The 72,089-nt window shown below is 43.1% G+C and overlaps 2 protein-coding genes and 1 pseudogene across 2 annotated transcripts; 2 read left to right on the top strand and 1 right to left on the bottom strand.

Moving 5' to 3' along the window:
• Positions 1 to 10,695: 10,695 nt before the first annotated feature.
• On the top strand, positions 10,696 to 13,359 carry LOC133928905 (cytochrome c-like). The gene is made up of 3 exons (XM_062375425.1): positions 10,696 to 10,907; positions 11,651 to 11,784; positions 12,949 to 13,359. The coding sequence occupies exons 1-3, from the start codon at positions 10,796 to 10,798 to the stop codon at positions 13,042 to 13,044; spliced, it is 342 nt and encodes a 113-aa protein (XP_062231409.1). The 5' UTR covers positions 10,696 to 10,795; the 3' UTR covers positions 13,045 to 13,359.
• Positions 13,360 to 17,922: 4,563 nt separating this feature from the next.
• LOC133928098 (photosystem I P700 chlorophyll a apoprotein A1-like) lies at positions 17,923 to 22,303 on the bottom strand (annotated as a pseudogene).
• Positions 22,304 to 63,595: 41,292 nt separating this feature from the next.
• LOC133928906 (NAC domain-containing protein 48-like) lies at positions 63,596 to 65,639 on the top strand. The gene is made up of 3 exons (XM_062375426.1): positions 63,596 to 63,943; positions 64,117 to 64,391; positions 64,867 to 65,639. The coding sequence occupies exons 1-3, from the start codon at positions 63,754 to 63,756 to the stop codon at positions 65,347 to 65,349; spliced, it is 948 nt and encodes a 315-aa protein (XP_062231410.1). The 5' UTR covers positions 63,596 to 63,753; the 3' UTR covers positions 65,350 to 65,639.
• The last annotated feature ends 6,450 nt before the right edge of the window (positions 65,640 to 72,089 follow it).

Consider the following 72,089-nt stretch of genomic DNA (forward strand, 5'->3'; position numbering starts at 1 on the left):
TGGCGACTGACAAAATGCAGATCAAACTCCGCCAGCTCCACCGCCCACTTGACGACGCGCCCAGTGCCCTCTCGGTTCTGGAGGATGGTCCCCAGCGGATACGTGGTAACCACCGAGACCTTGTGCGCCTGGAAGTAGTGGCGCAGCTTCCGGGAAGCAACGAGCACGGCATAGAGCAGCTTCTGGGCCTAGGGGTACCTTGTCTTGGCGTCTTAGAGGACTTCACTGATGAAGTACACTGGTCGCTGTACACGATGGGCCCGGACTGTGGCTTCACCCGAGGGCTTGTCACAGCCCCCGAGCTCAGCGTCGTGGTCAGGGCTGGCCGCGTGCTTGGGCTCGACTCCCTGGTCGGGGTGAGCCAAGTGCTCGGGCTCGACTCCTTGGTCGGGAGGAGCCGCGAGAACTGTAGACTGCCCGGGGGCGACCGGGAGCTGGGACCCAGCACTTTGCCCCAAGCACTCATCACGCTCCACGACCAGTACTATGCTCACGACCTGAGGAGTGGCCGAGACTAGAGCAGTAGAGGCTCGCCCTCGGATGGGGCCACCAGTACGGGCGGCGAGATGAGATATTTCTTCAAGTCGCGGAAGGCTTGCTCGGCCTCTGGCGTCCAGTCGAAGTGACCGGTCTTCTTCAGGAGTTTGAAGAGGGGGAGTCCTCGCTCCCCGAGCTTGGAGACGAACTGCCCGAGGGTCGCCATGCAGCCGGCGAGGCACTGAATTTCCTTGAGTCTAGCCGGGGGTCACATCGACTCGATGGCCCGGATCTTCTCTAGGTTGGCCTCGATTCCTCGGCTAGAGACCAAGAAACCGAGGAGCTTGCCTCCAGGCACCCCGAAAACACACTTCTTTGGGTTGAGCTTCAAGCGGGTAGTGTGGAGACTGTTGAAAGTCTCGGCTAGATCTTCAAGCAGGGTGGCGCGGTCTCGGGATTTGACCACGAGATCGTCGATGTAAGCCTCGATGTTGCGGCCAACCTGCGAGACAAGTGTAATGCGCACAGAATGCTGGAAGGATGACCCAGTGTTACGCAAACCAAATGGCATCGATACATAACAATAAGTCCCCACCAGAGTGGTAAAAGAAGTTTCTTCTTCATCCTCTATGGTCATATGAATTTGGTGATAACCAGAGTTTGCATCTAGAAAAATAAAAGATCGCACCCCGCGGTTGCATCTACAATATGATCTATGCGGGGTAAAGGAAAATGATCTTTTGGGCAAGCCTTGTTTAAGTCGGTGTAGTCGACGCACATGCGGAGTTTGCCGTTGGCCTTCGGGACGATGACTGGGTTTGCCAGTCACTCGGGGTGGAGGACTTCTCGGATGAAGCCGGCATCAAGGAGCTTACTTACTTGCTCCCGGATGAACTCCTGGCGCTCGGGCGCCTGCCGCCGGACTTTTTGCCTCACCGGCCGTGCGTCCGGGCGCACAGCCAGGTGGTGCTCGATCACCTCCCTAGAGATCCCAGGCATATCAGACGGCTGCCATGCAAACATGTCGATGTTAGCCTGGAGGAAGGCGACGAGCGTGCTTTCCTATTTGCCGCCCAGGTCACCGCCGATTCGGACGACCTGGGAAGCGTCTTCGCCCACCATGACCTCCTTCGTTGGAACGGAGGTGTCGGCAGTGAGTCGGGGTTTGGATGAAGAGGGTCCCGGGCCCCCTGGATGACCTTCGACCTCGGCCCGAGCTGAGACCAAGGCCGAGTATAACTGCTCGGCGCAGGAGACGGCGCTGCCGGTCTCAACGGACATGGAGATGGGGCCCGCAGGGCCCGGCATCTTGACCATGAGGTAAGCGTAGGGGGTGACCACCATGAACCGAGCGAGCGTCGGGCGCTCGAGGATGGCGTTGTAGGGGAGGGGGAGTTCCACGACATCGAAGATGACGTTCTCCTTCCGGAAGTTATCCCGGCTCCCGAATGTCACGGGCAGCTCCACCTGCCCGAGGGGCAGGAAGTGCCCGGGCGTCACCCCGTAAAAGGGGAGCGACGGCTTTAGATGCCTAGAAGGCACCTGCAGCTTCTCGAAGGCCTCCCGGGAAAGGAGGTTCAGGCTTGCACCACCGTCGATCAGCACCCTGCTCACCTTTACGTTGCAGATGGTGGGGGACACTACCAGGGGTAGTCGCCCCACGCCTGCAGTGCTTGCAGGGTGGTCGGCCAGGATGAACATGATCGGGGAGTGCGACCACTTCAGGGGCCTTGCGGCTTCTACGCTCGGGGTCGCCGAGCACACCTCGCGCCGCATGGTCTTGACGCTGCGGCGGGAGGAGGGCTTGTACGCGCCTCCGTCGATGAAAGCGACAGTGTGCTCAGGCTCCTGAAAGCCGAGCTCCTGGTTGTCAGGGGCGGCTTTGTCGTCGCCTCCCCTGCGGGGCTCCTCACGGTCCCTCTAGCACTGCTCGATGAGACCTTTGACCATGCGGCACTCCATGAGGTCATGCCACTTGGTCTGGTGGATCTGGCACCACTTCCCCGGCTCGGGCCTCGCAGGAGTGGGGGCCCTTGCGGGAGCGGGAGCCCTCACGGGAGCCGGAGCCCTAGGAGGGGCTCGGGCCGGAGCCCTTGTGGGCGCGGGTGTTCTGTCGGCGGCCGCCCGGCGAGCTGGCCGGCGGTCAGGCTCTTGGGTCCGTGCAAGGGCAAGGCCCTGGGCTGGCACAACAGGGACTGCCTCGCGCCTTCTTCTCTTCTTCTTTTCTCGCCTGTCAGAGCGGGAAGGACCTGGTTGATCGGCGGTGGGATGCTCAGGGCACGGAACATGCCACGCCCAAGCCTCCGCCACCTTGGCGCACTTGTCGGCCAACGCGAAGATTTTCGCGGTGGTTTTGACTTCGTGCGTGCCTAGCTTCTCGAGCATCCGCTCGTCGCGGACACCCTGCCGGAACGTGACAATGATAGCATGGGGGTTATCCGCGGGATGGTGTTGCGGACCTGGCTGAAGCGCTGTATGTAGCACCGCAGCGTCTCCCCTTCCTGGTGTTTGACAGCGTGGAGGTCGCACTCCAGGCCGGGGCGTGTGAATGTGCCCTGAAAGTTTACCACAAACTGGTGGCAGAGGTCATCCCAGGAGCCGATGGATCCTAGGGGTAAGTTCATAAGCCAAGAGCGGGCAGAGCTCCTCAAGGTGGTGTAGATTTGGAGGAACTCAACGGGGTCGATGGACCCGTCGTACTTCTCTAGCAGTTCTGGCCGGAACTTGGTGGGCCATTTGACCCAGCAGAGCTCGTTGGTGAAGACGCGGTAGCCTGTGCTGTACCCTGCTGCGTGGGTAGCGCCCTTGGGCGGTGAACGCCGGCAAGCCGGGGAGTCCCGGTGGTCATGGGTCGGCATGGTGGAGGCCTGGTCCTCAGCTTCGGCCTCATGCCGGGACTCCCGTTGGCGCTCGAGGGTAACACACGCATTCTCGACGGCCCTCCGCTTGTTGACGTGCAAGCGGAGGTCCTGAGCTCCGGTAGTGGCTAGGGGGGCGGCACTCCGCTTGGAGGCCCCCCGGCCAGTTCGACCGCCACCTGATGATGGGCCGGTCTTGGCTGCGCCGCGGTGCGAGGTAGCGCGAGAGCTCTCGGTCAGCACCTGTCGGTGAGCCGTGCCGACCAAGGCGGCCACCTTCTGGAGCCAGTGGCCTTCTGGGGTTTACCCCGCCGCTTGGACTGGCGGGTGCTTGAGGAGAGCTTGCGCTGCAAGCAGAGCACTCCCAGGAATGGCCTCGCTAAAGGCGAGCCTACATCGCAACGGTGCCCGGCGCTGTCCAGACGTGGATCTAGCGGCAAGAGTTTCCGCCGTCTGCTGAGGGTTAGGCGATGCGCTAGCGCCATGATCCCCATGAGAGGGGAGCACCGTGCGTACGGACCGTGGCTGCTGCTGAGGAGCAGCAGCGACTGGGGCCTCCTGTGCGAGGGGCTCCATTTCCTCACTGGACCTGGAGCCGGTGCGTCGGAGGCGATGGCCACCTGCCATTTTTTCTGCAGGAAAGAACAAACAAATTCAGGGATGCAACCCCCCTACCTGGCGCGCTAGCTGTTGGAGGGTGAACTCCTAAAGCAGGGATCCGGAGGGACCCTGTCGGAGGGTTAACTCCTATCGCAGGGATCCTGAGGGACCCCTTTTTGAGATTCGGCCGGAGGGGGTGATTCTGAATATGTTTGCTGGAGAAATAAATGGATATGAATGCAATGGCAGATGGGTTGAAATGATCTAATGCAGAACGCAGTAAATGCACTGAAGGGATTTTTAGACAGGTTTGGGCCGCACTGAGCGTAATACCCTACTCCTGTGTGGATGCTATAAATACCCTGAGAATGTCTCTCAGGAATGTGCTGGTTACAAGAATGTCTGTCTATCCTAGAGCTTCGGGCTCCTTGTTCTTGGTGGTCTCAACTTCTATGCTTGTACGAAAGTGTTTTTCGATCTCTGAGCAAGTGTCTGAGAGTTCGAGAGTTGTCATTCAATTCACCTTGTTTTGTATGTGCCCGCCGGCTCCTTAAATACTCGCCGGTGGTAGCGTGCCCCGAAAGGGAGGGCACGAGTTTCAAGGCATCATAAATGGAAAGGGAGTCATCATGGCCTCTACGCGAAGTGACGGGGGGGGGGGGGGTTGAAAAACGCGCCCCCCACCCGGTCTTCGGTCGTCATAATGGCGCTGGCAACGGGAGCCGTGGATAGGGCCCACCGGGCAGCCGCAGAGCTGCCCGGCGTGCCCGTTCGGGGCACCTCGGGCCTTGCGACGCTATCCCGAGGCGCGCCGGATGACGCGGGATGGGACCCGTGCTTTAAACATTTCCACGCCCTTCTGCCAGAATAGGGAAGGGACTGACACCGAGCGTGGCAGGAGCAGTTGGAGGTGACAGGCCACGCGTGCTCTTAAATGCGGCATCGGGCCATTCACCGGCTGACACCTCATCGTTGAACCCCTGTGGGGGCCACCGACGGGAGACTCCTTGGGCCATCAGGGAACCGAGTGCTCGGGGGTCACCGTTCACCTTCCCAAGCACTCTCTCCCGGAAACACCCTCTCTTGGTCCTTGGGGAACCGAATGCTCGGGGGCCACTGTTCACGGCCCCGAGCATTCTCTCTCGGTCTTGACTGTTCGGATCCTCGGGGAACCGAGTGCTCGGGGGCCGCTGTTCGCAGCCCCGAGCACTCTCCCGGAACTACCTTCCTTGGGTCCTCAGGATACTCGGGTGCCCAGGGGCCACTGGTCGCAGCCCCAGGCACACCCTTCCCGGTACTCGGCTCTTCTGGTCGTCGGGGGACTCAGGTGCTCGGGGGTCACTGTTCACCTCCCGAGCATTCTCTTCCCGGTCACTTGGTCTTCACAGATCATCGGGGAACCCGGGTACTCGGGGACCACTGCTTGTGGCCCCGAGCGCCCTCTCCCGGGACTTAGTCTTTTCGTACCTCGCGGAGATGAACCCCGCGGGAAGGTGCCGCGTGGCGGATTGCTGGCTTGGCCTCGGGATTCGGGGACCCCTGGTTCCTGATTCACCGACAGACCCCCTTTGAGATTCGGTCAGGGGGATGATTCTGAATCTGTTTGCGGGTGAAGTAAATGGGCGTAAATGCGATGGCAGGTGGAATGGGATGATCGAATGCAGAATGCAGTAAATGCACTGGAGGGATTTTTAGACAGGTTCGGGCCGCACTGAGCATAACATCCTACTCCTGTGTGTATGTTATAAATGCACTGAGAATGTCTCTCAGGGATGTTTCTGGTTACAAGAATGTTTGTCTATCATAGTGCTTCAGGCTCCTTGTTCTTCGGTGGTCTCAGCTTCTGTACTTGTACTGGGGTGTTCTTCTGTCTTCGGTCTTCATTCATGTCTGAGAGAGAGAGTTAGAGAGCTGGATCCCTCCTCCTCGTTTCCATCGGCTCCTCTTAAATACTCGCCGGCGGTAGCGTTCCCCGAAAGGGAGGGCATGAGTTCCAAGGCGCCATAAATGGAAAAGCAGCCATTATGGGCTGCTGCGCAAAGTGACGGCGGGGTTGAAAACACGCCCCCCGCCCGACCTCGGTCGTCATGATGGCGTTGGCAACGGGCACCACGGAGAGGGCCCACCGGGCAGCCATAGAGCAGCCCGGCGTGCCCGCCCGATTTTGTTTGCCTGACACAGCAGGGCAGCAGGCGGGGCGCCTTGGGCCTCGTGATGCTATCTCGAGGCATTAAATGTCCCCACGCCTCTCTGCCAAGCCGTGGCAGGGGCTGACACCGAGCGTGGCAGGAGCAGTTGGAAGTGACAGATCACGCGCCCTCTTAAATGCGGCATTGGGCCTTTCACTGGTTGACACCTCACCGCTGGGCCTCTGTGGGGGCCACCGGCGAAGGACTTCTTAGGCTGTCAGGGGACCGAGTGCTCGGGGATCGCTGTTCACAGCCCCGAGCACTCTCTCCTAGATATGCCCTTTCTTGGTCCTCGGGGAACCGAGTGCTCGGGGGCCACTGATCACGGCCCCGAGCACTCTCTCCCGGAATTGACTGTTCAGATCCTCAGGGAACCGAGTGTTCGGAGGCCGCTGTTCGCAGCCCCGAGCACTCTCTCCCGGAACTACCTTCCTTGGGTCCTCGTGGTACTCGGGTGCTCGGGGGCCACTGTTCACAGCCCCAAGCACACCCTTCCCGGTACTCAGCTTTTCTGGTTGTCGGGGGACTTGGATGCTCGGGGGCCACAGTTCATGACCTCGAGCACTCTCTTCCCGGCACTTGGTCTTCATAGATCATCGGGGAACTCGGGTACTCAGGGACCACTATTCATGGCCCCGAGCGCCCTCTCCCAGGACTTAGTCTTTTGGCGCTTCGGGGAGATCATCCCCGCGGGAGGTCACCACGTGGCAACCTGCTGGTCTGGCCTCGGGACTCGGGGACCCCTGGTTCCTGTGTCACCGACAGATGCCATATCCATTGAATCGGATCAATCATGGAGGCTGTAGTCGGGTAGGGTTAATACTTAGTTGTTTGTGATTTATCGAGTCAAGGTAGCCGGACCCTATATGTTCACGGTTAACCTCTACTTGTTAGGAAAAAGTTTGAATTGTCTATGGTTTTTCAATAATGTTGGATATGACATTTGGTGGAAGCCTTTCTTATGCACAGGAAGGAAACCATGTTGAAGTTAATCAATACTTGTTGTATTTCAGTGCTTATTTGCTAGTGTGCAGGGACTTTATGGAGTATGTTGACTTCCTTCGTGGTGACGACAATGCAATCCCTTGGGACGAAGTTGTGCCAAACACCCAAGAAGGCATCATCGGCACACAACCTCCTTTGGTAGACCTGCAGTCCCAAGAGGCACCAGTAGAGATAGCGACTGGCGATGGCCGTGGATAAAGTTATACCATGAAGGAAGACCTACTACTTGTGTTGTCATGGCTGAACGTGAGCATGGATCCCATGGTGGGGAGCAACCAGAGTTTAGGAGCTTTCTGGTAGAGGATTGAGACATACTTCCATGACAACAAAGACTTCCCATCAACCCGCAATAAGAAGTCGCTGTAGGGGAGGTGGACGTTCATCAACGGTATGGTGCAGAAGTTATGCGGCCACTATGCTAGGGCCCTGCGTTCTAGGAGGAGTGGGACGACCGAGGGCGAGACGGTATGTTGCAGAACTAATTTATACGTGTTGCTGTTTTTTTGGTTCTGATTTACAAGTGATGTTGCTTTATGGTATTGTCAGGATAAACATGGTTACCGGTGGTAGATCGTGGAGGCTTGCAAGATGTTCCAGGCCGTGGAGCATAAAGAGTTCACATTGCTGCCTTGTTGGCGGGAGTTGAGGCATCATCTGAAGTGGCAATCGGAGTCCTCGCGCAAGAAGCAGAAGACCTCCGCCGCCGGGAGCCCCGCGTCCACGCAGCACGTTGAGTCATCTCCCGAAGCAGAAGCTAGGGATGCCCCTGCTTTCATTGGCAGTCCACGTCCTAAACGGCCACCTAGCTAGACTCGCTCCAAGGAGGTTACCCGCGGTTCAACCTCATCGAACTCAGCTTCTGCCCCCATGAAGGAGATATTTGACCGACAGTTCTCGTTGAAAGAAAGGATTGAGAAGGATAGGGCTGAGAGGTTTGCTGAGATGATGAATGCGGAGCGTCAGAGGCTCAGGCTCGAGGAGGAGCGAATGCAATAGAAAAGGTAAAGGAGGAGATGCTCATAATGTACATGGATCTTTCCCAAATGGATGAGGACCAAAAGGAATACTACAAAAGCCTCAGGCAGAGCATTATTGCAGCTAGGCGCACCACTTTTGGGCCATCTGTCTAATCTGTGATGCTGATTGTGAATTTGGTTGAGCGAAATCTATATTATGTTATGTTGAACATTGCTTTGACAATTTGGGCTGTTGAGCCCTCATTTTAGTCACGGGGATAAATTTTTAGCAGAACGAGCTCGGCCTGTGCGTTTTTTTTTTGCATTTGTCGACAAGTTTACATGATATGAACCGAGCTTACTACAATGTTCTACTCCGAAACAAACTACCTTAGGACATGCTACACATAATACGCACTTACTTATGACAGAGCTAAACATAGTAACATAGAACTAGAGGAGACTGATACTACTCCCCACCGTGGACCTGCCAAAGGTGTTCAACAAGGTCGTCACGGAGGTGCTGATGACCCTACCTGCTTCTTATAGCACCGTACCATTGGCTCAATGCTGCCAATGGAGGGGTTAGGTCGTGCGACGGCTACACATCCTCACCAGCACCCTCGTACACGTGTTCGACTTCCTCATCAAGTCTCTTATCTTCGATTATCATGTTGTGCATGATAATGCAGGCGGTCATGATGTTGTTAAGGGTTTCCTGATCCCATAATCTCGTTGCCCCCGGACTATGGGAAACCGGGACTGCAGTACTCCGAAGGCACGCTCCACATCCTTCCGTGCTGCTGCCTGCTGAAGCATGAAGTGTTGCCGCTTCCTTCCAACTGGAGATTGTATGAGCTTCACGAACGTGGCCCATTCCGGATATATGCCGTCTGCCAGGTAGTACCCCATGATGTAATGGTGCCCATTAATGGAGTATTGTACCTTTGGGGCCTCGCCTGCGGCAAGGTCGTCAAAGAAATGTGATTGGTGCATAACGTTAATGTTGTTCAGAGAACTTGGCATACTGAAAAAGGCATGCCAAATCCATAGGTCCTGCGATGTCACCACCTCGAGAATGATTGTCGGTGCATTCACATGGCCGGTAAAAGAACCCGACCACGCCGTCGGACAGTTCTTCCACCGCCAATGCATACAATCAATGCTTCCCAGCATCCCTGGGAACCCTCTGCGCTCGTTGATAGCAAGCAAACGAGCAGTGTCCTCATCATTCGGAGAACAGAGGTACTCACGCCGAACACTTGGACGACGACACGGACAAACCACCTCATGCTCTCAATGATGGTGCTCTCCCCTAGACGGAGGCACTCATCTAGAGAATCGGCCGGAGCATCGTATGCTAGCATACGGAATGCCGCAGCGTTCCTCCTTTGTTGGAACCACGGGTCCTGCTCCTCAACCGCCCGCAATTTCTTGAGGAAAAGGTTACGTTTCATCCTGAACCTGCACCAACATACATCATTACGCACATCACACATACATCAATACATAACACTTACGAATGTGGAGAGTTTCTGTATGTAATAATACCGGCGAGGAAAAATATAGTCGGGGTACACGGGGGGATCGACAAAGTAGTTGTTGTACAACCTAATATGACCCTCCAGCCGATAACGGTGGATACGCTGGCGACCATGTACTGAACCGCCCCAAGGTTGTCACTGGGATGCCTCCGACTCCGCTTGCCAGGCACTCAGAGTCTCTAAGAACATATTATCTTCCTCATCGGAAGAGTCGTTGGAGAAGAAACACAGCTCTCTCAAGTACTGCTTCTAGGCTAAACGATGATCCATTTGGCTGGCTTGCATATGTGAGAGTATCCTAGCCTCATATACATAGTGAGATGCTAAGCCTTGTGACGGAAGCCACCGCACTTCCTTCCCTTGGAAGTCACTAGTCGTGAGGCTTCCGCTGCAAGACGAGTTACCTTCCTCTATAAGCTCTCAAAAAATTCATACCAACAAATTTTGTCCCGCTGAATTAAATGACTGGCCAAATTTATAGTGCAACAGTTCATTCGGAAAAAATATATTTATTTTCAAATAAATAAAATTAATAAACATCCCACCAAATTTTACCGTGCCATTCAATAACCGTTGCAACGAGAAGATGTAAAAAACAATACTGCTTTGACGGTTATGCCAGTTGGAGAAAAAATAATTTAATATAGGAGATAGAAGATAATGGACGGATATAAAGTTCATGAAAGGAATGAAAAATTCTATAATAATAATAAAAAATATTATAATATTAATATTTTAAAATATAAAATTTTAAAGTAGCCGCTAGAAATACTCTAATGGTCTATTTGGACCTCTCTGTCCGTATGTTTCACACGACCCAAAAAGAGTCCACCACTCGTCTGATCGCCCAAGTGCAATTGAAAGACACGGTCCACCGAACACCGAACCGGGCGGGGCGTCGGGCGTCCACGCGCCGCCCACGCTTTCCTTTTTCTCCAAACCACGGAAACCTTCTGGAACCCTCTCCGATCCCCAAACTACCCCTGGTCCACCCCGCTCACGCTCACACATTTTCAGGGGTAATATCGTACTTTTGGAGCCCCGCCGCACCTCAATACGGCCCCCTCGAACCCGGCGCAACGCGCAAGCCAGAAGAGCAAACCAAAAGTTGCAGTTCGCCTCTTCCTCCTCCTCTCCGTCGGCTCAGATCTCTGCGTGCAGCGGCGATGGCGTCGTTCTCGGAGGCGCCCCCCGGGAACCCGAAGGCGGGCGAGAAGATCTTCAAGACCAAGTGCGCGCAGTGCCACACCGTCGACAAGGGCGCCGGCCACAAGCAAGGTGAGTGCCCGCGCCCATAGGACTTGTGGTGCCGCTGGGGATGGGGGACGGATCTGGGTGGTCCGGTCGATCTCCCTCTACTTCTGTTGGTTGGCTGTGGATTGGTGATTGATTCGGAGCTTTTGCCGGTAGATGTAGATCTCTTCACCCGTGCTCTGCTCTGTGTGGGTGCTCGTGTCGCTCAGATCTGTTCTATTGGTCTGATATTGTTGGTTGAGAGTTGGGTTTGTTCGTTTGTTCGTGTTGTTTTAGCATCAAACGCCTTCGGACTCTATGGTATGGTGCTCGCTACCAATGGTCCTGTTTGATTTAAGGTTGGAGTTGAGGTTGGGCGTTAGTAAAGTAGGCCATGCTTTTTCCGCTTGCTCGTTGGTTTGTAATGGGTAGGATTTGGTGGTAATTGCTCGTTAGTTGTACGCGCTAGTTAGATTGATCCCCTGTCTAGATTCGTTGATGTCACGCCATTTCCACTATTTATAGGATTGTCAGGCTCATCCGCTTTTGGGGAAATTGATATATATAAGATATTTATCCTCATCCCGCAACTTGCTGACAATATGCAACTATCACTGGCATATAGAAATTGGACAACTTAGTGATACTTCATTAGTTCATTAGCTTTTCCTGCCCTGAAGATTGTTATGGAAAATAGTGTCCGTTCTGTCTCACTATGGCTACTTGTGGAGTATATATATAGGATGTTCGGTGTAGTTGGTAATAAGAATCATGTTTGTAATTTGCAGGTCCAAACTTGAATGGCCTGTTCGGGAGGCAGTCGGGTACCACCCCTGGCTACTCGTATTCTGCGGCAAACAAGAACATGGCTGTGACCTGGGAGGAGAACACTTTGTATAACTACCTGCTTAATCCTAAGAAGGTATTGTTTCTGCTCCCTTATTACCTAAGATGCTTGAATCAGTCTCCTAATTGTTTCTTCAGCAGCATGTGAGGGATAGAAACGAATGCTCTACTGTAGCTATTCGTTTTGAGATTTCATTCCCTTAGATGTCTTGTGCCTGTTGCCATGCCAATGAGAATATTATGGCATCCTGTAATCCCAATACTTTGGCATGTGCCGTACAACACTGTTGAGTAAACCTATAGATGTTTTTAGCTGGAAGAAGCAACCTGACTTTTGCAATTTTTTCCATGATGTATGATGCTGCTTTCTCTTGAAAATATTGTCTTGTGAACAAGGGTGGTGCCAGATAAATGGAGGCGGCAAAGTAATACTAGCTAACCATAGAACTGAAGATTCATTAGTTACAGGATGGATTATAAACAGATGTCGTGAACTCATGATAGTTTGTTATAACTAGGGTAACATGTTGATTGCAGTTGATTCGTTGCTATTATATTTTCTGTAATTGTTTCTAAGGTGTTGCGAGCTGCGACATATTATTTGTATGCGTAGAAAAACCTTATTTAAGTGATATTACGCTCAGAAATAATTGGAGTCCCAGAAACTCGTTTAGGGTGGCATTCGTATTCTTGCGAGTAGTAAATTGAATTAAATCTTTTTGATCTGATGCTTCTAGACTAAATTTGTTTGATCTGGTATTTTTAGAATTTAAGCATTCACAACTTCCAACCAGAGGCATCTTAAAATCAGGATTTCTTGTTTAATTGGCTTCACATTTCGTTATATTCAAGCATGCAGTTGCTTCAGGTTACATCAAAGTTACTACCATGAAATTCTCAATACTGCTGTTTTACTTGTTTCCGTTCTCAATACTGCTGTTTTACATGTTTCCGTTAGGACAGTAAGATCTGTTTAATGCGTTGCGGTAGCTTGTGTTAGTATAGCCAGCTGTTTGATCTTTTGGCTCTTCTGTACAACTGTTCTTCATATTCAGTGCTTCTTGTGCAACATTATTGGGTGCCCTGATCTAAGCATGCAGCAGTAGCCTAAGCAAGTAGCGGATATACCTATCATCTAGTCACGTTATTTGGCACACTTTTTTTTTACCTGTGGTTTCTATTTACCAACTCTTGTCGATGCGGATAATGTGAATTGTGCCTGTCTGTCTTTTATTTGCAGTACATTCCTGGAACCAAGATGGTCTTCCCTGGGCTGAAGAAGCCACAGGATCGTGCTGATCTCATTGCGTACCTGAAGGAAGCTACCTCATCTTAAAATGACATGCTGCATTTTCTTTATGATGAGGAGACGATTCATTTTACAGTTTAATAAAGATATTTAGACAATTTGGGTCACTCTGGTTGAACAGGGTGCAATCCTCGAGACAGTTATCTGGAGTACTTTGTTCTTGTGGTGTCGGTTTCAAATGTCTAGGTGTTTAGCAGAACAAAGTAGTCAAACTTTGCCGGCTCTTGTTTCAAGTTTCAACTGCTGGGGAATCCCAGCGTCCATATTTTTGACCACGGGTGGTGGAACTGGAATGCACCCACTTTGAAAGACTTCAGATCATGAAAGTTGATCCTTCTGCCATTTGCTTTTAAAATTCTGTTTATACAACCCTGCTCATGTTATTATATAGTGCTGTTTGTTGCCCTTAATGCTGGTTTTACACGATTGTTTGGCCATGCGTCCTCCCCGTTCCCACCTGTCTAATAAAAATCTAGAAAACCGTAACTCTCCTCATGGGTAAAAAAACAAGAGAACCTGCCTTCGTGTGGGATCTGCGTCGCCCCTCTCTCTCCCCTTGTGTTTGTGGTGATGTGCAGGAAAGGAGAGGAGGAGGGCGCGAGGATGTCGCACCGTAAGTTCGGTACTTTCCTAGACTTGTATATGCACGATCAAAGTTAGTGTTGCATCAGTCTGGATTCATGCACCAGTTGTAGGGAGTTAAGTGTGATGTTTCCATACATAGCCACCAGTACAACGAAAACGAATGGATGTATCAATGGTACCTGATAATAGTATTTCAGAGTAGAAGTGAGCATAAATAAATCTTTCAAATAACAGATGGAATGGACGTATCAATGGTACCTGACTATGTCATTGTCGCATTGGTAAAATTTTCAACTAATAGACTTCTGCAATGGCAGCGCGCACAAACAATTGATATATTTGCTTTGAGCATTGCTGTATACTCAATGTTTAGCACCCAGTTGGTTATTTTTATTGAAATATGCCTCGTGTTTCTCCTTTTAGCTGTATGTCCATCAATCTGTTTTAATAAATAGCTTGATTTTTGTTCTGCTCCTTCTCTAAGAAGAAATACTTGTCGGAAGTCGCCGGTTGGGCTGATCTGATCAAGTAAGGCATTGGAGTGGAGAGGATAAACTTGGTTTTGATATATTTGCTTTGAGTAATCATTAAGATAAGCTTCAGCCTAGAGCATATGTGTTGATGGCTAAAATTGGCACATTGTGATGAATTTTGGTTCTGAAAAATTTAGCAGGTCGGAATATCCGGATTTGAGTCGGAACTTCCGGGTTTTTTATACACCAGATAGTCCGGCGTTTAGGAATTTGTTCTCACCGGAGTATTATTAGAACATCTAGATTTAAGTTGGAAGCTCCAAATAAATGTTTTTGTCCAATCCAAGAGCCCAGTTTGGAATAAATGTAGATATTCCAGTCATATCGAAACTTACGATATTAAAACAGGATCATCCGATTAATTATTTTCGGTGGAACTCGAGAACCCATTCCAGAATGAATCCGGATATTCCAGGCATATCGGAACTTCCGGGTTTCACGATCGGAACTTCCGGTCAAGAGCAAATCTAAGTTTTAGGAAAGAGATTGAGTCGGATTTGAATAGGAGTTTTGATAGATTCTGACTTAAAATAGGGCAAGACTATCCCTCCCTATAAATATAGAGGGTTATTGGCGATTTTCACACTCAAATGTTCATAGCGATGTGTAATCGGTCCGATCTTGATCAAACATATGAGATCGCGTACTCCTTTATTTTGTGTAATCGGTCCACCGTGGACCATGGACCGGCCTCCAGATAGTGGTCCATGGGTCTATGGACCTATTCCATGCGTTTTGCAATTAAAAAATAATTCTGTTTTGATTTATGATGTCATAAATAATATTTTCAGTATAAAAATAAATCGGTATATTCTCATAAATCAAGTAAAATTTGCAGAATAACCCCTGAAACTTTAAAACCTTATAACTAGGGATTCAAGTTTTATATTTTTTGGGTCATTAGCTGATGGCTGCCTCGACCGCCTTCCACGATCGACGCGAAAAGGGCTCATCGCATATCCCATTACCTCCACAACCACCTATGCATTCCCCACCTCGAGCACCAACACCAGAACAACCTATGACCATGTGTGCACGACCTAGCATTTCAAACCAAATCCCAAAAATGCAAACTTAGCCTTTGCGCCACAAATCTCACCTCCCCATCGTCTGTTCGTGCCGCTCTTTATGATACTCATTGGAAGGCAGCCATGCAGGAGGAGTACAAGAGTGCGATCTCGCCAACAACACCTGGACGCTTGTACCATGACCTTTCCATGCTCACATCGTCTCCGAAAAATGGGTTCTCTATCACAAGATGTGTTCTGATGGTTCGCTTGAACCTTACAATGTGATTTTATAACCTGTCATCAAGGCCAGCATAATTTGGACCATGCTCACCCTGGCTGCATCGTGAAATTGTCCAATACATCAACTTAGACATCAAGAACACATTCCAGAACGACGTCCTCGACAAGCAAGACATACAAAATGACATACAAAATGTTGAATATGTTATTGAAAACTGTTGTAATAGGATCACAATTTCTTGAACATGGCTTTTAAAAATGTTGAATTGGGACTTTTATAATTATTGAATTAGTCTTAAAACATGTGAACATATTTTGCAAAAAAAACTATGGAATAAGTGTTGCATATTATTGAATCAAATTTTAAATTGTTGGCTTGTTCTTCATTTTTCAACTCTTCTTAAAACAATAGATAAAAATCGCATATTGTTGAGTGATTTTCAAGTCTTCTTAAGACATGACCTTTATTCTCGATGTCAGCACTATTAAAAGCGGAGTGATCACAAATTGAGTTGAGTTGAATTGACATTCAAAGTGCAGAAAAACCTCATATTTCTTTGGATCATTATGAGCTAAAAAATGCATCAGTCCACACATCATCCTTTTGTACAAAAATTACTTAAAGGTTACCAAAATAGTGTTATCGTACTACAATAACAGCTCCTCATCATTATATTATCAAAAGTCTACATATTAAAATGGGGGCATGTGCCCCCCTCCCTCCCGCACCAAAAAAAGAAAAGAAAAGGGTGGTCCAAACAATTTTATGCAACACCATGCTCACAGTATTACATTTTAGCCAAAAAAAATTATTTTTAGGACTTATATATATATAGTGTAATAAGAAACATGGTATAAGGATTAGGGAAGTCTCCAATTAAAATATTCTAGCCTTCTAGGTACTAACATTGAGAGACATCCTTGTGGGATGCAAAGGAATCTGCAACAATTTCTTAAAACTATAGAGATAAATCGGTAAAAAGTATGCAGTTTTGCCCACTCGATTTGATCCGCCAGGCTAATGGGTCGCATGTGTCCAAAGTTCCAAACCGGCCTAGTCATCCCACCTAATCCCATCCACTACTGTTGAGGTGTTGGTTTGACCGTCTGGAAATTATGAATCAATCAACCAAACTGATAGAGGCCTCTGTATTTATTCATCCATAGGTAGTAAACAAAAGTTGTATGGTTGGCCATATTGATTCTTGATTTATCTGTGTCCAACCAAAATCCATTGCAAAAAGCACACAAATGTCATATGAGCTCAATCATAGGCACATCAAATCTTGATGGCGACCAGGGTCCATCAAATAGAATCGCTTCACTATGGTAGAACTTGTTTGAAGGTGACTCTTAATTGGAGAATAGGAGGGGCACTGCAGCATAGACACAAGGTGTGACTAGGATTGTTGACTAGTCAAAATAGTCTATTACAGTCACACATTTCATTCCCTTTGTACTAGACAAATCCTTCACATAATGTACGATAGACCCCATTTAATGCCATGTCATTAAACAAAATAACTCATTTCTATTATATCTCTTGTTTACTCATCAAAAGACGACATACTAATAAAAAAACTAAACGATTAAATCAAGCATCCAAAATGCCGTAACAACCTAAAAATACCCAGTCCAGTGCAGTCTAGCTGTGAGTACAAGTGATTCGAATACATCAACAAAGGTAAGCAACATGACATTGAGTGCTGACACATTATCCATTTTTGAAATACCCACTATTCTCAACATTACTCCTTACACGTAGGCTCCCAACTGTACCAGCAGTAGTAATACTTTTAATCCACCAAGCCATCTTTTTGCCAAAAAAAGCTTCTTAAGAGTCAACATTTCCTTAAGGAAATCCTATAATAGGATTCAGTCTAGTTTCATAGTGGTATCTTATTTGCCATCCTTATGAACAAAAGAAACATGTCTTATAATTGTATAGGACTAATGAATTGTATGCAAATTCCTATTAAAATTCTTTCTAAGAAGCCTAACTTCAATTTTTTTTGGATTTACCATGAATAATCCCTCATTTGCCCTATAATAATATTTCTAATAAATCTAGCCTTTTCACTACTTTAATATCTGTGATGATCTAGTATGCACTTTTAACGTTGGTGCATCTAAGGTGAAAACTCAAATGTAGTTCTAAAAAATTAAGAAAATTATCATCTACAGATGTGGTTATGTTGCACATCCATACAAATTTTTTGGTATAAATTTGATTCTATTTATGAGATGAAGAAACAACAAATTTCATATGCAAAAGCACTACATGGCAAAATAAATTATATATTCACAACTATTACACTAGAATTATATCTTTTCTTTATCTCGCAAATGGGGTCCAATTGGACGTTGTAATTTTGCATGGGTGTAGATCACAGCCTCACCTATAGTTGTGGGATTTTTTTTAGAACTTCTTAGTAGTGTTTTTAGGATCTGTTTGGCTCGCGTCTAAGGTTAGTCACACTATATATTTTTAGCTAACTGTTTGGTTGACTATCATAACTGTGGTAAACCACACTTTGTTAGCTTCCTAAAGCCTCTAAAATATCTTTAAATCCATTACCAATACCCTAGTTGGTCCTATACATATGACCAGCGATCAGGAAAAAGAATAGCAATAGCTAAATGATGGTGCGCAATATCGCTCAACCATAGGCCACCGGCTATTGGATCTAGTCCTCCGCGAAAACTAAGAAATTTTGCGTATTTGGACCAATTCAAGGTGAAAAAGGGGTTGCTCCTTCAACAAAACTAGAATAAAGTTGAGCCAAAAGGTCACGATTCAAGATAAATTCATGAGGAAGTGGTATCTCTTTAGGATTAATCCTAGCGTCGAGAAATTGGTTAATCGGTAAAGATACATGGATTTGGTGTCCCGCCCAAGAAAAAGACCCAAGTCCTAATAACCCCGTTAAGTGGTAATTCAACATGGATTCTATATCTTGGAACCTAGTCAATTTGTGAGCGGCTTTGTGATAATGGAACCAACTATCAAAAAGCATTAACGATGCAAAAATCAATGCACCGATTGCAGTACAACAGAGTTGTAATTCACTAGTTATTCCAAATGCTTGCCAAATCTGAAAAAACCCAGAGGTTATTTGGATTCCTCATAAACCCCCGCCTACAATACATATCATATATTTAGTTTTTTAACTGTCTTTATCATACTTATGACTAAAAATTTGTTAACCACACTTTTTATGATAAATCATATTTAACAAATCTTAGATGTAATAAACTTATGTGCAAACCAAACAATCCCTTAGTGAATTTGCAAAGCATAGATTAAGACCACTTTTTTGAGACCCTGTGTGAGCATTCGACCCACTCAACTGACAAGGGGTGTCTCGGGGCCCAATATGTAGCGGTGATATCCATTCTGGACCCACTCAACTGAGTGTCCCCGGCCGGCCAACTCAGCCCGACAATTGCCAAGGGAGGAGCTTCCGTGTCTCAGTCTCCAGGCCCAGTGTGTTGTTCACGTAATCTACAGTATCATTCGTTCATTACAGTCTCTCTTACATTACAAAAATGGCCCTTCTAATAAAAAGAGGAAAACAACGTTCGAATTGTGTGACGTGCAAGTAGGAAGTTAAGTACGATGAGCAGCTCTATTGATGCGACGGAGAGAGAGACTGCAACAACTCCAACAGAATCTCCAAATTTACAGGCTTCAGTGCTACAGTATTTTTTAGTCACCGAGATTCTCTACTTTTTTTTTGTACGATCTACTGTCCCTCCCAATACTACAGTACTGCGGAGAGAGTACGAACCTATGAATTTAACAGAGCACTGTAGCACCGTAAACACTGTAGCAATACTGTAGAAAGTAAGAAATTAGGTAGTAGTTGGAGATGAAAAAATAAGGAATACTGTAATAGTAATATGGGATGCTGTAATAGTATTTTTGAAGATAAAAATTTAAGGTAGCTATTGGAGATAATCTGATTACGAGTGCTGTCCTATGTATGCGTGCAAAGTGCATCTCCGTCTTTTTTTTAAAAAAAAATACACATCATGCCTGATCCTGATTCTACAACTGTTGGCTGCTCTCTGTACCAGCAAACAGATTCATCGATTGAATCAGCATAAACAAGTAATGAAATTGTCAAGAAGCCTGCAGGTAAGCACTTCCAATAATCGTACTACTAATAATGTAGTACTAGTATAAATTAAGCTGGGAGATTGCTGCTGCAGTTTAGGTCAGCACGCACTTCAGCCTCATCTCAATTTCTCGCCTAAAAAATGTCAGCAGCAGTGCAGCTAGGACTTTATGGAGCACTCGTGTTTTTCTACGAGTATAATGCCAACTACTTATAAGTGTTAAGAATGTATTGGCTTAACTCATTATATTTATATAATTCTAAATAAATATCAAAAGTACAATCATGTTAGGGAAGTGTGTATTTTTTAGTTTCACTTTTCTAATAGATGTAGATAGAAACTAATTTAAAAGAGTTTTTTCTCTCCACCTATTTAGCATGTGTGGATGAGAAACTAGAAGATCACACGCGCGCTCGCTCATCTTGCTAGGGTGGAGGGTATGAGCGTATGACACCTGCGTGAATAGTCTGTCAAAATCGAGTCCAATTGCTTGCACAGGTTCGGCTTTCTTTTTGTGGTTTCTTTTTTTTTTTCTGCACGGGCAAACAGATAAATATATGAAAATCGTATTGGTTAAGACTCCGATCGTGACTAGGTAACCGTCTCCAATCGTGGTGTGTCTCAACCACGCGACTCTCCCTCTATATATATCTGCTAGCCGCAGCACAAAGGAAATCCGTGAGACACCACCGCATGCAAAATTTGGTACGTCGGATGTAGACAGTGAACTTTTATCATGGAGTAATATTGTGATTACAGGATGGTTGATTTTTGATCGGTAGTTGAGCAGACTTATGAGATTCAGTGCATTGTAAAAGAACTCGAGCTCCTAAAGTGTATCTTACCCGACAAGTTTGTGGCTAAGGGTATCATTACTAAATTGCCTCACTTGTGAAGGAATTTTGCCACTACTCTAAAACATAAGAGATAAGAGATCTTTATTAGGAGTTTGATCGTGTCTCTTGATGTTGAGGAGAAAGCTCAAGCTAAGGATATGCATAACAAAATATGTGATTGACAGTCTAACGCAAATATGGTGCAATAGTCCTCTAATGGCTAGTACAAAGGGAAAAATAACAAGACCAAACAAACCGCCAACTTTAAGAAGAAGATGATGAACAAAGATGACAAACCTTACTTCGTGTACAGCAATGTTGGCCATTGGGCCAAATATTGCCAAGACCGCAAAGAAGAAAGGTTAATCAAGGGAATAGGGAATAACACCAAGTCTGTCAACGTGACCATTGGCAACACTAGAGATGGAATTAGTTGGTATGATAATTTATCTATTATTCTTTCAGTGAATCATTCTACCAGTTAGTGGATTGATACTGGGGCTAATGTACATATGTGTGCTGACAGTTCAATGTTATCTTCTTATCAGATCACTAGAGATTCTTTTGTCTTAATGGAAATGGGTCTCATGCTCATATTCATGGTGTTGGCACGGTAGATCAAAAGTTTACTTTAAAAAATATTGTGCAGCTGAGTAATGTGCAGTATGTCCCTTCAATAAACAAGAATCTAGTTAGCGGTTTCCTTCTCTATAGAGACGAGTTTAAGGTGGTACTCAAGTCCAACAAAGTGGTTCGGTCAAAATATGGACTTTTTATTAGTAAAGGCTGAGTGTGGAGGCTTATCCGCTTTTCTCTTTCTAATTTATGTGATAAATCTGTGAACTATATTTATGGCAATATTAATGGAGATGAGGCTAGTGTTTGACACTCACGATTATATCACATAAATTTTGGTTGTATGACTCGGTTTTCTAACTTGAATTTAATTCTAAATTTTTTTATTATCAAAGGTTCTAAGTGCCAATGTTGTGTGCCATCTAAGCAACCTCGTCAGCCTCATAAGGCAGGCGAGGAGAGAAATTTGGCAACGTTAGAACTCATATATTCAGATCTTTGTGAGATGAATGGTGTGTTGACGAATGGTGAAAAAAGATATTTCATGAATTTAATCGATGATGTATCTAGATTTTGTTATGTGTATTTGTTGAAATCGAAAGATGAGACTTTATATTACTTTAAGATCTATAAGGCAGAAGTTGAAAATCAATTGGAAAGAAAAATCAAAAGACTTATGTCGTATCATGGTTGAGAGTACTTCTCGAGTGATTTTGACTTATTGTGTAAGGAGCATGGAGTTATTCATGAGAGAACCCCTACCTATTCAACCCAATCAAACGGGGTAGCCAAGAGGAAGAACGACACCCTGACTGACCTATTTAATGTCATGTTAGACATTGCGAGTTTATCTAAGGCATGGTGAGGGAGGCCTTGCTGACTTTGTATCATATTTAAATAGAGTTCTAAGAATAAGGAGAAAACCCTATATGAAGAATGGGAAGCAAGAAAACCACCACTTTCTTATTTGCGCACTTGGGATACTTGGCGAAAATCAATGTACCAATAACTAAAAAAACGCAAGTTTGGACCTAAGACAGTGGATTGTGTCTTTTTGGAATATGCTCATCGGAGCATTGCCTATAGGTTTTTAGTAGTTAAATTTGAGGTATCTGATATGTTAGTCTATATAATTATGGAGTCTAGAGATACCACCTCTTTGAGAATATATTTCCTTGCATTTATAGTCAAAACTCTAAGATAATTCCTGAACCTATGACACCACTCAAGTATTCTGAGCAACCACTCGAGCTAGTTCTTGAGGAGGATCACAGTGAGGCTCTAAGAAGGAGTAAGAGACAAAAGCCAATAAAATTCGTTAGTGATGATTTCACTGTGTACCTTGCGGATGATACTTCCAAATAGATTTTAGAAGCTTATGCATCTTTAGATGCAGACTACTGGAAGGAGGCTATTTGTAGACAGATGGATTCCATTCTCACCAACGGGACTTGAGAAGTCACAGATCGAACTTATGGTTGTAAACATGTAGGTTGTAAGTGGGCGTTCAAGAAGAAGCTTAGGCCTGATGGTACTATCGAAAAGTATAAGGCTCGGCTTGTGGTCATGGGTTATACCCAAAAAGAAGGCAAAGATTTCTTTGATACTTATTCGCCTGTCGCTTGACTGACCATGATAAGAGTACTACTTTCCTTGGCTGCCTCACATGATCTTATCATTCTTCATATGGATATTAAGATAACTTTCCTTAATAGAGAGTTGGATGAGTAAATCTATATGGATCAACATGATGAATTTGTAGTAGAAGGTCAGGAGGACAAGATATGTAAGTTGCTGAAATCTTTTGTATGGTCCCAAACAAGCCCCTGAGCAATGGTATGAGAAGTTTGATAGAATGTTAACATCTACAGGTTTTGTTGTTAATGAAGTTGGTAGATGTATGCATTATCGCCATGGTAGGGGTGAGAGAGTTATTATGTGCATATATGTTGATGACATCTTAATTTTTGGAACAAATTTTGATATGATTAATGAGGCCATATCATATCTATCTAGAAATTTTGATATAAAAGATCTGGGAGAGACTGATATGATCTTAAACATTAAGTTGATTAGAGGTGAGAATGGAATTACATTTTCACAATCCCATTATGTGGAAAAGATCTTGAGCCGCTTTGGCTGCATGAATAGCAAGATCACTACAAGACCTTATGATCCTAGCTTAATACTTTGAATGAATAAAAGAATTGCTAGGAATCGACTAAGATAATCCCAAATAATCGGACCACTCATGTACCTAGCAAGTGCTACAAGGCCTAACATCTCATTTGCTATGAGCAAATTGAGCCAGTTTACTTCTAACCTGGATGATGACTATTGGCATGCGCTTGATCGAGTCATACGCTACTTGCTAGGTACTATGAATTTTGGACTTCATTATACTGGGTACCTATCAATACTGGAGGGTTACAGTGATTCAAATTAGATATTTGATATTAATAAGATAAAGGCCATAAGTGGATATATATTCACTCTTGGCAGTGCTGCTGTTTCATACAGATCATACAAACAGACCATATTGACGAGGTCAATCATGGAAGCAGAACTCACAACATTAGATACAACCACTGTTGAGGCGGAATGGTTGCGTGAGCTCTTGATGGATTTGCCAGTGGTCGAAAAATCGATACCGGCTATCCTTATGAACTGTGATAATCAAACAATTATTATTAAAGTGAGCAGTTCTAAAGACAACATGAAATCCTCAAGACATGTAAAGAGAAGATCGAAATCTGTCAGAAAATTGAGAAACTTCGGAGTGATAGCGTTGGATTATATCCAAATAGCTAAAAATCTGGCAGATTAATTTACAAAGGAACTATCATGAAATGTGATAGATAATGCATCGAAGGAGATGAGTATGAGACCCATGTGAGTTATACAGTAGTGGTAACCGAACCTATGTGATTAAAGATCTCGTGAATTATGACCTAGAAAGAATAAGCTATTGGTTAACTGAAGGAGAGTACTACACAATCCACTCGAGTAAAGAAAGACTCTCAAAATCTGTAAGGCAGGTTGGCTATTGCCTTAATGTGTTCTATTGGCTTTAATTAGCAAAGATGCTAACCTACAGGACATTCTTGAAAGATCACACCTATATGAGTCTAACTGTTGGTCATAATCTATAAGACTTAGGTGATCTCCAATAAACTCATGAAGAGATCATGAAGTATGACTTATAAGCTCCACCCACGGGGTAGCCTAGTATCAGTTATGACTTCAAGTGTAACTTGTTTGCACAAGACTTGCAATTCAAGGCTTAGTCCATTATCCAAATTATGAATAAGTGTAGCTTGATGTTCTAGATGGATGTTCAACTTAACAGTCTCTACTAAAACATTATTATATCAAACAATATTGAGAAAAAGACAAATCTTTGTAGGACTTCGAGATCTGATAGGATATTGTTAAAATATAGGGGCTTAGCTCATTATATTTGTAAAATTCTAAATAAATATCAAAGGTCCAACCATGTTAGAGAAGTGTGTATTCTTTAGTCTCATATTGTAAATGGAAGTGGATGGAGACCAACTTAAAAGGGTTTCTCTCATTCACTCACTTAGCATGTATGAATAAGAGGACTAGAAGAACACACACGCGCTCGCTTGCCTCACTGGGTCGTGTGCGGGGCTAGGGCCGGGGCGGAGGGCACGAGCGCACGACACCTGCGTGAATGGTCCACCAAAATCAGGTCCAGTTGCTTGCACATGTCCGACCTTCTTTTTGCAATCTCTTTCTTTTTTAGCGTGGGCAAATAGATAAATATATAGAAATCGTGTTGGTCAAGACTCCGATCATGACGGCATAACCATCTTCGATCTTGGTGGTCTCAATCGCGCGACTCTCCCTCTATATATATCTGTCAACCGCCACACAAAGGAGAGACGTGAGACACCACACTTAATTAGGGTTTTACCAATTTCTCTCTGCTATGCCATTGCATGTAGTCTACTCCATCTTGCTGCGCCGGCGTGCACTTACAAACGGAAAAACAGGTCTTTGGAACCCATCACCCTTGGGATCCTGCACGCGAATGCTTACGTTTTGCTTCATCTACATCATCACAATCTATTTCAACTACTTCGTCTTAATCATCACCTACTGGATCAATATCATGGTGGCCTCTACATCGACTACTTCATCTTTATCATCATCTACTGCATCGAGCATCGACATCACGGGGACATCTGCATCTCACGTCATCATCAGGTACGCGTGTAAATCCTATCCGATTACCTAGTCGAGTACATATGTTGATCGAGTACCTAGTCGAATATCTTATCGATGATATGCACTAGTTGAGGTGTGTTAAAACTTGTCGAATTCTACTCGAAGCTAGTCGAATTTAGTCGGGGCTAGTCAGAACACCATCGTTATTGATTATTTGCATCCGTTTTATATAAGAATTAAATTAAATTAAATTTAAAAGTGCTACTATTTCGAACAATAAGTATGCCGTCACGCTTGTGCTGCGTGCTTAAGAGGCAGCGTGATTCTGATCACCACGGTCGTCTAACCTAAATAATTCAGCTTAGGTAGCCCGGTTACGTACGTGCAAGGCTTGTATCACCAAAGAAGCCATAAAATTGTTTTAGTTTGGGTTATACGCTGCTGGCACTTGGAAGAACAGATCGACGCAGTGCATGTTAGCAGGTATGAGTCATCAGTGTATAGTACCACCCATCATCATAGATCGTCGATATCTTGGTTGTTTCTTTGCTTGATTTCTCTGTTCTAGTTTGTCTGTTCCTTCTCTCCCTCGTGTTGCTTTCTATCTTCTGTTTGACGCTGAAATAATGCGCAGAAACCATCCACGTACGTTCACGGTTCACCTGTCACGCGCCAGCTAGGGGAAACACTTCGCACGCTTTGGCCTGAAACTGCAACAGTGACCGCCATTCCTCCTTATAAATATTCCAACCTGATTACTCGCAAAAAAATACATATTCCAACCTGATATTCCGCTATGTATACAGTATACAACACTAATAATTGTATAATTAAGCCAAATAACTAATGCACTGTTTCATTGAAAAACTAATGCATCTATTATCTTAAGCACGGACGGTACGGGTGATCCAAATCCAATGCGAGCCAATCGGCACGGTGATAGGGACAAAGCTTGAACAGTTCGGTGACACGATGGGGGTGGAGACCAATAGTCGGGGCACGACAGAATCACAAGAGTCGGGTGGCAAGGCACTAGGGTGGGACATGGCGACGGCCGAGGAGCATCGAGGGTATGGGTGATCCATATTCAGAGCGAGACCGTTGGGCACTACAGTGGGACAAAAAGCGTCGATAATTGGGTGCAGTGAAATGGCAAAAGTTAGGAGTAAAGCTCAATGAAAGCTAGGGATGAAACTATGAGTGTCGTCTAACAATGCGAGGCCGAGGGGCAAGGAGGGAGGGACCGGCCATCCAGATTCAAAGCGAGGTAGTTAAACGCAGCTAAGCTCCGGCAGTTGAGCACAGGGGAGCGACTAACCCTGTTTGAATAGATTTTCTTTTAGCTTTTTAAAAAAAAGATATAGTTATTTAAACGGCTAGCTTTTAGTCATAGTTTCTAATGATTTTTGGCTAATTGAGAGAGCGGAGGTGACCGAAATAAAAAAAAGCTAAGAAGCAGGTTCTAGCTTTTGAGTATGCTGAGAAACTAAAAATTTATTATAAAAATTAATAACTAAAATTTAACTATCATAGTTTTCTCAACTAATCAGAAACTCTGAAACCATAATCTATCTAAATAGACCCTAAATCCAATAACAGAGCTCCGGGAAGGAAGGACGATCCAATATGGGTGAATGTGTGATACGAAATTTGATGATAAGATGCTTGAAATGTTAAATTTTCAATTTAATTAGGTCGGTGCTTATTCCCGTATAAATATTTAAATATAGATTATTTGCTTTTGCACATTAATTGTACGGACCACTTTGCTAGATATTTATATATTTATTAGTGGTACCGGCACCAGTGGAGAGATGAGAGATAATTACGTTTGGGGAAGGCACATCGGCATCAGCTTTTAGTAGCCCACGTTCTCATCTTCGGTCTTCTGCAGGTCGCAGTGCGTCCGTGTCACCTCCCTAATCTAGCAATGCGTTAACAAACTTTCTTCCGGTAGAGACGACGACGCTCGATCGAATAATTGAATATATTCCGACACGATTATCATCGATCAGTTAGCTAGTTAATTGTTGCAGCGAAGGTAGCGGCGGGTTTCTTTCACTGAGAAAAAGTACGGTGGCGTGGCGTGGCGAGAAGATACGCGTCACACTGTGTCGTGATGTGTACGTGACACGCGGTTCCAACGCTGCGGCCGGCGCCTAAGACCATTAAGCGTTTCCTTTTACGATTCAGATTCTAGTTGTGAGACATTTTTGTTTTTTTAATATTTTAATAATTTTTTTATAGTTTTCGTTAAAAAGGGATTTCTAACGTTATTTTTTTTAAGACGAAATTTTCTTTTCTTTTCTTTTGTGATTTTCTTCGAAAGGAAACTGTAGGGGATAAGAAATAATAAAGGGAATATAAAACCCGTCGAGTACGATCTCGTACTTTCGCTTGCGATCGGTTACACGTACGCCTCGGACAGCTAACGATCCGTCGGCACGTTGGCCACGGCAAGTACGTACGCGTCCAGTAGCTCTGGGAAGAAAGAGGCAGCTGGTATTTATTACATGCAACTGCAAATACCTCACGATAGTACTATAGCAGGGGCGGATTAGGGTGCTGAGCCTCCAGCCCACTACCGTTTCTCAGCCAATGAGCCTCGAGTTCATAACATTTTTTTTTATCATAGATGCGGCAGAGAAAAGAAAAAAAAAGGAAAAGTAGGAAAAAAAGAAAAGAGAGGTGGATAAACCACTCTGAATCTGCATGCCACGTCTACGGCTAGCTGCTAGCACGGACAGCTGACACATATGTGCAAACATGCACCATGAATCTCGAAGCAGGCTGCAGGCTAGGCACGTAAATTGTGGGCAGGATATCCATCGTCGGAGAATATAGTGTGTTTTTATTGTATTAAAACGAGATGGAGGATGGGGATATATTATTAGATTATTTTTAATTAATTTTCGTCAGGATCCAGAATCTATTTACGAATGGATTTCTGTTTCATTCAACGTTTCAACAGTTTTTTTTTCACGATTCTCGTTAGAAAGGGATTTTAAGGTCATTTTCTTCAGTACAGAATTATCTTATTTCTCTTTACGAATACTTTTGAAAGAAAGCTGTCGGAGATAAAAGAAAATAAAGATAATAAGAATGAAAAGAAGAATAAAAAAATCAAATAAAAAAATATGGTTAAGATGATCTTATATATGTGAAGGCGAGGCGGGAGCGTGTTGGCTGGTCGATGCGGCCATATATGATCCATATTGTTGCGGAGACAGATTTTTCTTTTAATGCCAAAGATGGCGCTAGAAGGAGATACGATACATGCACGTTGGCAATGTCTGGTGGCATCATCAGTGAGATCCAGAATCTTACTCGGCTAAGCTTTCTTAATCTTTTTATTAATTTTTATCCTAGAGAATGTAGTAAGGTTGTGCATGTTATTGCTGCGCTAGGTGTAAGTGTCCTTAAGGGTATGTTTGGTTATCCGCATGCGTTCAGCTTGACTCGTATGAGTCATGCAGGCTGAGTTGAGACAGCCTGGAGAGATGCAGTAAGGTCTGTTTGGTTGGTTGCATGTGGTCAGTCTGGTTGAGAAGAGATTGTGTTTGGTTGCCCGCACGAGTATATATTGCATTAAAAAAACTCACTTTTTTTACCAAATAACATAAGGTTGAAAATATTTTTATAAATTAGTATATCACAGGATAAGAATATTAGTGAATTTTTTTATAATTTTTAGAGAATTTTAATTAAATATTAATTTAGGATTTTTAATCAAACTAATTAAAATGGGTTGCTAATTAGCTCCAGTTTACTCACGAAAATATTTAGAATTTTTGAACCACTCTTGTATCCTTAAATAAAGTCTGAAGTTAAATAAAAAAATAGTATTTTTGCACCCGGGTGAGCAGGCCCGGTGCGTACGCCTGATTTCGACGTACGCACGGAGCCAGGATGAGCGGATGCGCATGCATGGACGGATGCAATCTCGCGCGGCAGTACCAGCAACCAAACACAGAACAAACGGACAGCGCCTGCACGCGCGAAGCCAGGCCAACGGGCGTGCATGCATCCAAACACGCCCTAAGATTCCAACCTAGTAGTATATTGAGATAGTACTCCAAATGGTGTACACGACTAGTGGCCAAATGAAATTACTAGTATTTGATGAGTATTAATTCTCTCGAGAGCTACAGAATCCTAACAGTGGTCGATGAGCTTCCCAGCCTTGCGTGTCGATCCGAAATCACTTTCCGGGGGCTGCAAAAGTGGTGCTTTGACTGGCTAATTTGGACGGTAGTCTCCTGTCTTGCTGGTTAGTTGCCGTTCGATGGAGCGGAAGCTTACCATCCTGCACGGACGGACGTCTCTGATATCTCCGTCACGTGGCCAGTGCGCGTACCCTCGTGGGCAGTGCGGCGGCTGGTGGTCTTGGAATATGGATCTTCTGTGGACGGCGTCTTTGTGGCTACACCACTCGGTGGTTCATGTGTTCGCACGCCGTGAGCGTGCGGCTGTGTGGACACACTTTTTCGTAAGCGAGTTATGTGTAATACACATTTAGTGAGCGGTGTCGAGAATTTACTATTATGGTTTGGAGATGGTATAGAGTTAGGTGAGAGGTAGAATTTCTAATGCGAAGGCGTGATGTAGTTTTGAGTTGATTCTAAAGTGGCTCTTTTATTTTATTCTGGTTCTTATTATTATATAAGGTTAATATGTATTGAGTTGAGTTGATCTGACCTATTAAATTTATTTGTTATAAAAAATCTACATTGGTCATATTAAATATTATTACATATTAAATTTTATCATATATACACTCTATTATCAAAATATTATTAAATCATATGTCAACTATAATAATTAAATAAAACAAATGTATAAGCTGGTTACCTGTCACAAATATGCTTGTAGGGTCAAGCATACCTTCAAGATTCGGGGTGAATGTGCACTTATAAAAATTCTTTCATCCAAAAACCAAAATTTACGTGGAATTTAAATCGGCTTTGAAGTTTGAACAAAAGCCTAAATGTTCTGGTCTCAGCTACTTCCATCAACAACGAACATAATGTCAATGTTTGCAATTCTGTAGTAACAAAAAAGCTATATAATTTCATTAAAAAAATGATTATAAGGTTATAAAAAGCAATATAATTCTAGCACTGTAAATAAGTACAATGTGATTGTTATCCTGAGGTACGTATACTTGTTTGTTTCCTACTATCCCCGTTGAAGCACCGATACGGATGACCACTGGACAATGACCATCAAGTTGTAGGAGTTGGGAAAACACGAAGAGTGACAGGATGCTTTATGAGAACTAGGTTGATTGACGCGCCTACGCGCGTCCGTTGGATTTTAATATCTGGTCAGAGCAGAGAGATAATACCTAGGTAGTACGTTTACGGTAATGTTGTCTGACAAAATAAGATTTAAAAATAGGGACGGAAGGCGCGCTATACCGCGCCCGTCGTGCATTTGATGATTGAACCTTTTTTTTTTCTCCTGTACAGAGCATGAAAAAAGAAATATAAAAAAATTGTGTTCACTAATTTTGGATATCTCAGGATTTAGATATGAATTTTTCAATATTTAATACATTCAGTTAATTATAGGAAAAGCAGTATCAATTTCATACATGCACATAATTTTGAAATGTAGACGACAGAAATTCAAACCCAACAAAATTAGTTTAATTTTTTTTAGTTCTAGATGTTTTTTTTATGGATTTTAGATTATTTCATTCAATTTATCAATATAACTAATATTTCTTTAGGCATTTACTGGGATTTCTCAAACATCAAAATACTCTAAAATACTTTTTTTTCTCATGATCCACCTAGTTACAGTCTGAATTGATGGGTTCAGGACCCATTGGATCAGGTCAATATGTTTGTTCTAATCAAACTGTAGTGTTTGGGATGTTTTTTAAACAGTAGAAAATATTATATGTAACGAAATCAAAGGTTAAAACATAAGACGCATATTATTTTTGTTATCTAACTATGCAATTTTGCATGAAACAGGGGGCCTTATGTAAACTTGGAGCAACCTGCCTCCACGTGCCGAATGGGTCAAGGCAACCTGGGCTTAGGTTGTTATACTTTGTTCAATTTGTTTGATCGGTTGTGGATGTAAGATCTTATAGTGTATTATACGACTATGTATATGTGTTGTAATTGTATGTATGTAATTTTGTTTATATGTTGTAAACTTATCATAGGTTAGGGAGAGTCCAATATTTATGCTATATCTCATAAAATCCCCTTTGATATGGTGCTGCACATATGCCACACAAAATAACGACCTCTTTTGTTAGCGAGTTAGTGACTCGCGGATGGTACGCAAACAGTGCGTTGATGTCCGAGAATATCATATGAAATGATAAAAATGTATATAAATAATGCATTACAAAGGAAGTCATTTTTTCAGCAAATAACCTAGGATTGAAAATATTTTTAAAAATTAGTATATCACATGTGAAGAATATTAGTGAATTTTCCAAAAATATTGGAATTATTTGAGGCATTAAAAATAGCCAGAAGTTATAAAAATAGATTTCTTTAGAGAATTTTAATTAAATATTAGCGTATGTTTTTTGGATCAAACTAATTAAAATGAGTTGTCAATGAGATCTAATTAGCTCATAAAAACGTTTAGAATTTTTAGATCACTCCTATACCCGTAAATAAAATCAAGAGGTAAATAAAAAAACATGAACTTACATGTATTCTCATCGGCCTCTCTTGCTAGCTAGTGAACCACTGTCCAGACGTGCGCCACGCGCCGCACTGCGAGACGTTAGTGGCCGGTCGGAAGGCAAGAACCACCAATCGGCAGGGGCCATGCGGTGTGCAACGTGGAAGCACGAGGACTCTGGCGCACGGATTCCATTGGATCGGTATTGGACGGTGGAGCTTCGTCGCTACAGTAGCTACAGTGATCTGGTGCCCTCAGCGTTCGCCGATTCTTGGCCCGTTAATATATAGTATTGACTAGTTCCCTATGCAAACCATGGCACTACTCAATAGGTAGCTTCCTTTCTTTCTATTGAATATTTTTTCTGACTGTAAATGTAGATATTTTAGACTTATATATAAGATTAAGAAAGTAGATTAAATAATTTTATTATCTTTTATTTATTTTATTTATTTTGTATTGAAAAAGATAACTCATTTATTTATGAGAGTGATAACATTTATTAAATAAGGATCAGAAGGGAATAAAAGAGAAAAAAAATATATAGAAGTTTGAGAATAATTTATATTTAAAAATAATTGAGAAGGCTAAAACAATCTACCTTCACAATCAAAAAGAGTATAAGACCTCATCAACACTTTCACAGAAAATATCATAACTGAGTGCTATAGGCCTGTAGCAGATGGTTACTAACGCCTGTCTGTAATAAACTTGTCCTAGATGGATCTATAGGATACCATCTAAAAACAACCTAAGTAAAAAATGAACCAATAGAATAATCGAGTGGAAACAAAACGCAAATAACCTTTTACAGCCACCGTATGCAAATAGTGGCATATTTTTAGACGGTTGGGTAAGAATGCATGAGCAATTATACGAGATAAAGTTGGCGGCTTGGCTGGAGCAATATGAAACAAATTACAGATGGTCTGTTGTATTATACATCTGTATTATGTTAATGTATTGTAGCCATCTGTTTGTTAAAACTGTCTGCCATTTCTGTGGAAGTTAAAACGTTATGTAAATGTATACGGTTTTATCTTATACCTGTCTGCATTATATTTGATAGGAGTGATATAATCGTGCAAGAGCTAATTAGCGGTTTTCTCACACGGTCGCACTCCACTCACTTCATTGCTGTAGTCGCAATTGGCCCTCGCCTATGCTTTCCTCTGACTGCAACGAGCAGGCTGACAAAGCTGTTGGAATTTGAAGGGGTTTTTCCTTTAAAATTCCAATTTGAGTTGGAGTCAAATTTGAATCGAGCAAATTCCTTAAAAAGAAAAAAAAGAGGATTAAGGCTTGACCGAATGGGCCGCTTCTAGGCCCAAAAGCCGAGCAGCCCACCTGGCCGGCTGCCTAACCTAAAAGGGTGCCCGTGCTCTGGGGTTTGGCAGCGGCCGCCACAAAGGCGCGTTGGGGGGCTCCGCCCTTCTCGGTTGCCTGTTCGTCGCCCGGCGGATTCAGCACGCCGTTGATGCGTCATGGGGTGGATGCCGGGCCTCTTCCTCTCTCTTCAAAGGCAGGTGGACTCACCTGATCTTTCACCGATTCATTCTGCGAGCTTTTCTCCACTTGCTCTCATCCACGGTTCTCTCTCTGTTTCTCTCTCTCACGAGGCTGTGCCGGCTTCCTCCGGTGGGGCGTCAACCGACGCGGTTAAGCTCACCATTGGTTGAGTTCCCGTCGGCTCTCTCTCGCCGGCCTCGTGCGGAATTTGGCGCTGCGCCTTCCGCCTGTTCGGTGCTCGACTGTTCGGTTGCTGGCTGCGCGTGTGCGCGAGGAGAACCGTGGTGTTGTCAGCATGGTGGTTTCTGGGCTGTGCCTTCGTGCACGTTGTTGCTTGGAGTGTTCAGCTTCTTCACCTTGGCCCGGTGTTGAACTCTTGCTGTTGTGATTTCTCTGCTTCTCGGGTGTCGGCTGTGGTGTGCCTCACAGCCGGCTCTGTGGCATTGTATCTCCGAAAGCTATTCCCAGTTGTCCTCGGCATAGAGGGGGAATCTCAGTTTTCTGGGTCAGCGCATTCGCGTGCCTTGCCATCTTCATCCTACTGGACAGTAAGCTTGTTCCAATCCCTCCTTTACATTCTAGCGTGCAATTTTGATTCTCATTTAAGTACTTTGTATACGCATGCTAGAATTGGCAATATTCTGCTATGTGATGAATGCGAGCTAAGTGCGTTTAGTGTATCAATTGAGCTCTTAAGCTGGGCCGTAGTTACCGGTTATTGATCTAGTGGAATTTCTGTTATTCATCTGTGAGTCCACTGTGGTGTGTCTTTTGACGCCCTCTGTTCAGTGGCTTTGTGTGGCACAGCAACTCTGGAATGCACTTGGTGTTATCTGATTCTATTGGCTTGGGCGCCCTTGTATATTCCTCTTGATCTGGTGCCACCTTGTGGCACCTTGCTCTGATCTGTTGTATTCGGCTGTCTTTGAGGCTGCCTGATCCTGGTGGCTTGGGCACCCTGCTGTACTCTGTGTTCGGCTCTCTCTCTGTTTTCTTTAGAGGCCGATTGATACTGTGCTTTATAATTTTTAGAGGTGTTCACTTGATCATAAACTAGGGTAGATCGGCCTAGCTCTTGAGGTGACTTGATACACTGATCAGTAACATCTTAGTATGTGTTGATGACCGTTGATTCGGCAACTCGCTCTGAGAGCCATGACTTTGTTTTGATAATTGTTCACGTGTTATATTGCCTCTCTTTGTCAATTGTCAGTCTTGATTCATTTGTATTCATGAGTAGCTTATGTGCTTTCATATATGCTTTTGAAATGCTCATATTTACCTATATGATATATGTTGACAGTTATGTTTTTATATATTCTTGTAAATTCGGAATCATTTCAATCGAAAAGTTGCTAAAATGTACTTTAACACAACAAAAACCATGGGAGGGATCGAATTTGAGAAGCAGTGGTATCAAAGGGATGCCACATTTTTTAGTGGAAAAATAACCAGAATGATGCCTAGTGTAGCAACTAGGTCTTTTCTTCCAACACTAAGTCCGGTAAACGACTAGGAGGCACATCCAGCCTTTGGCATACCTTTAACTTAGACATACATCCATTTCGGGTGAAGCTTTATGTCCATCAACACATGTGTTTGTCAAAACGAAGATGCCGATATGTATCTGACTCATGACTTCGAAAACCAAACTTCCAGAAGCATGGCTACATGTGTCCTCAGCACATGATGCCATCTTCCCCTTTTTATGCCCGGGATTAATATATCACAACAACTTAAGTAAATAGTTAGGGTACGTCTAGATCCTTCAATGCTACCACTCTGATGCTATGTGTGAGTTATAAATACATTAGTTACTTTTTCTATGTATATTAGTTATTTTTATTACCATGGCTAGTTTACCTAAAATTATGATGTCTTTTTTCATTTAGAATACTCGACACACTTAAATGTGATGTGTTCTCTTGGAATTATAGGAGTCTAGTTATTTGCAACACACACAATACAGAACTATTGTGATTTAGCAATGTTATTCTTAGTTTTGTCACTATCCCCAATATTATGTGGGGTGGACTTGTCTTGAATTGAGTTGACCTAAATATTGTACTATGGAGTATGTGACAAAAAGTTTGGAAATGACAGATGAGTAATGGGCACTCAATTACAAATGGTTCGATATTATGCAATAATACAAACTGAGTCAAACCATTATATTCACCATGCATTCATATTTTCGCTACCATCTTAGTTTTGCTTTTTGGTATTTTAATTAGCTAAATTTTCTCTTTAACACATGGAATTGCTCCATCTAGCTATTTGATTTATTAGTTCTTAATTTGAACTAAACGTATGGTAGGGTTTGATTTGATAAGGTAAAGTATTTATTGTTTTGTTCCTACTAAGTTGTTCACTTGATACCACGGAATATATTTGACTTAGACTTTTTGGCATGGATGTGGGTTTGAGGTCATTTAAAATGAATATGGTCCTTATTATTGTTACTCACCCCAACCCACTGGTATCTGGGCCCTCTAGTTTTAGTTGAATTGGGTTGTCCTACGGAATCTTAATCAACTAATATAAGATAACCGAGTACTATATATGTATATTAGATTATTGTTCTACTGCAGTACGTGTGTTGTTCGTAATTTCCTTCCGTATACAACTAGTTGAGTGCTCATGTGTTGCAATAAAAATAAAAATTGTACAAGCTGATATCAAGCATATGCAAAAGCTATTGTTTACATCAATAGATCTAGGAGTGATTCTCTATTGTAACAACTTCACAACTCAATAACTGACAATTTGGCATGAAATGAAATGAGAAACCCCAATGTTACTCGGTATTCATGTAATGCTGAACAAACGAATGATGAAATATGACATTTGATCTATCAAGATAGAGAAACAGAGAGACAATGAGGTGATTACTGCAGGTTTGATCTTCTGTATTTGTGTGCCTCATTTTTTGGCTTTTGTTTTTTTACCAAAGATCATGTGACGAGGAAGCGTCGTTGCACCCGCACCGCTGCTGATCTCCCAAGCCGACGAGGGCTGCATCGACACCATCGCGTCGATCTCCCACACTGAAGAGGGCCTCTGCCTGCGTCGCCACAAGATTCGTTGCCCAACGAGTACTTCTGCCCACGCCTATGATTCATTTGCATAGACAAGCAAATTCATTTGACAACCGTATCATTGTGACTAACGTATATATTTTGAGGGAATAAAAAACTTAGTTCACAATGATCATATGGGTATTCTTGGTCCCTTATTAATTTATATTGGACGATCAAGCTCAACTAGCATTACTTGGCATTGGCAGCTGGTGGAGTGGATATGAGATCATACTTTGAGGCCATTCCGAGACTTGTAGATCTATTGTTAGGAGTGAGCAGATATGTTGAGGATTAGGTGAGAGTCTTCTATGCTAGGGAGAGAGTTTGAGAGTCTACATGAACAACATTCTTAAAGCATTGGGTCTTCGGGCGAGCTCTTCATCTTTGCATGAGATAGTACATCCTCACGCTCAACCACCCCGCCGTCCTCTCATTGGTGGAGTATTCCCGACATATGATGAGATCCAACCGATCTTCAGATAGCACTTCATTTCGAGATCACTCAGAGTGCCAGATATGTTGATTCCTGAGGCGAAGGTATTACATATGGCATTGAGACACAACCTCCTCTCAAGGATTGGATATGGAGAGGCGATCACTAGTCTACATTAGTTGTTGATCGTGTCCATTCTCGCACATTAGAGTTTTGATGTAGCTGATTTGATCATGTGTGAGATTGAGGACATCATAGCAGAGGGGATGACTATGGCTAGGCAGCAGCCCTACGCGCATTTCATATCACATTTTCTTGCACACTCGATCTGATTCCTAGAGTTTGTACAGATCTACGAGCAGTCTCCTACTCACTTCAGGGTATATGCACCTAGTGCACCCTCCGATAGACACCATGGTCAGCGTGCAATGTTCCATGCTAAGGAGCAAGTGCCAGATGCAGAGAGAGAGAGAGAGAGAGAGTAGCAGCAGAGGATCAAGCCCTTGCAGAAGCCGAGGCAGGGCTCCCGCATGCCTTTCACATCAGTGACAGCGACTCGGATTCTTTGAATCTTGAGTATTTCCCACTGGTCACTAGGTCACATGACGCCGATGCAGAAGGATCTTCTCAAGCCGCTACTACGACTTCAATTCCTTCAGCCCGTGAGATAGCACCCTCTGTGCCCCCTGCTGCACCTCCTTCCAAGTTTGCCCTTATACTACAGCAAATGCAGTAGCAGTAGGCAACACAGGCTGAGCAGTAGGTTATGCTTATGTAGTCACTTCAACAGCAGCATCAAGTGATATTCGCTGCACTTCAGGCTGATAGAGAGAACAACAATCGTATGTTCACGTTCATTTTGGGTTGTCGTGGTTCTCTCTTCCAAGCGTCAGGCCAACAACTGCTAGTGGCTCCTCAGGCTCCAGCACCAGCTCCTAGTCCTCTCTCGGGCAATGTCAGTGGATTCTTGGGTACGCCAATGTCAGAGTTTCACCTTTCACCTCTTTTCAGCACCGGTGTTTTCTCTCAGCTTGCCGGGACAATGCAGAGGCCAGTTTTGCCTTCCCTGTCTACATCATTGACAGCTGGCCCTCTACGCTTTGAGGACTCCCCTCAGCCGATCGTACCGAGTCAGTAGCCATCCATTCAGTCTCCACAAGTGGTTCAGTCTACCTTCGACAAGCTCGATGTAGCACTCCAGGAGATGGATTCTCAGGGTACTAGCACTACAAGCCCCGCCCTAGCTCTAGCTTCAAAGGCACCCATAGAGTTAGTATAGCCTCGTTCTCCAGTTGTTGACCCTGCTACCGTCGAGCTTTCAGATTCAGACTTAGGCTCGTAATTTGAGGGGCGACTATAGCGAAAATGGTCCTATTAGGCCATGCTTGTGATTTTAGTGATTAATGATAACATAGTCAATAAGACTAACATATTTGTCAAGAATATATGTTAGTAGGTCTCATGGATACAATACATTATGAAGGCACCACAGACGAAACAAAGTTGGACTGAATAGCAGAAGTCCCAGCAAGATTTGCCTCACCGGATGATCCGATGCTCTAGGTGTTGAACTCACTGGAACATGTTTGACAAAGGGGGAGAGAGGATTGAAGACCTCACCGGAAGGTCCGGTTGATTAGTAAGTGTGCTCACCGGAGTATTTCTACCAGAGAAGGTTGCAGCCATTAAGGAAGTTGAGGATCAATGCACCGGATAGTCTGATGATCACAAAGAATTGCACTAGAGCATTCCCAGGGAAAATAAGAGAAGACTGAAGATAACTCACTGGATGGTCCAGTGATGAAGAGAAGTGCACCGGAGTAAGCACCAGACTAATTTACACAGAGAGGGTGCCAAGTGTTGAAGAATGAAGTTCAAGGCACAAGATAGTCCAGTGATAAAGTGATATGCACCAGATGATTTCACCGGAGCAATTTACATAGAGAAGAAGGAAAGGCTCGGATGGCTCAGGATAACTCATCGGATAGTCCGGTGATGAAGATGAATTATACAGCGGAGTGTCCGGTGTTCACAGAGTATTGAGTGGGGGTTCCAACGGCTAGTTTGTGAGAGTGTACTCACCGGATGATCCGGTGTTAGTACTATTATTCTCACCGTCTTATCCGGTGTTAAAAACTTTTCTGAGCCGTTGGGTTAACGGCTAGTGCACGAGTTTGAGGCTATAAATAAATCTCAACTCAGTCATTTGAGGTAGCTGGAGTCCTGAGAAATTCATGTACACCCGAGAAGACATTGAAGCCACCAAAGTGCTTAAAATGATCATTCAAGGCAATTAAGCACACAATTAGAGAGTAATTAGTGCTTATAGGCCTAGAGAGTTTGTTGCTAGGTGATTGCTGTCTAGAGAGTGGATCAAGGAGTGATTCAAGCTTGTACCTCTTGTTACGCAAGCACCTTGGAGTCTTGGTGACTCACCGGCAAGCTTGTTGACCCTCCGACTTGGTGTGGAGCGGCGGCAAGACGATTATGCGGGGACGCGGAGACCCTTACTTTTGTGGCTCAATCTCGGAAGTGATCACGGCGGCAAGCGACTGGAAGAGAGGCTTGTGGTGAAGCATTGCCTTGGTGATTTGGCGGCTCATCCACGTTGAGGTCTTGTCTTTGTGACTTGGTGGCTCAATAGCCGTGATCGGGTGTCGACCGGTAGTATATCCTTTGTGGAGCTCCAACATGGACTAGGGTTGGCATTAATGCCATCGATACCACGGGAAAAATTCTTATGTCGAGTTTGCTCTCTCTACCTTATATATGTTTCCACATTTACTTACTTGCAATTTACCTTCTTAGATAGGTTGCAAGTACTTTGATCGGTAGAGTAGATACACTAGATAAACCTAGACACACTAGATAAATTTGGATAGAAATTGATATAGATTTATCTTATATTATTTTTTTAGAGACGAATAGATTCTAAGTGTCCTAATTCATCCCCCTCTTAGGACGCCACTAATCCCTTCAGCGACCATCAGTAGTAGCGCCAACTTCTTCCTCTCCTCTAGCTCCAAATATCTATGTGTGTGCTCTTTTTGGTGCTTAGATGTCAAAGGGGGAGAGAGAGTCTAGAAGGAGTCTAGGTGATAGGGTGAGTCTTTTGTGTTGGAGAGCTAGTTAGAGTGATTAGTAGCTTTCTAGTTTCATAGTCTCAAGGGGAGCTTGGGTGGACTAGGGTCGGAATGTTGGTTCTTCATGGATTTTGATGTAATGACAAGCCATTTGGTTGTTAATTGATATGTTTCGCTTGTCATCACATTGTGTTTCGTTTCGTGCTCAGTTTTATTTCTTATTCTACTCACATGGTAGGTTGTTCTATTGCTAGTCTTTCTCTTACTTAATTGTTATATGCTGTCAATTGCCTAGTATGATAGGATGTTCTTTAATTCATATCTTTATTTTCCTATTTGTGTTTTCATCAATCATCAAAAGGGGGAGATTGTAGAATCTAGGCTCCTAGGTAAGTGGTAAGTGTTTCGCTGATTAATAACAACCGTATCATTGTGACTAACGTGTATGTTTTGAAGGGAATAAAAAACTTAGCTCACAATGATCATATAGGTATTCTTGGTCCCTTATGGATTTATATTGGACGATCAAAGGACATTTGCATCAAGATTAAAGATCTTCTAATTCTAAGTGTCACAAAGTGATGAAGGACACTTATAGTAGTTATAGGTTCCTTCTTTTAGTCTTTTAACCATACTATAAGGGGGTGCTAAGTGTTGTAGCTTGATTTAGTTGAGTCTAGACTTAGTTGGATGCGCACTTATAAAATTCTAGCACTAGGTAGTTCAAAGAAGCCTAGGGGTTAGAAGTCATGAAGTTAGAGCTTAAAGTTGATTGAATTGGACGAGACTCGGCAAAAATGTTCTTACCGGATAGTCTGGTTATACTCATCGGAGCAATTTAATGTTCTATGCGGAAGTAAATTGACCTCACCGGATGGTCCGATGATGGGAGCAAAAGCACACCAGAGTATTTTACAGAAGGGTTGATTTTTGAAGTAAATTGAAGTTAAGTACACCAGATGATCCAGTGTTAAAGAGAGTGTGAACATCGGAACATTTAACATATTATTGGATTTTTCAGAGGAGAGAAAATTCAAGTCACCAGATGGTCCGGTGTAGTGGAGTTTAACACACCGAAGCATTTTTCTAATTTGGTGTCTCGGTGCAGGGAGATATGAACTCATCGGATAATTTGGTGTGCTGATTTGAAGATCACCAGAGCAATTCAGGTAACGACTACTGACAGCTGGCAAGACCAGCTTTTGCAAAAGGTAATCCAGTGTGCACAAGGTTCTATACACCGGACCATCCGATGTTCACAAAAAGTTTGGGTGATTGGGTAACGGCTAGATTTGGATCTCTAGCCTATATATATCCCCGTACTTGATTTCATTTGTCTCTCTTGCAACCCAGAGGAATTCATACACGGTGTGTCATCAATAAGCAAAGGAGAGCACTTGAGTTGATTTTCAAGTTCTTTAATGCAATATTAAAGATGTCATTAGTGCTTCAAGAATAGCGAGTGTGCATCTAGTTGTTGTCTAGGCTTGATAGGAATCAAGTGAAGCAATTAGCTTATTACTCTTGGTGGTTGGTAACACCTAGTCGGTCTTGTTGGTTGAAAGTGTTTTCGGTGAGCTCTTGGAGTTCTTGTGGGAGCTCTGAGAAGGGCTTGTATTTGGTTTGATGCCTGCTAATCCGGAGATAGAGAAGTGGCAATAGCTAGTGAGTACTTGAGTCTTGGTGACTCAAGGGGGAGCGATATCCTTGTATAGATGCTCCAATGAGGATTAGGGGAGAGTGGAAACTCTTTGATACCTCAGAAAAAAATCGGTGTCCTCCTTCCCTACTCACTTTCCCGCAATTTACTTCAAGTATTTACTTTTATGTAAGTTTCAATTTTGCATTCACTTTTGAGTTCTTTGGTTGCATGTTTGTTTGATTTTCTCTAGCTTTCTTGCTCGAGTAGTTGTTTTTCCTTCATCTAGGTTAAAATTGCTATTTGTTCTAGAAATCGATAGAAGTTAAAATTTGATTAGAGCCCTATTCACCCCCTCTAGGACTATTAGATTCTTTCAATTGGTATCAGAGCCTCATACTCTTGATAAGCTTAACATCATATAATTGTCACGTCTGATGTTGGGATGGATACCCATAGCATTCTATATTTTGACGACACTAATTTCTCCCTACGGAAAATTCTAATGACTTGTTTTCTTCAGGCCAATGGGTTAGATGTTTGAAGAGTCCCCGAGGAAGGGATGAGACAATACCTCAGAAACAAAGAAAGATAGTTAGATGTATTGACAAAGAGTATCCTTTTATCATCTTTTTGTGTTGATGTATTTAATCGTATTTATTCTCTCACCAATACACATGATATTTGACTAGTCTCATTGAAATACATGAAGGCACAAAGGATATGCGCATTAAGAAATATCATGTGCTAGTCTCCAAGCTCAATAGCATCAAACAATTTGCTTATAAAAATATTAATGACATGCACTCACGTTTGAATATTCTTTTCAATGAGATCAATGGGTTAGGTTTGACACAAATTGAAGTGATCAAGTTGACACAAATTGAAGATGCTCAAGTGGTGAGAAGAATATTGCAAGCTCTTCTTCCGAAGAACAAGCTAATTATCTCCATCATCTATAACAAGTAAGACATGAGCATGATGACTCCAAGCCAACTTCTCAGCAAGATCACCGCCCATGAGATAGCCATGAACATGAGGGTTGAAGCTTCTACCTCATCCAATGCAAAGAACCTTGCAATCACAAACAAGCAAGCACCATGCTCACACATGAAGGCAAAGATGAGGATACAAGAGTAAGAGTCAAGCTTAAGCGAAGATGACGGTGATCAAGATGAAGAGAGTGATGAAGAAGATGAGCAAAACACCTCAAGTGATGAAGAGATGGATCCCAAGGTCGCCAAGCTCATATAAAAATTGGAGAAGAACATAAAGAGGATCAATGCCAAGATTGATCATTTAATCTTCATAAAAGACTTGGTCAACACAATTGATCATATAAAAAGGAAAAGAAGACAAAAAAACAAGAGGGAGATAAGAGGAAGAAGCAAAGTATTTGCAAGCATGGAAAAATAGGTGAGTAAAGATGAAGATTCAAGCTCAAGTGATGAGAGCCTCACCATCCACTCCTCCAAGAGAAGCTCTTCCTCAAGATCATCACTACGCAAGTCATCATCATGATGAATCTGATGATGATTCTCCCTCCCACGAAGAACTTCTTGATTTATAATTGAGTAACAAAGGGTCTTAAAGAAACAATCTAAAGAACTTAAGAAATTTAATACTCTCAATGGCATTCATGCTACATTTTTTTCCAATTATAAACAATTGTTAAGAAAATTTGAATTGCTAAACAAGAAACATGAAGAGCTTAAGGAAAAATTTGAGTGCACTGAATATAAATCTAAGGCCCATTTGAAGCAATCTACCTCTCTCTTTAATTTTCAATCCTAAGATAGATGATTCCACTTCTTATGATAATATGATTGATTTATCTAGCTCACCCCTTTGCAATGAGACATGTATTGAGAATGTTATATTAGAACTATCTAATAAACTCATTGCACAAGAGAATGATGAGCTCAAGCAAGAAGTGAAGAAGCTCAAGGAAGACTTGGTAAGATTAAAGGGCAAATGACATGTCCAACCTCCTTAAGATAATCGTGATAGCATGATGAACAAGCTTGCGGAGGGGTCCACCGTGACATGCTTCAAGCGCCATCAGGAAGGCTATAAGTCCTTCCAATGTAAGGAAGTCAGGAAGGAGACCAAGTAGAAGAAGAAGATGATGAACCTCTCCAACAAGATCATCAACCTCTACACCAAGCCCAACAACAAGATCAAGATCAAGAGCAATCACTATAAGCTCAAGAAGAAGGATAATAGCAAAGTGGTTGCACACATTGTTGGGAGAAAGGATCGGGGATGGAATCAACCCATTTGGGTGCTCAAGGAAGTCATCACCAACATGAAGGGAGCCTAATTGGTTTGGGTTCCAATGAAGACTTAAAGTCCACTATGAGGAACCGTCCAAACAATATTCTAATTAATCATTAAATCGATCATTTACCTAATCATGATTTCAATGATTAATCATAATACCGCTCCAGTTGTCCCGGCACATGTTTTGTGCCTAAGATCGGAACACATACCTTTCCATCATATCACATCACAACAAAGCTTAACAAAGAGCGAATAATTTAATTATATTACAAGTTCTTAAGCATCCATAATTTCTTACAATTTACAGCAAAAGAGAGTTAGGAGGAGACTGAAACTAATCAACTCCTAGACAAAATAGAACTATGCAGCGGAATCTAAAACTATAAACAACAAAAGGAGGATGCAGCCATATGCCCTTAGGCTCCATCACAAAAGCATGACCTCCGAGTAGTTGGCTACTCATGCCTACCACCACCCTCAACGATCGTGAAGTCGCCAAAGAATAGCTCCCTCACTAGTAGCACCTAAAAGAGCAGCGTGAGTACGAATGTACTCGCAAGATTTAATCTATATTAGATACTTATAGATAACCCGACTCTAATGATCATGAATTGGGATGTTAGCAAAAATACGGCCACATGGTTAAGTAAATTTATATGCGAAAGCAAAATTTGACAAAAATATGTGTGAGCATCTAGACTTAACTAACACAACTATCTAACCCATAACCTTCAGCTGAACATATATGTAAAAGGAACCATAGTAATAACATCTGTAAAGAATCATATCAACCTAACAACGACCTCAAACCAATCTCAAAACTCTACGACTGCTGTAAATGAATAAAAGCATGCTCATGACCGAGAGCATGGTATTTTAAAATATTTTTACACCCTGCAAGGGGTACAACTTTACCCACAAGACTCGAGAACCATACGGCTTGAGTAACCACACAGGTCCACCCAAGGGGTACTCATGTCAACTCTTCCTAATAAGCACTAACCATTTGAATCAGACATCGCTCGGTGTGGAGCCCACTTAGGTTACCTCCCAGAGCAACCTTAAGTGTCTCTTACAAGCCCGCCCTCTCACACCATCGATGTGCAAGCTCAAATGATCACAGCTACAGAGGTATTCGGCTTATCTTACCATTAGATTGACATGTGGTAAGTACAGTAAGTGCTAGAGCTAACTGCAACAACGATCGGTGCTTAAACGACGCAAAACAGTCTACGATGCCCGGGTTTCTCTCCCGACCTACCCTGCGGAACTCCACATTGGGGCAGGAGAAACACCACTAACACCAACCACATCTCGTCTCATCCTCACTGCGCAACCAACCAACACCATCAACCCAACATTGTTATCAATGTGACAGTAATTAAAGCCTATAACTCACGAACGGGGTTGAACCACCGCTCGACTTCTACTGAAGAATCTATGAATGACTAAGAATTTTGGTTAACTTTTAAACTAGACCATCATCAAGTTAAACCCTGGTTACAAGGAGACAGATCACCAATAACTCAAGTTGTGGTGTAATGCATCAACATAGTTTCTATCCATACAAGACCCAACGTCGACTCAACAACATGCATAACATACATAAAGCATATTTTTATCATATTAGACACATATAATCAAAATTAATGAGAGAAACATGCTTAGATACTTGCCTTGCTACTCAGACGGTTGCCTGATGCTACACACACAAAATTCACAAAACCCGTGTGGCTCGGTGTCACCTTTGACCACACCCGTGTCACGCTCTAGATTCTCGTTCACTAAAGAAGAATGCATGCAATGATGAGTATGAATGAGTGTATGCTACAATATGCATAACAACAAGCTAAAAGTGCAAGACATACGAAATAAAAGCAAACTTTGCGATCTAAATGACTTTGAAAAGCTAACATGAGGCCGGAGACTCAGGGTGAACTCAGAACCTCCGGGTTGTACTCAGGACAGGGGTTCTCAATTAGCCATTTTTTAATTAACTCGGAAGGTCCAAGCTAAGTTCGGAACCTCCGTGTTAGGCTGGAATGTCCGGGTGAGGCTTCAAGCGAGGGTTCTATGCTAAATCTAAATTGAATTAATCCGAACCTTCCGATTTTAACCCGGACTATCCGGGTTATGCGGATTATCCGGGTAAGGCTCCGTGCAAGGGTGCTTGGTTAAAAGCACCCCGAGCTGCACTTCTTGATGATCTTCCTCAGCCAATTCGACTCACATGTTAAATCTATCCTACATAAACATACATATATACTGTACAAAGGGTTCTAGACTCAACTTGCACCCTAAATCCTAACGATTTTTAGCACAAATCATTAGGGTTTTTACTGGGCTACCCGGACTATCCGGGTTCTACCCGGACTATCCGGGTTGTCTAGAGAAGTTGCTTCGAGGGGGAAAACTCGGCCAATTTGATTTGTGAACCTCTCCAAACCAAAGGGAAACATATTTGAGATAGTTCATAGAGTCTAAAACTCACTCACCAACCTAGCAACATAATTCCGAGCACAAATCTCATTCGAAACCTCTCTTTTTGCTCTGAAGCTCAAGAACTCAAGAACTCTGCAAACTTAGCTCCAAACTTGAAATTGACCCACCAATTCACGTATTCTTACTGAGAGAAGCCTTAAGGGACTTAACCACAGTGCTTGTGGATGTTGGTGACCATCGGGTGATGAAGGAAACAAAGAAATCGCCCGGAAAAAGGAGTCCAACTGCTGTTCCTTGTGCTTCAAGCAAAAACACCAAGAACATCAAGAATAGCTCGAATCTTCCGAGAAGATGCAAATGAATTGGATCGAAGGGAAGCTTATGAGCTAGTGATCATGTGAATACAACATGCATACCTCGATTCGGTTTCTAGAGGGAGGAATCGAGGGAGAAAGAGAGAGAGAGAGAGAGAGAGAGCTTGAGAGACAGGGGGAGCTCGGGCTGCATGGTGTGAGAGAGCTGTGAGAGTGAGGGAGAGAGAGGGAGTTGGTGAGGGCTGCTGCCTCAAGAGGAGATAGGGTGGTTGGCCACCCATGTGGGCCCCACATGCTAGAGAAAGAAGCCTATTCCAATTGTGATTTTATTTCTTTCTCTCATCCAATTGACTTAAAAAATGTTCTAATGCTCCGAAACAAAATTACTCAAAATTAAACCTAATGCTTATAAAGCATGATTAGGCTTAACTATGTACCCCCTGAAAAGAATCTCATCCTGAGATTCAGTACGAGTCGGGGAATAGTATGGTGACTCAAGGGATCTCCTGATTTGTGCAGTAGCAAAAAGATTCAGGGAACATTAATATGCCACACTGTGAGGAATAATACTAAAGTAACACTCACAGGTTGGAGAAGAACTCAGGATAGATGGAAAGAAGCCGGTCTTCTCATTCCCACGTCGCTTCATCTTCGGGGTGATTACTCTATTGAACCTTGAGGAACTTAATTGATTGACAACACGTCTTCCATTTGGCTTCATCAAGAATGCGAATTGGATGCTCGCAATAAGATAGATCCGGTTGCAATTCTTGAACTGCCACTTCGAAGACTTTGGTTGGGACTCGAACATTTCTTCAATTGTGAGATATGGAAAATGTTGTGCACGTTAGAGAGGGATGAAGATAGATCCAGCTGATAAGCCACCTCACCATGCCGGCCAATAATCTGAAAAGGGCCAACATAACGGGGCACTAATTTTCCCTTCATCTGGAAGCATTGCGTTCCTCGGAGAGAAGAGACCTTAAGATAGACAAAATCTCCAATTTTGAACTCCAGCTCACGACGGCGATGATCGGGCTCTTCTGACGACACTGAGCTGTGAGTAGATGCTGGTGAATGGTTAAGATATGCTCTTCTACTTCTTTAACCAAATCCGGGCCTAGGAAAGCTCTTTCACTGGAGTCGGACCAATTCAATGACATTCGGCACCTTCGGCCATAGAGAGCTTCAAACAAGGACATCTTAATGCTCATCTAATAACAATTATTATAGGAGAATTTTGCGAATGGCAAGCAAATCTCCCACTTGTTCCCATATGTGAGAACACAAGCCCGCAACATGTCTTCTAGGATTTGGTTTGCCCTCTCGGTTTGACCATCGGTTTGGGGATGGTATGCGGTACTATGGAAGAGCTCGGTTCCCACAGCTTCATGCAAGCTCTTCCAAAAATAAGAGGTGAATTGAGTGCATCGATCAGAGATGATCTTCTTTGGAATTCTATGAAGGAAAACAATTCAAGTGAGATACAACTCCGCATATTGCTTGACTGAGTATGTGGTCTTGATGGGCAAGAAATGAGCTGACTTGGTCAACAGATCCACAATGACCCAAATCAAGTCACACCCATGAGATGTTTTAGGCAAACCAGTAATGAAGTCTATACCGATCTCATCCCACTTCCAGGAGGGGACAGGTAAAGGCTGGAGTGTACCGGCCAGCTTGAGGTGTTTGGCCTGCACTCTCCAACAAACATCTCATTCAGCTACATATCGAGTGATTTCACGCTTCATGCGAGGTCTTGGTACATCTTAGTACTCCTGGGATGGATAGACAACAAAGAATCATGAGCTTTCTTCAGAATCTTCCTTCTTAACTCTGGGACCTTAGGGACCACTAGCCTTTTCTTGAACCACAAGACACCTTCATGTCCAGGGTGAAGCAATTGGCTTGCCCATCCTTGATCTTGTCATGGATCTTCTCCATGCATTTGTCTATCTTTTGAGCGTCCTTAATTTGGTCGAAGAGGGTGGATTTGATCTCGAAGTTGGCAAGAAATCTCTCCGAAACCATCTCGAGTCCAAGCCTCCTAAAATCATCACAAAGCATGGTGACTCTAGGTTGGAGTGAGAGACAATTGCATCGAGGTTTTCAACTCAATGAATCAGCGACAATGTTCACCTTGTCGTGAGGATAATGAACTTCTAGTTCATAATATTTGATCACTCAAGCCATCTTCGCTGTCTCATGTTCAGATCATCCTGAGTGAAATTGTATTTGAGGCTCTTGTCATCCATATAAATACGGCAAGAATTTCCCAGCAGATAGTGTCACCAAATCTTCAAGGCGTGTACCACTATCGCGAGTTCTAAATCATGAGTTGGATAATTCTCTTCGTCCCACTTCAATTGGCGTGAGGCATACGCGACAACCCTAACCTCTTGCATGAGGATACATCCGAGGCCTATGCGGGAAGCATCACAATAGACGTCGAAACCCTTGTCCACCTCGGGTTGAGCCAGAACAGGAGTGTTCGTGAGCAGGCTCTTCAAGGTCTGGAAGGCTGACTCACATTCACTTGACCATTCAAATACAGTCCCCTACTTCAATAGCTCTGTTATAGGCTTAGAAATCTTGGAGAAATTCTCAATGAACCGACGGTAATAACCTGTGAGTCCGAGAAAATTCCAGATATTGGTGACATTCTTGGGTTGAGCCCAATTGTTAACCTCCTGCACTTTGCTCGGGTCAACAGCGACTCCGTTCTTTGACAAAGCATGACCCAGGAAGGTGACTTCTTTGGGCCAGAACTCACATTTGTTGAACTTGGCATGGAGTTAGTGATCTCGAAGTCAGCTAAGAACAACTCGCAAATGATATGCATTCTCTTCTTTGGTCTTGGATTAGATGAGGATATGATTGATAAACACCACAACAAACTTGTTGAGTTCCTCCATGAAGACTGTGTTCATCAAGTACATGAAGAATATCAGTGCATTTGTCAAACCGAAAGACATTACAGTAAACTCATAAAGCCCATAATGGATGGAGAATGTCGTCTTTGGAATATCTTCCAGTCGGATTTTTATCTAGTGATAGTCCAGCCTCAAGTCAATCTTAGAGAAAACCCGGGCACCGATCAGTTGATCGAACAAAATATCAATCCAAGGGAGTGAATACTTTTTCTTAATCATGACAGCATTGGCGGACGATAATCAACACATATCCGCAAAGTGTAATCCTTCTACTTCACAAAGAGTGCAAGGCATCCCTATGATGAGGAGCTCGGGCGAATGAAACCCTTTACAAGCAGCTCCTGTATTTGCTTCTTCAATTCTGGCAATTCATTTGGCGGCAACCGATAAGACCTCTTTGAAATCAGGGTCATATTGGGCAAAAGATCAATAGATAATTCCACCGCTCGGTAGGGTGGAATTCCTAGAAATGCTTCTAGGAAGACATCCAGAGACTCGCATACCATAGAAATATCCAGAAGATCTATGGTGGTGTCAACCTTCAAGGCATAAAGACAAGGATCAATGTCCTTAAGCTTCAGATGGACTTGAATGCCAGATAGATCATTGAGAGTGATAGTCCTTTGAGCACAATCAATGAGTTCTTGGTAAGCCAATTCATTCCCATAATGATATCTATACCTTTGGAGTCGATCACTTGCAAATTTATGAAAAAGGGCATCTCATTGTGATGATTGATGCATTGGACACATATTTATCGGTAAGGATGTTGGCTCCGGGTGCTTCTATAACACAAGGTGCACGAGCAGTGCTAATCTTTAGCTCAAGACGCCAAGTGTAACTCCTCGTCATAAAAGAATGGGAAGCTCCCGAATAAAAAAGAACGACTGCAGGAATGACGGTAGAATTAAATTCACAAACAACGTACCCATCAACACATTGGCACCAACGTGAGCTTCTTCGGTGGTGGTGTAGTTGACATGACCGCACTTAGGAACTTGTGCAGTTTTCAAGGCTTGATGAGAGGATCGCGTGGGTGGTGGTGGCCTTAGAGCATTCGTCGTGACTCTAGGCTTCAAGAAAGGGTATTCCCGTGCAAAGTGCCAGACACACCCGCAATTGTAACAAGGACCGTCGGGGCCACCTATCACACTCCCTTGAAACCCCATAGGTCATGGAGATTGTCCTTACGGAGCGGAGAAAGTTGGACGCCGCACTATCCACATTGGTTGCGGAGCAGCTGAAGCTGTCATATGGGATTGAGGAGGTTGACTCTCCGCACGCAGGCGTTGAGAGCTCATGCCCACAGAAGGTGACTGAGTCCTCTTGCACTTCTTCTCTTCTTGGTGGTTATTCATCTTGAACTTCACCGTGAGAGAGGTGCTCACCAACTTGTTAAATTCGATGAACTCGTGCACCAAGAGGCGGTCTTACATCTTAGAAGTGAGGCCGTTCATGAAGCGATATTGTTTCTTCTCATTGGTGCTGACCTCTTCCGGAGCATACTGTGCCAAATGATCGAATACTTTCACATACTCCATTACCGACTTGCTTCTCTGCAAGAGGTCCAAGAACTCTCACCTCTTGATCTCCATTAGCCCCTTGGGAATATGGAAGTCACGGAAGGCTTGGCGGAATTCTGCCCAAGAGATGTGATGACCGGTGGCGTGCGTAGCCATGTAGTTGGTCCACCATGCACCGGTCATGCCTTGGAGTTGATGTGCGGTGAAGAGAGCCTTCTCATGGTCCTCGCACCGAAGGAGAGAGAGCTTCTGCTCGATGGTGTGAAACCAATGGTTGGTGTCAAGAGGATCCTCAACCCGCGTGAAGGTGGCGGCTGAGTTCGAAGAAAATTCGAGAAATCGTCTCGGCGCCTGACCCCACATCCTCTACGAGGGGCCATGTTACACATGAGAGCCACAAGGAGAGTAGTCTGAGCTTGGCGATTCTACTCTATCTGCATTAGGACATCCGCCATACTCGACGGAGGAGGCGGCACATGGTTGTTCTCGTTAGAACCCTCAGGAGGATAACTACCGTGAGTCCTCATCCTATTGTGACAATAAGATAAAAAGAGAAAAAATTCAAACTCCAACATATATCAAGCAAGTGCTATTTTCGCTATATCGGAAATCGCTTGCTTGGACCCATATACTATTTGTTGATGACAATGCATGCTCAAAGGTATGGTGCGAAATGAACAATAGAGTATGAAAATATGCTCGATCTTTATCTACATGTTTCTTTCTTGAGTGCATTTCTCCCAAACAATCATCACAATTACATTCATCACCCTTCGCATGAAAAGAATAAGCATTCGTGCGAATGGTGCAACTTGTTGCACAAGCGACGTCTCAGATGTTGTTGCCAACGTATTCACGTCTCGTACCATCGCTTTACGGGACACCCCATGTAGTCGCCACATGGGTAGACAAACATATCTACCATCATATGGTGGATGTTCATACGTTATTACTAACATATTTATTTTCTGTACCATCGCCGTACGGAACATACCAGGCCTCTACCTCGCACTGGTTGAGCCCTCGATATTTGCCACTATCGGGATGCAACATGATTAACGAATGCATCATAATATGAAACAACACAATGCATAAAAAAACACTCTAAATCCAACAACAAAGCATACGTTACACTTAAGAGCATAATATAGGAAGTTTGTACATATTAGAATGAAGAGGTACAAAAAGAAATTTTAGTGGGTTGCTTAGTGGGATTTGACACACTTGCTAACCTATATCCTAAGCATCTTTAGGCTACTTCATTAAATCAAGCTCTGATATCATGCTGTGAGAAACCGTTCAAATAGTATTATAATTAAATATTAAATTGATTATTTACTTGATCAAGACTTCAATGATTAATTAGAATACCGCTCCGATAGTCATGGCACGTGTTTTGTGCCCAAGATCAGAACACATACCTTTCCAATATATCTCATCACAATAAAGCTTAACAAAGAGCGAGTAATTTAATTATATTACAAGTGCTCAAGAATCCACAATTTCTTACAATTTACAACAAAAAAGAGTTAAGAGGAGACTGAAACTAATCAACTCCTAGACAAAAGAAAACTATATAGCGAAAGGTAAAACTATAAATAACAAAAGGATAATGGAGTTATGTGCCCTTAGGCTCCATCACAAAAGCATGACCTCCAAGTAGTTGCCTACTCATACCCACCACCACCCTCGGCGGGCGTGAAGTAGCCAAAGACTAGCTTCTCCTTGCTGATAGCACTTGGAAAAGCAGAGTGAGTACAAAGGTACTCGCAAGACTTAATCCATATTGGGTACTTATATATAACCCGACTCCAAGAATTATGAATTAGGATGCTAGCAAGAATACGGCCACATGGTTAAGTAATTTATATGTGAAAGCAAAATTTGATAAAAACATGCGTGAGCATCTAGACTTAACCAACACAATTATTTAACTCATAACCATCAATTGAACATATATGTAAGAGGAACCATAGTAATAACATTTGTAAAGAACTATCTCAGCCTGACAACCACCTCAAACTAAACTCGAAACTCTACTGCTGCAAATGGACAAAAGCATGCTCATGACCGAGAGCGTGGTATTTCAAAATAATTTTACACCCTACAGGGGGAGTACAACTTTACCCATAAGACTCGATGATCATACGGCTTGAGTGACCACACAGGTCCACCCAAGGGGTACTTATATCCACATTTCCCAATAAGCCTCAACAATTTGAATCAAACATAGCTTGGTGCGAAGCCCACTTAGGTTAACTCCCGAAGCAACCTCAAGTGTCTCTTACAAGCTCGCCCACTCACATCGTCGATGTGCAAGCTCAAATGATCACAACTATAGAGGTATTCAGCTTATCTTACCATTAGATTACCATTAGATCGACATAAGTATGGTAAGTGCTAGAGCCAACTACAATAACAATCGGTGCTTAAGCAATGTAAGTGGTCTACGGTGTCTAGATTCCTCTCCCGACTTGCCCCGGGAAACTCCACATCGGAGTAGGAGAAACACCCCTAACACCGCCCACATCTCGCCTCATCCCTACTACTCATCCAACCAACACCATCAACCCAACATTGTTATCAATGTGACAGTAATTAAAGTCTATAGCTCACAAACGGGGTTGAACCACCGCTCGACTTCTACCGAAGAATCTATGCATAGCTAAGCATTTCGATTAACTTTTAAACTAGACCATCATCAAGTTAAACTCCGGTTACAAGGAAATAGATCACCAATAACTCAAGACGGGGTGTAATGCATTAACATAGGTTCTACCCATACAAGACCTGACGTGGACTCAACAACATACATAACGTACATAAAGCATATTTTATCACATTAGACACATTTGATCCGAATTAATGGGGGAAATATGCTTAGATGCTTGCCTTTAGATGCTTGCCTTGCTATTCAGGCAGCAGCCTGATGCTACCCACACAGAATTCACAGAACCTATGAGGCTTGGTGTCACCTTCAACCACACCCACATCACGCTCATGATCCTCGTTCACTAAATAAGAACGGATGCAATGATGAGCATGAATAAGGTACAACAATATATGCTACAATATGCATAACAACAAGCTAAAAGTGCAAGATATGCAAAATAATAGCAAACTTTGCGATCTAAACGACTTCGGAAAGCTAACAGGAGGGCGAAGACTCTGGGTCAAACTCGGAACCTCTGGGTCCCGGAACCTCAGCGTTGTACTCTGGATGGGGATTCTTGGTTAGCCATTTTTGAATTAAATTGAAAGGTCTGGGCTGAGTCCGAAACCTCTGGGTTTGGCTGAAATGTCGGAGTAAGGCTCCAAATGAGGATTCTTTGCTAAATCTAAATCGAATTAACACGGACCCTTCGGGTTTAACCCGGACTATCCAGGTTGGGTGGATTATCGGGGTGAGGCTCCGAGCGAGGGTTCTCGGTTAAAAGCACCACGGTACCCAGACCCTCCGGGATTAACCCAGACTATTCGGGTTAAGCAGACTTGCACTTCTCGATGATCTTCCTCGGCCGATTCGACTCACATGTTAAATCTATGCTACATAAATATAAATATAAACTATACAAAGGGTTCTAGAGTTAACTTGCACCTTAAACCTTAACGATTTTTTAGCACAAATCATTGAGGTTTTCACTAGGCTACTCGAACTATTTGGGCTGTCCGGCTAGGTTGCTTTGAAGGGGAAAACTCAGCTGATTTGATTTGCTAGCCTCTCCAAACCAAATGAAAATATGTTTGAGATAGTTCATAGAGTCTAGAACTCACTCACCAACCTAGAAACATAATTCCTGGCATAAATCTCATCCTCTTTTTTCTCTCTAAAGCTCAAGAACTCGAAAACTCTGCAACTTAGCTCCAGACTCGAAATTGACCCATCAATTCAGGCATTCTTGCCGAGGGAAGCCTAAGGGACTTACCCATGGTACTTGTGGAGGTTGGTGACCACCGGGTGATGAAGGAAATGAAGAAATCACCTAGGAAGAGGAGTCCAACCACGGTTCCTTGTGCTTCAAGCAAAAATACCAAGAATGTCAAGAACGGCTCGAATCTTCTGGGAAAACACAAATGAATTGGATGGATAGCAAGCTTATGAGCTAGTGATTGCATGAATACCACATGCGTACCTCGATTCAGCTTCTAGAGGGAGGAATCGAGGGAGAAAAAGAGATAGCTTAAGAGAGAGGGGGAGCTCAGGTTGCACGTGGGAGGGATGGAGAGCTGGGAGAGTGAGGGAGAGAGAGTGAGTTGGTGGGGGCTGCTGCCTCAAGAGGAGATAGGGTGGTTGGCCACTCATGTGGGCCCCACATGCTACAGAAAGAAGGCTATTTTCAATTGTGAATTCATTTCTTTCTCTCTAAATTTCTTTCTCTCATCCAGTTGACTTAAAACCAAGTGCTCCAATGCTCTGAAACAAAAGTACTCAAAATTAAACCTAATGCTTATGAAGCATGATTAGGTTTAATTATGTAATTACGATTTTAGGATGTGACATCCACACGGCTCGGAGATTTGAAGACTTGGCTCACAAGATGAAGTGAAGGCTCAAGCAAAGAAGCCAAGTGTACAAGATTATGCGTATTGATAAAGATCATAATCATTATATACCCAAATCCCCATCCAATGGTGAAAGGTACTAAATACAAAATCCTTTTAATTTGTACTTTTGCCTTGTCTAGCATTGCATGCTCTCAATTTAATTTATTGCAATACCTAGTATAGGTTTTTCATATGGTAGGTTGCTTGTGCTTCTCTCTTTTTTATGAGGAACCTACATGATATTAGTTGTAGGTTCCTTACATGACACTACTTTTACAATTGATATTCTTTCATGAACCAATCTATAGGATACTCTCCCCATTGTTATCAACAACAAGTGCATATCTATTACAAGTATTCAACACTTGTATGCACATATTTATGGGGAGTATATCTTATGGGTTGTGATTTTGAGACTAACATGTGTTTTAATTAATATCTTTTGTAATCTCATAGAGTGATCAATAAGTCCCCGGATGTATGCAATGCTTAAAAGTTTCAATTGGTATCATTGTCAATTCATTTCTACATTTAAGCTACCTCCATGCATGATATGACTTAAACTTTTTACCTCTACTTATTGTCTAGTTGTGCATGTATTGCTACTTTCCTACAAGTGGTATTCTCAAATGGCTCTCATTATATGTATGCACATATATAGAATAAGTTTAGATTATATCGTGTGAGTTTCATGAATTATGATCATTGTTTGTCTTTTTCAATTGATATCAATACCTTCTATCCTTACAATTAGTATATCTTTTCAATTGTATCAATTCCTCATAATTGTTCATAAGTGGTATCATTCATATGGATTATATTTTATGAAGCTCTCTCCCAAATGCTCTAATATTTTCCTTTGAGTTCAACATGTGTTTGCAGCCTTTTTGAGATTGTTGACAAAGGGAGAAAATTTTGAGACCAAAGCAAGATACAAATGAAGCAAGTAAGAAGAAAGAACTATCTCAGGTAGATTGTTGACAAAGGGGGACGCATCTCGAATTGACAAATGTGAAGAAACTCTTGCATAGGTCGATTAAGGGAGATAGTGACAATAGAAGAAAAAGAAAGAACTATCTACATGGCAGTCACAACGAAAAGGGGGACATAATGTTGAGGAAAATTGTAGCAAAAAGGGAGATATAATATTAGTAAGAATATGATTGTCCTTACAATTGGTATCTTAATTTGTTCTTACTATGCATCCAAGCAAAGACGTATGGTCTTATGAACTTTTGAAGTCATGTATTTTCTTAATTGGTATCATTTGCCTCTTGCTTTGGTTATGTTGTCATCAATCACCAAAAAGGGGGAGATTGTAGCGAAAATGACCTTATTTGTGATTTTGGTGATTAATGACAATATAATCATTGAGACTAACATGTTTGTCAAGACTACATATTAGTTGGTCTCATGGATGCAATATATGAGGAAGCCACCGAAACCGAGATAAAGTTTGATTGAATTAGAGAAGTCCTAGGAAAAATGACTACACCGTAAGATTCGTTGTTACCGGACACCGAAACATTTTCAAGAAAGATGTAAAACTGAGTTGAAATCATATTGTACTCATCGGAAGGTCCGGTGCTCAGAAGATTGCATACACCAGAATGTTTTCACTCAGAGGAGGAAATAAATGACTTCATCGGATAGTCTGGTGATATGTTTTCTTTACACATAGAAGCATTTGTTCCAGAGAAGACTGCAACTGTCGAAGATTGAAGATCAATACACCGGAAGGTCTGGTGATTAGATGACAGTGCACACCGAAGTACTCCCTCTGATTGCAAATGTAGATCGTTTTAGCCTCATCAACTATTCTCTAAATATATGTCATTCTCGAACTTCTATGCACTTTTTTCTCTTTTGTTCCCTTCTTGCCCTTGTTTAATAAATGCTACCTCTCTCACAAATGAATAAGTTATCTTTTCCAATGCAGAATAAATAAAGGGCAACAAGGTCATTTGATCTACTTTCTTAATCCTTGTGCACAAGTCTAAAACGACCTACATTTGCAATCGGAGGGAGTATTTTCCAGAGAGTTTGCAAAGAGATGGAAATCACAAACCGAAAGGGTCGGTGATCAGAAGATCTGAACATCGGACAATTGAACAATGTAGAAGATGGCTTGGTCAGGATCAAGTCTACACACTGGAAAGTCCGATGTTGGAATTGAAGGCAACGCCAGAATATCCGGTGTTAAGAAGAAGTTTGAGTGGAGTTCCAACAGCTAGTATCCACTGATATACACAGCGGATGATCCGGTGATTATACTATTGTTGTCACCGGACCATCCAGTGTTCACAGTAAAGTTGAGTCGTTGGAGCAATGGCTAGCTGGCGGGTTCGAGGCTATAAATACCCACCCACTTAGTCATTTGAAGGTGCTGGAGTCCAGAGAACCTCATACACATTTGAGAAGACATCCAAGCCACTAAAGTGCTTAAAGTGTTCATCCAAGATGATTAAGCACAAGAATAGGGAGTGATTAGTGCTTATAGGCCTAGAAAGAAGTATTGATAGGTGCTGCAACCTGGAGAGTGGATCAAGGAGTGATCCAACCATGTACTGAGAGGTACACCGATGCCTTGGAGTCTTGGTGACTCGTCAATAACTTATTGACCCTCCGACTTGGTGTGAAGCGGCGGCAAAAAGATTGTGTTGGGACGCGGAGGCCCTTGTCTTTGTAACTAAAGCTCTGAAGTGAAGACGACACATAAGTGACTAGAAGAGAGATTAGTGGTGAGATCTCACCTTAGTGGTTTGGTGGCTCATCGTGCTTGAGACATTGTCTTGGTGACTTGGTAGCTCAAGAGCCGTGACCAGAAGAGACTTGGCAACCGAGAGCATATTTTTTGTGGAGTTCTAACGTGGACTAGGGGTGACTTATGTGCTATCCATACCATCGGATAAAAATCCCTTGTGCTGATTTTATCTCTCTACCTTATTTACGTTTTCGCATTTACATACTTGCAATTTACATTGCTAAAGTAAGTTGCAATCCTCTTGAACTATAGAGTAGACACACTAGATAAACCTATAGCACATTTAGATAGAAATTGAGATAGGTTTATCTTATGAAGTTTTGGAGCAATTAGTTTCTAAGTATCCTAATTCAACCCCCCCCCCCCCTAGGACATCACTGTTCCTCACAATAGGCATGAAAATTTGAATTTTTCTTTTTGAATAGACAAGTAGATTACTATGATCTGAAATAGAGCCAAGAAATTTTAAAAGAGCACAACAGTGATATTTTAACAGAAAAAGAAGTTCCTGTTGAGAATTTCACATGCTGCTTTCTTTGTTGTATTTCTTTCTGAAGAACCAAACACCATCTGAATATGCATTTAAGAAAATAGCATAGAAGCCTGAATACGGTCTGCTTTAAGATGTTTTCTTTTGTCCATAATATTACTTTCAGAACAGAAAAAAAAAATCTGCCAACTCAAGGAGCTATGCCTTAAAGCAAAAGTAGCAGTTGGTATATGCTGAAAAATAAACAGCAAAATGTGCTTATAGAGATAAACAGCAAATAATGAAATACATTTTGAAATTTGAAAAATAGGGATAAATCTGCAATTTTATAGAAGTATGAATAGAAGAGTTTCGGCAGCATATACAATCAGCTCCTCAGGAGGATTGAGAAGTTCCTGCTTAGTCTCAGTCATATCCCAATCGATCTGATGCTGCTTAGCAATCTCCTTAAGAACTTCCAGCTTAGTTTGCCAAGAAGGCTTCTTAGCTGACAGCTTCTCAATTAGCTTCAAAAGGACATTAAGTTAAGTTGTGAAAAGAATGAACATGCGATTGTCACAATTGAATAATTTTGAACAAAACAAATATTGAAACTTACAAGGTTATGAACACAAGCATTTGGCCATAGGTCAACTGCAGCAGAAACAAAATCTTTGCCATAATTCTTTTCAAAAGAATCGTGCATCCGACCAAGTTTAGATAGTTCTGAGCATCTTGGAGTAGCAAAAATCAAACTGCAAATACCTTCTTTCAAGTCGGTTGGACATTCCCTAAAAAATAGTTTGGCAGCACAAGATTAGAACCTAGTTTTCAGAATAGACAAAATTGAAAGCATGGACAGGTTGCAAAGTATAAACTTCTGCTTTGCAATTATTTGAAGGTGTGTAACAATTAGTTTGTAGAAAAGATCAATGATCTCATTCGCCGTCGTAATGTTCTATTCTCTAATGACATGCTCAACTTGCAAAAAGAAACCAGATAGCTTCATGAGAAATATGGTCTGCACTAAGAAATACCATGCACATTTATAATGTGTAAAGGAAATTGCCAAGATAAATAATTACAGTAAACTAAACACATAAACAGTAACAATCTTATGTATTCTGAAGTGCTAAATATGAAATGTGATCACTAATTAACTGTTCAGAAGTCAAAGAACCATTTTGTCTACATGATTGTACTATATAGCAAACCTGCTAACTATGGTTGGATATAAATAAAAATCTCAAATTACTTTAGAATTAGAGCGTATTTAAGAAGTTTCCTTACCTCAAATGTACTAACTGCTAAGTAAAAGAGAAAACATCATATTTAAGGAAGTTAATCTATTCCATAACAAAGATATCAAACCATGATTTTTCTTTTGATGAAAATCAAATTATGAATTTGTGTGGCCATTTTGTCCAAATCAATGACTAATTCATCATTATACGCCAATATCGCCTTCCCTGCACATTGGTGCTCCAACGATCGCAGCTTCCTCATGGAAATCCTCAACCTAGAAACCCTTCAACTCTCACCCCTAGGCAAGGGCGCAACTCCTCCCAAATGGAGGAAACACACCACCGCAAGGAAGCCCCCATGACTAATTGAAGTAGAAGCAAGCAACATTTCAATGAGAAGTCTGACACACATGAAACAATACGTACTCGGATGTAGGCAATGTCCTCCTGGTGATCGTGGAGGAGCGCGACGATTTCTCTCCCACTGCTTCCATAACAGCTTCATTCACACAGTCGCCATTCGTGCCTTTATCTTATTGCCACATCCAAACAACTCGCATAAGCCTCACCATCACCACCACACAAATCAAAGAGGCAAATAGTGAAAAAAAGGAACAGAAGAACCATTTGGAGGTGCGGCGGGGCCTGGGAAGGAGTCCCAGGCTGGGGGTAGGGGGAGGTGGCTACGAAGCTGCGGCAGGTCGGTCGGGGTTATGGTGAAGGAGGAGGAGATGAGTGACATCAGCATGCCTGAAAGGGGGCGATGGGGAGGTGGCGTGGCTAAGGAGTTGTGTGGGGAATCAGCTAGGTGGCGGAGGGGCAGCGGAGTCGCGAGGTGGCAGGGAGGTGAGGAGAGCGAGGGGGTCAGGGAAGGGGGAGCGGAGGGAGAGCGGGGGTGGCATCGCAGGTGCGGCTCGGGCATGGAGGAGGAGGAGGCTGTGGTGGCTCGGGTGGCTGGAGAGTAGAGAGGAGCGGATGGGGTGAGGGGGTGTGGCGCTCAGGAGAAGTTGGGGCGATTGCGCAGGGGCCCCACCTGGCAGCACGATTCTTTTGTGAAAGGATGCACAGGACGGGACATGGAGGACCCGCCTTTCTGCGTGCCGTTTCTGCGAGGAAGGGCGAAACGTCAAGACGGATGGACGAGAAGCGGACGAAAGAAGGGTGTGCGCCCACCTATCAACGCCTGAGGGGAGTGGGCGGACAAATTAGAATAATGGATTTAGAATATTAAACAAAATGTGAGGTGTTTTGAGTTCATTCTAGCTAGACGAGCCCTTACTGATGACATCCCCTATTATGTGTGGTTGTCATGACGTGAAGTGACCAACTAGATTTTTTTTATCTCATGCATAATAAAAGGTGTATGTCGTATAGTCAAATACTATTACATATTATTATATTATTCTATAAGCACTCTGGTGCAAATAACATAAATTTATATAGTAGCTATCCACAGTTTATTATCTTCATTTTATTCTTATTCTATATGAATACTATAGATTCTATTAATACTCCAGTCAACTGTTATTTGACCAAAACTTGACAACCAGTCAATGCCTAAAATAAGATCATAACCTTGTACATCAAGCACCCTAACTTCTGTTTCAAATTCATGGTTTTGTAACTTGAATTGAAGGTTGTCACATTTGGTACTGGTCAATAACTTACGGCGAGACGAGCAGCCCTATACCACGTGCAGCCACACTTGTCTATCCTTTTCTACTTAGTTGGACAGATCACTTTTATTTGAAACGTCAGTACTACTCTGTGCTATAAACTGAGTGATCAATATGGAAATATTTATAGAAACAGTATATTGTCACTCATTTTGCTCTACCATAATAGAAAAACAACACAATAGTACAAAACATGAATAGTAATGCTCCCTAGTGCCGAACTTTTGAGTTATTTTCCTTGCACTTGCAATTTGTCCTTGGTTTAATTAATTTCTTTTTAAAACTCAAAGCATTCCTTGAAATTCCCATCTATATTCTAAGCATATAAGAATGGAATGGTATAATTATGTATAACACACAACATGGCCAGACAGAAGCAAAAAAAATACCCCTCCATACCATTATATTGGAAAGCATTTTATTCACAAGGATATATATATATATATATATATATATGTTGATCAAACATGGTCAACAATGTATACATAGTGTTACTAAAATACATAAAACAATTATGTAACCAATAAAATAGAAGTGCGACATCAAACATGTGGTGGTTGTATCCATGAATCAAATTAGTGTAATAATTGATGAAAAGTAATCTAGGAGCTCACAACTCAAACGCAAAGCCTAGGCTTCAACAATGAAATAACTATCTGTCCTAACCACCCTAACGAGATTTATTTTGGCATCTGGATTGTCTGTAACATATTGAGTTGAGTTGAGTTGGACTATAATTCGTGTTGGGATTGTTTGCTTAAAATTGGGAATCTAATTTATTTATAGTTTTCGATGAATAACGTGAGAGGTGACAATTGGGTTGATTAAGATATGGCCCTTATTTTCTTGTTATCATCATGAATTGAGTTGAGTTGACCTTCAGAGTATGAGAAAATCTTATACTTCTTCTGATTGTAAATGTAGGTCGTTTTAGTCTCCTTAACTATTCTCTAAATATAAGTTATTCTCGAACTTCTATGCGTTTTTTTCTCTTTTGTTCATATCTTACTCTTGTTTAATAAATACTACTACTCTCACAAATGAATGAGATATCTTTTTCAATGCAGAATAAATAAAGAGCAACAAGATCATTTAATCTACTTTCTTAATCCTTGTGCATAAATCTAAAACGACTTACATTTACAATCGGAGGGAGTATCTCAATATTACACCATTTTGTGCCAAAAAAATGCATCAGTGCATGCATGATCCTGATCCTTTTATACCCAAACTATAAACAAACTTTTGCTACATGGTATTGCTCCTCGTCACTGTACCAATAGAAGTCTATGTGGCATGACCGAATGTGCCAAGTACCATTCCAGACCACTACCTTTAGTTATGGGGGCATCCCCGCCCCTCGTGTATTCGTGTAGTACTTTGTCCATGCAACAGGTTGTGCCCCAGATAACACGACTAAAAAGTAAGGTTTAAACAATAAAATTATTTTGGTTGTACATTAACCCTATGGTGATTGAACCAGTCAATATGAAAATTTAGAAGTTCAGACCAAGCACAATATAATATTCATGAAAAGAAAGTTATTTATTAAAGAAAAATTGGCGCTTTATTCCTTGATGAAGTGTGTTTGGTTCCTGAATCACCCCATAATGATTCACCGGATGCGTAGAATTCTGAACGTGTCGTCCTAGGACGGACGCTCGTTCCCCGCGGGGCCCGCAAAACGGAACACCTTTGCATTTGAGCCGCCACTCGGTGGGCCCTGGCCGCGCCCGCGCCCCCGTGCAAACGCCGTGGCGTAAGCGGTGGTAGAAGCCGCCACCCGTCCGATGCCCTCCACGTGTTCTCGTCAACGGTCACTATAGCTCGGCGCACACGCGTCAAGATCCCCACGCGCTATGTATGGCGCCCGTGCCGCACGGTGCATGTTTCCAAGCCTCCTCGCGTCTTGCACGACCAGAAGAGAGCGAGAGCGCCGCAGGAGGATCAAACCAGCAGCTGATTGGAACTGATCACCTTGAGCAGCGTCGGCAGATTGTTAGGAGGCCGCCGGCCTCTTCGGAGGAGGAATCAATCAACAAGGAGATGAGCGGCGACGGCGGAGGGCCGGCAGCGCAGCCTCAGGACCTGCAGCTGCCGCCGGGGTTCCGGTTCCACCCGACGGACGAGGAGCTGGTGATGCACTACCTCTGCCGGCGGTGCGCCGGCCTGCCCATCGCCGTGCCCATCATCGCCGAGGTCAACCTCTACAAGTACGACCCCTGGCAGCTTCCAAGTACGTGTCGTCCACTCCTTGCATGCACGTTTCAATTCCAAGTCATTAGCGATCGAGTTCTGTGAGAGGAGTTTGTTTCTGATTTTTCGCGCATTTGTGCATGTAGTGCGTACAGAGCTCAGACGTACGCTAGCTGGTAGTAATTGATTGCCTATGTGTGTGTGCAATCATAGGAATGGCGCTGTACGGCGAGAAGGATTGGTACTTCTTCTCGCCGCGGGACCGCAAGTACCCGAACGGGTCACGGCCGAATCGCGCGGCGGGAACGGGCTACTGGAAGGCCACCGGTGCCGACAAGCCGGTGGGCGTGCCAAAGCCGGTGGCCATCAAGAAGGCGCTCGTCTTCTACGCCGGCAAGGCGCCCAAAGGTGACAAGACCAACTGGATCATGCACGAGTACCGCCTCGCCGACGTCGACCGCTCCGCCCGCAAGAAGAACAGCCTCAGGGTAAGTTCTCCTATCTCTGTGCAGAAAATATCGATTCATTTGTCACTGTGTTGTCACTACTGGTCATCAGTACCGTATCGATCGATATGTTCAGATAAGAACATAATCATAGCCACGTATGGATCACAGAATCATTAGCGATCGAGTTCTGTGAGAGGAGATGGTGAATGATTCCTCCTTGAGTCTGTGTCTCTCTGACGGGCTGATTGTTTTCCTCGAGGTGTGAACGCTGGAGATGCCGCGCCGTGCGTCATCTCTCTCGGGCGCCAATTATTTTTCGCGCTATTGCGGGCTGTGACAGTGATCGGATACGATCGAAAATGGCACATCAATAATGCCTTCGGATTTCATTAATAAAATAGCACATAATTGTTATTCCTTTTTGGATGATAGATACGGCGATATGGTTATGGTACGAAATGATAGCTCAAATTAATCAAAAGATTTGTTTTTCTTTCGTTTTTTGCTGCTGCAGTTGGATGATTGGGTGCTGTGCCGAATCTACAATAAGAAAGGCGCGCCGGAAAAGCCGACCGGCGGGGGCCGTGCCGAGGCGGCGAGCCACGGGGAGCAGGCGGCCGTCGGCTCCCCGCCGGAACAGAAGCCAGCTCTGCTGCCTCCCGGGGCCGCAGGGACGGGCTACGCGCCTCCCTTGTTCTCGGAGCTGGCGGCGTACTACGAGGTCCGGCCATCGGACTCGACGCCGCGCGCGCACGCGGACTCGAGCTGCTCGGGGCACGCGTTGGCGACCGGGACGTTGTCGTGCGGCGGCGAGCGGCCGGAGGTTCAGAGCCAGCCCAAGATCGCCGAGTGGGAGCGCACGTTCGCCACCGCCCCTGGCCCGGGCGTGAACCCGGTCGGCTCGATGCTGGCCGGGCAGCTCGACCTGGCGGCGGGGCTACCTGCGGGGGACCCACTGCTCCAGGACATCCTCACGTACTGGGGCAGGCCGTTCTGAGCCAGGACGGTGTCCGGCCGCGTGCGCAGTTGGGTTGGGATCGGGGTGACTCTGGCGAGCCGCCGACATCGATCGGCCCGGTATGCTACCGGCCGTTGGATGTTTGGTGCTATCTGATGCAATCATGCAAGTGGTCTGGACGGCGGCGATGAGGCCGTGGAGCCCTGGTCGAGGAGCAGGAGCACTAGTTTGCAGCGAGAATTGAACTAGGCTATGTATATGCGATCGATTAATTTGGTGCTGGGCTTGGGTTCTTGTTTAATTACTTAATAAATTTTGTTTTTCTTCTTGATCCTGTTGATTTGGTACGAGATCTCGCATGCATGCACGGTATTGGTACTGCAAAGTCGTGCATCGATGCATATCAGATCGATCGATATTGTAGCTGCTAGTACTAGCTTGGCGGCAAAGCTGGAGGAGAACAACGAGGTAGTATAGGCATAACTTGAGTACAATATCTTTGTAACGGATTTATGTTGAGTGAATGCTTTGGTCCCATTGTTCTCTTCAAATCCTTGTTTTCTGGATAGTGTTTCTTTTCAAATCAACATGTGTGAATTTCAGTTACAAAGTGTATCACACATTTCACGTTTTCTTTTACAAGAAAGTCAGCTGGAATTTTCGATCTACCAGATTGCTCATCCCTGTTCCTATGTGCGTCGTTTTGTTCTCCCTAGTTGTCTAGAATTTGTATACGACTATTGTTCGTAATATGAAAATAGAAATACCTATATAGTCGTCAATAAGTGTCGCAAAGAGGGATATAGATTTATATAAGTTTAAATCTCTGAATTAGATAATAGCCCTACGTACTTTTTTGGTTTGATTATTTTTAGGATTATGTAGTATAAATATATTTATGTATGAATCTAATCCTAAGAATTAGATAGATTGTGCCGTGTTCCTATTGCTAAGATCTAGTCAAATGATGATTAATTCTGCCATAGATCTTTAACATGTATTGATGTTCTACCCGACTAGACCTGGTTTGGGGTTCACAACTTTAAAGATCTCAATGCTCGAGTTGGTATAATGCTTCAATTTGTGTGAATTGGCTTTCCCAGGCTTGCTTCGCTTTGAATTAGATTAACTTGAACATATCATCTCTCCTCCTTTTAGAGTGAGGGAAATTCGGTCATGACCTACCCAGATTTCTTCTGATGTAATATTTTCGGAGGTAGACTTCTAAATAAATTCTAACCAAATAGGAGATAGCTTGCCTATCCGATACGATTATATTCGTTATATTTTATCTTAATACGCTTATTCTGTGATGGCTACAGTCTTGAACCGAATAGGATATATACTATCGTCATATACCTCTTATATATAGTGTTTATAGAATATCCTCATCAACGGGTAGCAAAAATGACCATATTAGGCTATGATTATGATTTTGGTGATTAATGACAATATAGTCAATGTGACTAACATGTTTACCAAGAATATATGTTAGTAGGTCTTATGGATTCAATATATAAAGAAGTCATCGCAACCGGAACAAAGTTGGATTGAATTGGAGAAGTCCTAGGAAGATTTGCCTCACCGGATGGTCCGGTGCTCTGGGTGTTGAACTCACTGGAGCATATCTGACAAAGGGGAGAGAGGTCTGAAGACCTCACCGGAAGGTACGGTGATCAGAGAAGATACACACAGGAGCATTTTGTCCAGAAAAGGTTGCATCCATTGAAGTTGAAGATCAAAGCACCGGATGGTCCGGTAATCAATGTGTTGCACACACTGAACAATAAATAGCACAAATGGATAGAAGGAGTTCACTACGCCAGAAGGTCCGGTGTATGTGTTGTACACACCGAAAGCTTAACACCAAACTAATTTACACAGGGTGCCAAGTGTTGAAGAACGAAGTTCAAGGCACCGGATGGTCCGGTGATAGATGTTGTGTACACCGGAGTATTATTTTCAGAGAGAGTTGCATTGGCTCGGTTGGCTAAAGTCAACTCGCCAGATAGTCCGGTGATGAAGTGCATCGGAGCAATTTACATAGAGAAGAAGGAAAGGCTCAGATAGCTTGGGATAACTCACCAGATAGTCTGGTGATGGAGATGAAGTATATACCAGAATGTCTGATGTTCATAGAGGCTTGAGTAGGGTTTCAACGACTAGTTTATGAGAGTGTACTAACCGGATGATCTGGTGTTAGTACTATTGTTCTCACCGGATCATCCGATGTTAACAATTTTTTTGAGTCGTTGGGTTAATGGCTAGTGCGTAGGTTTGAGGATATAAATACCCCTCCACTCAGTCATTTGAAGGTATGGCAAGCTGTTGGAGTTTAGAGGAAGCTCATACACACTTGAGAAGATATCCAAGCCACCAAAATGCTTAATGTGATTATCCAAGGAGATTAAACACAAGATTAGTGAGTGATTGGTGCTTATAGGCCTAGAGAGAGTGTTGGTAGGTGATTACAGCATAGTGAGTGGATCAAGTAGTGATCCAACATTGTACCAAGTGGTACGCCGGCATCTTAGAGTCTTGGTGACTCGTCAGCAAGCTTGTTGATCCTCCAACTTGATGTGGAGCAGTGATAAGAAGCGTGGACAGGGACGTGGAGACCCTTGCCTTGGTGGCTTAAGCTCCGAAGTGATCACGGCGGTAAGGAACCGGAAGAGATGCTAGTGGTGAGATCTTTCCTTGGTGGCTCATCTGGGTGGATGTTTTATCTTTATATCTTGGTGACTAAGAGCAATGACCGGGTGCTGATCGGGAGCATATCCTTTGTGAAGCTCCGACGTGGACTAGGAGTGATATTCATGGCATCGATACTACGGGAAAAAATCCTTGTGCCGAGTTTAACTTCTCTACCTTATTTACATTTCCATATTTACATTATTGTAATTTACCTTTTTAGATAGGTTGCAAGTACTTTGATCGGTAGAGTAGATACACTAGATAAATCTAGAGCATATCTATATAGAATTCGGTATATGTTTATCTCTTGTTATTTTTGGAGCTAAAATAGTTCAAAGTGTCCTAATTCACCCCCTCTTAGAACATCACCGATCTTTTCAAACGGCAAGGCCCCACATATATATGGAGTTGAGCAAGGTGATCGAGCACGCAATGAAGGAAATCTTCCACGACGGAGAGCGATAAAGGAGGTCTTCCACGACGGAGAGCGATAGTTTTGGTGCATATGTGCTTGATCACCGCCTCAACGACATAGCAAATGCTACATCAGAACGACTGGGATGGTGATATGAATCAATACTATATCCTAAGCGTGGAAGAATTGGAGGCTCTCAGGGGCCCTACTACTGTAGCGTTAGGCCCTGAGTACGTACATGTACCTTATACGTATATATATGTATATATACATATATAAATACATATGTAATTTTCTTTTCCAAAAATTCTAGAAAAATATCGAAATGAATATTAGTTACATTAATAAATCAGCTGAAAAAATCTACAATGCAAAAAAATATATCTAAAACTCAAAAAAATATGAAACAATTTTTTTAGGTTAGTATTACTTTCACCTACATATTAAAACTATGTGCATGCATAAAAGTACTATTATTTTCTCTATAATTAATTTAATGTGTTTAATATTAATAATTTTATAAATAAATATTAAAATGTACAAAATTTGTGAACTTAATTTTTTAGTCTTCTTTTGTCGTGCTCTACACAGCAAAATAAAAATAGGCGTGACGTACGCGCGCCAATCAGACTAGTATAATCTGTGGACATGCCCCAGTATTAAGATTTAGTTTAACAGAACTCTAACTCCAATATTTTTAAAGTTAACTATTCTTAGCTCTAAAATAGCGTGGAGATAGAGATGTGATTATACCGAGAATGTTTAGTGAGCGATTTTAATTTTATTTTAATCTAAAAATATGAATTTAAATTATGTTATCTTAATATATAAACTCAAGATATGATGTAAAGTTGGAAGTTACAGCCCTACTCAAACAGCGCCTAAAATTTCCACTGAAACCGATCCGAGATTTCTATGTGAAGACCTCGTGGAGGTTCTAGGCTGGACGCATTCGTTCTACACAGCCAAGCAAGCGCGTTTATCCCCGTACGTGGCAGAACCGGGTGCTTACGAATCACCGTGACGCGCTTCTCAACTTGTCCGGCCGGCACGCAACCCTGCGACATGAAAGGTCGAGTGCGTACGTTACGTACGTGTGCTTGGCACCGAACCGCTGAGCAGACAGCGGCCGAGCTTGCTCGGTGGTGGGGTGGTAGTAGCGTCGCCTCATCTGCCCGCGGCTGGGTTTTAGGTGAGGTGGTTGTGCGTGGGTTTTTCCAATAAGGTTATGTTTGGAAGTAAGAGGAGAGAATTATAGGGAAGTAGACCTCTTCTTCAAGTAAAGATAAACTACTAGTTTAATTCTAAAGCACACTTTTTAATGAAACAAAAGGTTAGTTCTAAATTATAGGTCAAACCTTCTATAGCTCAATATAAATTATAAACATGCGTACATTCTTGGAACGTAAAAGACAAGTATAAATCTATCGTTGCATGTTTAAAGCTCAACAATTGTTGTGAGACAGAAGAATTGTTTTTCGGACAGGTTTGAAATCCCAGATGAAAGCTTTTTCAGCAGCATCTGATCTTCAGGACTGTAAACGTGAAGCCAAAGGGCTAATGAACAGCTTGGGAAGGAGCAGAGCAACAAGTAATTTGAGCATCAAGAACGAAGCCTCAGTTGATAAACAAGAAAACAAAAAAAAAATGTAGAATTCAATCCAAGAACACGATTTCTATGGATGTGTGCTCTTTTAAACACTTTCTGTTACAAAAACAATGCAGACCAACATGCACTAGGAGCAAGTCACAAAAAACACAGCACCGGCTAGAACAAAAATAGCATGATTCTTCGTAAAAAGGAAAAAAAAGAAGCAAAAGCCAATGCACATGCAGCAAGTCTTGAAAGGATCATACATATGGAGTAATATTTCTCTTCAGCCAAATCAATCACACATATGGTTTGGTTGTACTTGTACATAATAGAAAACTGCATAATGATGTGTCACTGTTCATGTTAGTAATAGTGCTTGTTCACCTTCAGCTTATGCTTGGTATGGCAATTCTGATTCTGGCAAAAACAACACAACAAACTAACTTTGTTTTAAAGTAATGGGAATCTATTGGTTCAACCAAGAATATATACTTGATAGCTTCACCGACAGCAGTTGCAATTAAAAATGATCACAAGAACACAGATAATGCCAATTAGGGATGGAAACGAGCCGGCTCGTAGAAGCTCGGTGAAGTGTAGGCTCAGCTCGGATTGCGAACAGAGCTAAAATGACGGCTTGGCTCGGCTTGGTTACAGGCTCGCGAGCCTGCGAGACCATTAGGCATCAGTGTAGGCTAGAAGCTCAAAAACACCTCACTTATAAACAAGGAACATACGACAACAACAACTACTAGATTTATTTATATACATTCATGCATGAGTCATAAAACACAGCTCAGACTGACACCAGGTAGCCTCAGACTTACTGCGGCTTTGCAGTCTTCATAACCACGCCCAGCTATATGCCTATATAGCTATACACTACATCCATCACGAGGCCTAGCTATGAATTAGCATGGCAACAAATCAATGTAGCAAAAATATACACACACACATTGTCTACAAATAAACGGATTGATGATGGAGTGCTGAACTACTGGGCCAGGCATGCAAAGGGTCCATGGCTCGGTTTGGCTCACAAGCGCTCGCGAGCTAGCTCAGCTCGGCTCGATTCACAAAGCGAGCCAGTAGTGTGGCTCGGGCTCGGCTTGTTTGGGTAACAAACCAAGCCGAGACGAGGCTCCACGAGCCCGAGCTAGTTCATGAGCCGTGAGCCTTTTGTTCAGCCCTAATGCCAATCACACACAAGTACTAGATCAGGCAAATGTATAAATCAGAAAGAAAATAGTATCCAGTATCACATGCCTAAAATTCAAACAAAGATTAACACCTACACCTGACTAAGGAGTCTTTTCCTAAAGATCAAGAACCCCTTTTCTTCTTTGATTTAAACCACAAATATTTATCAGAAATTCGAGAGCTTTCAAATTAACATCAATCCTAAACCCCATGGGAGACAGGATAAGCTCAAAGCAAAGCAGCATTTGCGAGTCCATAAACTTAGATTATAGACAAAGGCTAACTAGAGTATATACCTGCATATATGAACACATCACTCCACCCAATCAACCAATTTTGATAAAAGAATTGATAACCAGATCTACCAAATTTTGCACAAAATCAACACATATAATTACTGGATCAACAAGAACAAATACAAATCCACCTACATCACCATACAGTTTGAGGTATAAAAGAGGATTTTCGTTCCATACCTTCGGCCAGAGAGAGAGAGGGAAGAAGCACGTCACCTTCCACTTAACTGCGACCAACCAACAATTTTCCCTTCCCCGAGCACTATGTCAGAACAGCACAGTGACGGGTGATAACCATCATTAGTGAAAGTTACTATATTCGTCACTCTTATTGTGTCACTAATGATAAAATATTAGTAACAGGTTGGGACCCATCACTAATGACCATCAACAGTGACGGGTCATAATTGAGACTCGCCACTAAAATACGTCTCCTATGGCCTGAGCAGGCCTGTTGCCTATCACTGTGACCGTCATTAGTGACGGGTGTATATACCATCCGTCACTAATTATCAATCCCAAATGACGGGTATCTTTTCAACCCGTCTCTAGAACTCAGTCATTAGTGACGGATGTATTT

Source organism: Phragmites australis, chromosome 9 (genome assembly GCF_958298935.1).
Source record: "Phragmites australis chromosome 9, lpPhrAust1.1, whole genome shotgun sequence".
In the NCBI taxonomy this organism is placed as follows: domain Eukaryota; kingdom Viridiplantae; phylum Streptophyta; class Magnoliopsida; order Poales; family Poaceae; genus Phragmites; species Phragmites australis.

Excerpts from the sequence above, each read along its gene's own strand:
- LOC133928905 (XM_062375425.1), top strand. The coding sequence starts at position 10,796 with ATGGCGTCGTTCTCGGAGGCGCCCCCCGGGAACCCGAAGGCGGGCGAG. Across the intron at positions 10,908-11,650 it reads GGGCGCCGGCCACAAGCAAG|GTCCAAACTTGAATGGCCTG; the intron begins GTGAGTGCCCGC and ends TGTAATTTGCAG. Across the intron at positions 11,785-12,948 it reads ACCTGCTTAATCCTAAGAAG|TACATTCCTGGAACCAAGAT; the intron begins GTATTGTTTCTG and ends TTTTATTTGCAG.
- LOC133928906 (XM_062375426.1), top strand. The coding sequence starts at position 63,754 with ATGAGCGGCGACGGCGGAGGGCCGGCAGCGCAGCCTCAGGACCTGCAG. Across the intron at positions 63,944-64,116 it reads CGACCCCTGGCAGCTTCCAA|GAATGGCGCTGTACGGCGAG; the intron begins GTACGTGTCGTC and ends GTGCAATCATAG. Across the intron at positions 64,392-64,866 it reads GCAAGAAGAACAGCCTCAGG|TTGGATGATTGGGTGCTGTG; the intron begins GTAAGTTCTCCT and ends TTGCTGCTGCAG.